This window comes from Tachypleus tridentatus, chromosome 3 (assembly GCF_004210375.1).
Source record: "Tachypleus tridentatus isolate NWPU-2018 chromosome 3, ASM421037v1, whole genome shotgun sequence".
Lineage (NCBI taxonomy): Eukaryota > Metazoa > Arthropoda > Merostomata > Xiphosura > Limulidae > Tachypleus > Tachypleus tridentatus.
Window position 1 is genome coordinate 20,759,209 of NC_134827.1, and position 72,089 is coordinate 20,831,297.

Below are 72,089 nucleotides of genomic sequence, written 5' to 3' on the forward strand. Positions count from 1 at the left end.
AGCTTTACACATAAAGACTAAAACACAAAGTTACGGGGCAAATAGTTTTGAATTACATCACACATCCTTAATACCCTTTGTATTAAGTTGTGTAAAAGACACTGACAAAATGGTCCTGTTTAGGTAATTTAGTGTTAACATAATTTTCTTGTTCCAACACTATTGAGAAAATAATTGTTAGAAGTAAATATTTATATCTTCTTACATACTGAAATGTGTAACCTTGGAACAAAAATTAAAAACAATCACGAATAATCTTCTAAACACGTAAAAGGATGATGAGATAGAAGATAATTTTATAACACCAATAATAAACTAATTAATGAATTAATTATTTTAATGTAATGATTTTCTGAGCTCGGGAGTTCTTGCAGTGAACTAAAGTTTTGAGTTGGCAATTACGAAATCTCTTTTATTATTCAGTTTGTCTTTTCTTATGCATATAAAGTTTATGCCACAGACAAACATATTTAATACAGTCTAACATAGAAATTAAATGTTAAGTACTGAGTAATGTGTTGTTTTTATAAAATAACCTATATTGACGTCACTTTGGTGCTCATATTGTACCCGCAGCGCTTCATAGAGTAACAGTATGAAGATAAAAACTTATCAAATATTCCTTGTTCATACTTTTAATTCTAGGTGTTTAAAAAGTGTACATAAAGTAGCTTTTAGTAACATCTTCCAACATTTTCAACACGCCTAACATATGAAGTCATTTTTTTTAAAAAAGAAAGGAAACTGGTTTGTAAAACCAAAACCTCAGAATTTAGGTTCTTAAAAAAATATTTGGCCATTCTTTTACCACAAGCAAGATTTAAGAATTGGGTGTGTAAATAACGTTGAAATATCACAATATATTGCTCTCTGTTAAATTAAGATCGGCCATATTTGGAGCGTAGCCCCTTAACAGTCGCTTCAAGAATTAATCTTCACTGAAAGTCAATAGGATTTGTTTCCGAACGAAGGAAGTTAGAAAATGACATTTCTTAAAATATATTAAGAGATAAAAATATACTTAATATCACTGATTATGCTTGATCATGATGTGGTAAGTCTGTACGGTTCGTATAAAAAAAGATTTGGAATAGTGGAATATATTACAGCTGATAGGGCAAGCATGGCTGGTACGAGTGGGATTCGTACCCGTTCACCGTGTATTAAGAGTCGCGTGCCTTAAACACCTGGCAATGCCGAACCTACATGTTTGTAAAATGTGTTAAAAAACGCTTAACATAGAAGTATCCTGTACATAAACACGCATTCACAAACAATACACACCTGGTATCAGTTGTTTTCCAGACAAGTCAGGAAATCTCTTTCCACCTGTTCTGTTTAGTTGAACTTGTTATAAAAACAGTCATTTTAGAATTTGAAAAGCACATGAAATTAGTAGATGTAATAAATTTTGAATTAGGACTAATAATATCATAAATTTGTAAAGCTGAAGTGTCCGGAAGTTCCAGGTAAATATTATTTGAAATATTTTAAACTTATGTCTTCTTCAGATATATTTCTATTTTATTTTCGTAATTTTACGTCTTAACTGTTTCTATTGCTTTACGTTCGTCGTTTGCGTGTGTTAAACTTCCTGCATAATGATGACATTGAAACCCCATACGGTAGTGTTAAATTGCACAAAGCGGTAAGGAAATAATAATTAAGTTTGATAGCTTAAAAGAGTTATTGTTAAACAAATTTTTTTAAAGTCAGAATTAATAAATGTTTTATTTAATTACAGTCAGTTTTTTGTTGTGAGTTTTACGCAAAGCTGCACCACGGATATCTATGATTGCTGTCTCTAATTTAACAGTGTGAAGACAGTTAGTCATCAACACGCACCGCCAGTAATGTTATAACACATCTATGGCTGAAAGGGCAAGTATGTTTGGCGAGATAAGGTGTCTAGCTCGCAACCCTCATATTGCGAGTCGAGTGCCCTAACCACCTGGCCATGCTAGGCCTGTTTGAGTAGGTGTTTTCTAATAGCTATCTGCTCTGTTTAATGAGAATACTCAAACCGCTAGTCTTACTGTTGTGAATCCCGAGACTTACCGCTGTCCCTCTAGAAAACTGACTGCATCCCTCTCCTATGAATCTTATAATAAATATGATAAGAAGAATCAGAGGAAATATATGCTGTCTCATGTCAATTTTTGTCACTATTATTACATATATTGGTTTTAATGTTTCTTCAGCGTTTAACCTTTAAAACTGTAACATTAATTGTAACATTTGAAGTGGAATTTTGAGCACACTTTTTTCGGGTGAGCTTATACAGATGACGAGACAGATATTAAAAGAAAGTCTTTTATGGATTAGCATTTGGTAGACGAAATACAAATAAATGTTACTTTTACTCTCCTACAATTTAATAATCGTAATAAAGTAATGCAGACTAACGTAAAAAAAAAAATCTGCCTTCTGTTATTATTAGGTTTCAGAATAGTACAGAATGAGGAATAAATTAATTACTTTTTATTTACGTTAAGTAGTAAGTTCTCAGAAACATGGACTTATAACTTTTACACATCGAAGTCTGTGTAAAAACTGTCATCGTTTTTTTAAACCAAATATGTTAAGTTGACGCTCTGAAAGTAGAAGTAACTCGCAGTTATTCTATTGCACATTTAAGCGTGTAGAACCGGCATGGCCAAGCGTGTTAAGGCGTTCGACTCGTAATCCGAGGGTCGCAGGTTCGAATTCCGGTCGCACCAAACATGCTCGCCCTTTCAGCCGTGGGGGCGTTATAATGTGACAGTTAAATTCATTATTCAAGAGTAGCCCAAGAGTTGGTGATGACTAGCTGCCGTCCCTCTAGTCTTACACTGATAAATTAGGGACGGCTAGCGCACATAACTCTCGAGTAGCTTTGCGCGAAATTCAAAACAAACAAACAAACAAATTTAAGGTGTAGCTTTGATAAAAGTTTTCAAAGTTGTCATGTGAATAGCGTCAGTTTAAAAAAGACAAACGTTGTTTTCCGCTTCGCTTTTAGAAAACCTATGAAGGAGAAATAAATTAACCGATTGTGACTAGACTCAATGAAGATGATGACCCACATACTGGGTAGTCTAGTCAGGATAGTGTAACATTTCAGAATTTTGCAAATCCAGTTATCTAGTTACATTATATAACAATCTTCACACATGATGAGCACAGCACAGCACAGTTCGTCCCGTTGCGTAACTTTAAGCTTGAAAATGAATAAATAAAAGATATGTCAATTGCAAATCAGGCGTATTTTTCAGTTTTTCGGTGGCACATCAGTGTGAAAATGCTAAAAATCCAGTTTCAATACTTGTGAAGGGTAGAGCACAGATAGCCCATTGTATAGCTTTGTGCTTAACTTCAAACATATACATTTTCTCATGTGAAACTAAAATGTTTTAAATGTATTTATATAGCTTATAAATAATGATAATTTATCAATGACATTAAATAGATTCACTCTGTTTTCAGTAAGTATGAGAAAGGTTACTATATATTAAATCTTGCACTTTATTTGATGATTGTGCATTTTGACAGAATCCCTGAAACGTAATGTTCGTTGTAAAAGGATTCCTTGAAAGGATTAAATATCCAAAGCACACAGGTTTTATTTTCAAGCCGCATGTGTTAGTTAATAGGGTAGGTCATATAACCTGCTTGTGTAAACGTAACGTGTTCCTTTTCCCAACGTTTCTACACGAAAAAGCTTTATTTTCGGGATTGTCATCTGTTACAAGACGCTGCACCTTTCTTATGACAGCAAGGGTTCCACTCGTAACAGATCTTTCTGAAGATGTCCTTCGAGCCACAAGTTTATTCATATTCAATAGTTCACGAATACCATGTAGAGAAAGGATAGTATCCCTTCAAACTTGCATTTCACTATAATTAGTTATTTTATACCTTCATTATCAAAAACAACACCAGTCACCAGCTTTTCATTGAGACTTCAAAATGGCCCCAGTGGCACAGTGGTATGTCTGCAAACTTACAACGCTTGAATTCGGGTTTTGATACCCATTGTGGGCGAATAACAGATAGCCCTCATGCATCTTTGTGCGAAAAACAAAGAAACCAAAACTATATTACTTTTGTAGAAATATCATATGAATAGAAGTAATATTTCATTGAAAAATTGAATTTGTGTCACTATTCACGTAAGAAGTTATTATTCTACAAAGAACTTAAGTTAAAGAAAAATCTTTCCACATTGTTTGGAACATTATACCTATTTACGAAATATATGGATGTGTTGAAAATAAAGTATAAAATTCTGTGATTTATGAAAAGTAAAACAAAGCCATGAAATTAACGAAACTATTGAAATAGAGTAATTTATAATAGTGTAAAATAATGAGTTCAATTTGTTCCTTGGGGTTAAGGTAATTTAAGGATATCACAGTTCTAGGATATTTGAAGTGCTCCCCATTTCTAAGCCAATTAAAGTCAGGTGAACAGTATAAAATCTTATCTTGCATCAAATGTTAACTAGCTTAGGTGAAGCATCAGCATGTTATTAATTTTCATATTTAGAACAATGGAAACTAAGTGGAGGTGCTTTAGTTCAGATCAGTTAATATTTTGAGAATCCCCTTTTTGCTTTACTAACAGCAGACATTTGGAAGCAATTTCTGATTTGTCAAGTTTTGATCTATCAAATCCAGATCTGCTTATTTGAGTTGAGACTGGGGCTCTGTGGGAGACATTGCATCATTTGAATGACTCCAACAGCTTCTTTCTTAGATAAGAAATTTCTCAATATCTACACGAGAGTTATCTACGCTGACCGTTCCTAATTTAGTAGTGTAATAGTAAAAGGACACCAGCTCGTCATCACCACTCACCTCCAACTCTTGGGCTACTGTTTTACCAACGGATAGTAGGATTGACCGAACATTACAACGTCCCAACAGATGAAAAGGCGAGCATGTTTGTCGGGACGGAGATTCGAATCCGCGATCTTGAGATAACAGGTCGAGCGCCCAAGTAGCCTGGTCATGCCGATTGATTGTTTGTTTGTTTGTTTTTGAATTTCACGCAAACCTACATGAGAGCTATCTGAGCTAGCCGTCCCTAATTTAGCAGTGGAAGACTAGAGGGAAGGCAGCTAGTCATCACCACCTATTGCTAACTCTTGGGCTACTCTTTTACCAACGAATAGTGGGATTCACCGTCACATATAGCTGCCCCAAGGGTAAACGCACGAGCATGTTTGATGTGATGGGGATCGGAAAAGCGACACTCAAATTAAGAGTCGAGCACCTTAACCACCTGGCCATACCGAATCTAGGAAACACAGATAAACTATAAAAAAATTATGCAAACATTACTCTGTATTGACTACACTAAAAATATATGTTAAGATGGCTGTTATATTTAAGGTATCTTAACAAATTGTCTGAGAGACGATAATATTTCTAAAGATATCTTTGTACATTTTATTCTTATCATACAATTCAATATTTTATACTCCCTTAATTTGTATGAGTTTTAATTTGTACGCGAAGAGTATTTGTAAACTAAGAACAGCTGATTCATATGTCGCTTTTCACTTTTGATTCATAAACTTTTTCTGGATTTTCTTTTACTACTGTGTTTGGTTTCTTCTACATATAAATATATACACAAAAACAAATTTATATAAAATTTGTGATTATATTAAAATTATAATTTAATAACAGAAGCATATCCCACACTTGTATTTATAAGGCAGGGTTCTATGCAATTCTTTAGGAGACATGATATTCAATACCTAAGATTATTTGGCATCTTGCTCTTCACTTTTGTAAACCGATGGCTTGGTAAACCTTAGATTTATTAGTTAATTTCTAAGTATTAAAATAACCCTGATCACGTAATTCTATTTTTTCGGTTTGTTCATTGTATCAATATTCAATGCTTTATGAAAACCTTTAAGTTTTAATTTACCAGAAAAAGTACAAAGGGTTCTGGAGGAGTAATCTATTTTTAACATTTGCACTACTATATAATAGCGTGTTGTCTGTAAATCAGTAAGTACACCCTAAAATGATACCAAGTAAACGACGCTTAAAATTGCAGTGTGCAACTGTCATGAGGACAATAAATATGCTCATGCCACTAATCACGAGAATAATTATCACAATATGTAAGTTACCATACAGCGTGTCATATGAACTTCAAAAGCAAGAAATAAAAATAATTTTATTCCGATGACCCTGCAAAAGTACATCTAATTTTAAAAATATGCCTTAAACATTTGTTGAAGGCTTTATGGTATTAAAACAAAGAAAAAGCAAATAACAAATCAACAAACAAATGTTCTAGAGTAACTAATGATGACATGTAATATATTTCACAAGGTTCTCAGCTGTATTTACATACTGCTTAATTAGTAATATCGACACTATGCTGACACAAAGTATCTGGATTCGCAAAGTTAACTGATACGTGTTGTTTTTATTATGTCTAGAAAATATTCTTAGATATAATAATTTTCACTTTTCTAATAATTTACATTCGCTGGTCTTTAAATAAGACATCCATAGTCGTATTTTGTTTGTTCGAAAATATAACTTACTGGAACGAAATGAGACAAAACAGATGAGGTAGTTGACGTATTTTTTATAAACAAATCATGTTTAATGCCACAAAACTTTTAACTTGAACTCTGTGTCTAATTACGTAATATCACAATTAATTTGTAGAAACTCTTTAGAAAGCTACGTGAGATAGCGACGCACTCCGTGAGTTAAGAAATTAACAATATTAGACGTAATATAAATTCACACATAAACTACATGTATGAGATACTTACTCAATGCTAAGACATGAAACCTTATGTTAGACAAAGGAAGAAACAACATAAACGTATTATCTCATCTAATAAATTTGTCACTAGTAGAAGTTGTACTTATAAATTTCTTTTTCTTTCAAAAGATGATAAATCTCATGTTTGACATCACGTGACTAAACTATAAAGACGTAATTAATTTATTAATATTTGGATTTACTCTTTATATGATGTGTGATCTCGACTTCTATTTAATGGAGTTGAAATTTAATTTTTTTTTGCGAAATAGTTGTAAGAAAACATTTTCAGTGAAGTTCTAAAAAGTTGTTTCTAAAGGCTATTACTATCAATCGCCCAGCAATTTTCAACAATATATCTTTGGTATATACATTTCTTGACGGCTGATATGGGTATTAACATTTATACTAATAAAGCAGAGAACAACCTTCCGACCTTCTTAGATCATCATCAGGTTAACTGTCTTTGTTAATGCATAAAGGTCATTCAGAATACAGTTTGTTCAGATATAAGTAACGTTATGATCGAATATATCAATGGCACTTGAAATTAATAACTCAATTCCTTATCATAGTGTAATTTGTAAGCAATTTGATTTCTTTCTTCACATGTTAAAAGCTCTAAGGTAAATGAAGTATCTTGACTCTTACTTTCAGCTATTTTTTGGAGAATGTGCTGTCTTTATTTTTAACACTTGCTCGATTGTTTAGTTTTATTCTATTTTAATTGGCGAGGAAAGTAGTGTTCGAAAATGATATTTACTCTGAAGTTGTTCCTTAAAATTATTTTTTACATACATTCATAAAACATTTACAGTTGCGTAGCTTTTAGTGTATTTTAATTTGCCAATAAAGTAGTTTTACAACGAAGATATTCAGTTAGTCCAATATAACAATCTTCTATCACTATTTATAAATATTTCAGTTGTGTTTTTTCACATTTTCAATGTTTTAGAACGGAACTTACTTAAAACAGAATCTTAAATACTTTGTTAAACCTCTCTTGCTTGCTTGTGATTATGAAATGTTTGATAACAAGAACAATTTCTGCATTATCTCTTTTCCTCAAAGTATATAAGCCTAATGAATTTTAAAATATGTTTGAAATTCATTAGTTTCTTTAAAGTCATAGTCATTTGTTTAAAATAGTCCTTTCACCTAAATGTCTTTGTTTAGTATGATGACAATAGTGTTGGCCATTTACTTTGAAACGGTAAAATAAAATTACATGATTTATTTCAGAAGAATTATTGCACTATAAAACGTGAGAATTAATTGAATATCCTGCAAGGGACAGATGTGAGTACAGTTTGGTTATGAAGTTTTATGAATAACACTTTGATATTTATGCTTGTAAATAATATCTTATTAATACAGAAATAATAAGTTTTGAAACCTTTTATAATTTTTGTTAATAAGGTCAAGTTCTTAGATGCCTGAATATATCTTAAATATGAGATATTATAGAACGACATAATCCTTTATTTGAACTATAAATATTTCATTTTTTGCAACAGTTTAATTTATTGAGTGGATTAAATCTGAATTTGTTTATTTCACTATTCTTCATCTATTTAGTTCTTACATCATAGTACTATTATTGCTGCCTGATATCACTCTAGATGTTGGTACTAAATATCCATGTATTAACGGCCGTAGTCATGTGGTTATCACATGAACCACTTCTACCTTCTTTATTGCTTTAAATGATCTCCAATGTTCACTTTAAATTACATTAAAAATAAGTGCAAATAGTTTCAAATGTTTTATTTAAACTAACGTAAGATAATGACCAACACTGTCACTCCTATTATTGCGGCTACATATGCTGACAAAGGTCTTAACATTTTTTAAAATCAGAATCCCTTTATTTAACGAAACATGAAGACATGCATAGTACTTAATGATCAAATTAGTTATATTTAATTTAAACTTATTCATATGTTCAAAGTACACTACATTCAAAACAATATTATAAAATAAAAATTATCTAAGTAAAATGATTATATTTATAGTTCCGATTTTCAAGTATTAAACCAAAACTTGATAAAGAGTTGTCAGAGTTTAAAAGATAGCTGTATATCGAGATTATACTAACAACGATCAAAATGTCATAAAATAGTAACATATAAAGTTTGTCTTGGAAGCAGGAAATCATTCATTAGGTTTTGTTACACGTGGTGTGAAACTAGTGACAGAGAGTTAAACCTTCCAAAGGTGTTATTGGTATATATCAAATAATATGAATTAACCTCAAATATGTCTTTTCATTTTGTTATCGTGTAGTTGTATTACAAAGCATACCTATTTAAATATTATTAAAATAACTGTTAATCAAACTTATGAATGTAAAATGAAAATCGTCTTTATTCAGTGGAAAATATTTACTAAGTTATTGTTGCGTTTTGTTTCAGTCTTGTCTGTCAACAACATATCAAATCACGGATGATGTACAAACTGATAAACACTTATGGTGACATTTCTGCAAACGTCGTATGTGAAAAGACAATCACGGCATGTTTTTACTTTCAACAGTTTTTGTTGTAACAGTTATAAATTATAAAAGGATGATAACTTTTTTTGTACTTTCGACAATCAATCGATGTTACGATTACAATTGATTTGAGGTATAATTTTTTTAAACAATGATCTTACACTACCAAATAAACTATTCTGATCGTATGTTGGACTGATAGGAATGTACTTGAAAATTTTATATCTTTTAATTAGGTTCATGCCAAATGGGAGGTCATAGATTGAAGGTGACGACCATGTCAACTGATCTCCTTCAGACCTGTTCTGTTCAAGGCCTTGCTCTCTCCATTTGATAAGTCCTCTTTCTTCTTCAGTCCCTGAAATTCATACATTCTTATTACATATTTTCAGCTTTGAGAGTAATTTAAATGTGTTATTGTTTTCATTGAGATACTTGAAAAAGATGTTTATTGATTTACATCTAATATTACATTTATTTTTAAAAGACATAATATTTTCTCCTGTTTCTCATATGTAGGTTGTGAATATTAAACACATGATATACAGGTCGTTCTATAGACTTGACACTTGGCAACAAAAAGGAACGTAACAGACTTTCTTCGATTCTATATCTGTGGTCAGTACAAATATGATATAATACATGAAAAATAGAATTATGGAGGAAAATTAGTTTCTTATATGAAAGAGGTTATTTTAATTTTTAATTTTCTTTATTATTATGTTTAAAGCTGTACAATGTACTATCTACACTATGTCTACTAAACATATTGAAACCTGATTTTTAGCTCTATTAACTATCAGACTTAGTGTTGAGTCTCTGGGCCTTTCAAGTCCTATTTTACTGTGACATAAAATGAAAATTATGTGAAACAACGGTGAAGAAGATTCTTAAAGATTTTATAAACACTTTTGTTGATTTTTTCAAAGAATATATTTTCAATGAAAAAATATGAGAAGCAAAATTACTGTTAGCAAAGAACTACTAATACAGAACAATATATTAAACAATACGAAACAACGAGTAAAACACACAGTATTTCATTGTACAAACTTTTATCAGAAATGTTTCTAAATTGTCTAATGTTAAATTAAAGAAGGAATCAGTTATAACTTATTGTTTTATTTCAGTGATCATCTTGTGATGTTCACATCTGTATTCGACCAGTAAGGATTTCATTCTTATTCTGGACCATAAATACAAATTACAGAAGAACCTTCGATCAGTGCTGATGTGTATTCCTATCAAAATCTTTTTGTTCATGTTTTACAATCTCCCTTTTGGTTGATGTCTTATCAAGTTAAAGTATGTTTTTCGCCGTGTTAACATCTATTTATATAAAGCCCTCTCAGAGGCTTACACAAATCTAAGTTGCTAAAACTCTTGATTTGAAACTCATAACAACTACTACATAGAAGGCCCATTGTGTACCTTAGTGATTGACATCAGCAACGGAAACAAATTTCTAGACAATGGTAATATGTTTATACATATTTAATCATAGTGGATTCTTAGTTGATGTACTTCCTGTTTAGGCTTTCTAAATTGCAGAAATTTTTAACGTTTCTAAGATCTTTCGTTTCTGCAGCCATTGTGGTCGTTCTTATTGTAATATTAAAGGGCATTAATTTCCCCCGTAGGACTTTGAAAGAGTTTGTTCGGAATGAAGCACAATGCTACACCTCTGATATCGATACCCGGTTTCTAGCAAGCAACTGAAAAGTAACTGAATATTTTAAGGCTAAACATAATATAAACCCCTAACATAACATTTTAACATAGTTGCAAATCACATTGCCATGTGTTTGGTTTATTAACGAACTCTCGATAGAATGATCCCTTACCTGGTATGGAATTGTCTAAGAGAAACGCAAAGAGTCCGCAGTCATACACCAGGGGTCTTTTAAAATAATAAACTTTTAAATATTTTGAGAATTTCAATTTTATTTTCAAAGCAAATTAACTGAGGCATATATAATTATTACATTGTCTATCATTACACTAAATATAATACCATTACATCATAACTTGATTTAAACAGACCGGAGACAGTATTCTGAAGTTGGTAGGTTAAAATAGAGGGAGTGCGTTTTTCTTATACCAAAGCTACGTCGAGCTATCTGCTGAGTCCACTCATGTGAATCGAACCCCTGATTTTAACGTTGTATGTTCGTAAGCCTACCATTGTACTAGATAGGGAACCGGTTAAAATGGAAATGGATGAATGAATTGTCAGAAAAATTATGTTACAAATACAAGTTGTTGTTTTTTTTTGTTTTGAGAGTTACGCAGAATAAAACTGTAATGTTTTATACAGCTAGTATAAGCTCCAGAAATAACTGAATACTTTGAAGCCAAATATAATATAAACCCCGAACATAATATTTTAACGGAGTTACATATCACATTGCCATATGTTTGGTTCATTCATAAACTCTCGACAGAATGATCCCTTACCTGGTATGGAATTGTCTAACACAAACGCAATGAGTCCACCAACAAATACACTGGTGTTCAAAAGAACTGAAATGAGTTGGTTTGCTACGTCATTCCCTAAACGAAACAAAATAAATAATTTAATAATCAGTTACATTAAGGTTTACCAACTCGTTGTAACTTTAAGAATATTTTATAAATTTTATAAAGTTCTGTGATAATTAGATAACTCTCAACCATCTTTTAATGTTATAAGAATCTTCTATTTGGTGTGACACAAACCACTCTCATAAATTTTTTCACATTGGATACTCTATGTTTTGTAATTTCTGTAATATTCAACAGTCTGTATTATCTAACAGATGATTTCAGAAACTGTTTCATAACGTTCAACAAATTTCTTTCACCAAACTCCAATCACATTAATAAGTGTTTGGTACTTTGTATGTTTTCTAAATTGTGGAGCATTGAGCCGTCTGTATTATTTAACAGGTGATTCAGAAACTGTTTTGAAACCTTCAACAAATTTCCTTCCCCAAACTTCTCTCACTTTAATTAATGTACATACCTACATCAATAGCTCCAGGATGGCCACTAAACCACTTTGGAATGGTAATCCCCATAAATAAAGAAAATCCAAGAATAAAAGTATTTCTCGATGAGTGAAAGTCGATAAATTGTACATTGGATAGTCCAACTCCCGTTACCAACGCAAACATAACACATATGATTCCACCAATAATGGGCTCAGGAATTATGTTTAAGAAGGCTCCAAACTTCCCCAGAACTGCAAAAACCATCATGGTTACTGCACCATACTGAATAACCCGTCGACTAGCCACCTATTAGTGTGAAAATCAAACAAATGAAAAATGTTCCGAATTTTACGATTCTGAAATATCTCCCGTTACAACATATACACGTCTTTAAGTTTCTAAGATATCAGCAATTATACTATACATACATATGCCACAATAATACAATAAGTTTAAGTAATGAAAGTAATATTCAAATTTTAAATACAAATATATTCTGGAAGGGCAGCACATGGGTATACTTTTGTTATCCCGATTGCTCCAATGTTTTGACTGTAGGAAGTCATTCCACATCCAGATCCCCAAATTCCAGAGATGGTAGAGGAAATTCCTTCTGCAAATATTCCACGATTTATAGCGCCAGTTGGAGGAGGAGGTGCACAAGCTAGTCGCGCGCATGCGTAGTAATCTCCTATTGATTTCAATACCGATGCTAATATACCTGCAAACATTCCCAAAACAGGACTGATGGTGACTGTCGGTAAACCCCACTGTCCTGAAAGACCAAAATGAAGATGTAAATGGTCCACCTTTATTTCAAACGTTACATTCTTAACATACATATCGACTGCTTTAACAAAACACATGTACAATAAAACATAAAACTTGAAATGTAACATTCTTAAAATACGTATCGACTGCTTTAATAAAACACATGCACAGTAGATTTGTTTGTTTGTTTTTGAACTTCGCAGCTACTCGAGGGTTATCAGTGCTAGCTGTCCCTAATTTTGCAGTGTAAGACTAGAGGGAAGGCAGCTAGTCATCACCACCCACCGCCAACTCTTAGGGTTACTCTTTTACCAACGAATAGTGGGATTGACGGTAACATTATAACGCCCCCACGGCTGAAAGGGCGAGCATGTTTGGCGCGACGGAAATGCGAACCCGCGACCCTCGAATTACGAGTCGCACGCCTTAACGCGCTTGGCCATGCCAGGCCCAATCACAGTAGAACATAAAACTGATACATCTTTCACATTATTACTTTTTATTAGTATAATATTGATTTCAACGTAATATATGTTTAGAAGGGATTTAAACAAATTAGTTGCATGATAACTGAAAGGATAAAAAGGTTGTATATGAAAAGAATTGAGCAACGGATAATGTCATAAATTCCTCACGTAAATAAAAAAAATCTAACTTTCAATGGTTATATTTATAACTACTTTCCTGGACAAGGAAATCTAAACCAGTGACTGGAGTACATCGTCTTCACACGAAGATCAGTTCTGGCCGGGTTAGTTGGTCCAAGGGCATCTGTAGCAGTTAGTATGAAACAAATAACCCACGCAGTAACTATTGTAAGTATGACCTGCAAATAGTCTTGGAGTTACTTTTATTCATCATTAAGATTAATTCGCTAACCATTATACATTTGTTTATTTTTTTACTTTTATTATTAATCTCTTAAATAAACCATAAAGCAATATATTAGCATTTAAATTTATGCCAGTGGAAATTGGTTCAGATACAAGGCTAACAACAAAGCCCACTGAATGTGTTAAAAATGAAATAGTTGACATTTAATATGAGGCTGAAATGAACATTTTAGTACGTAGTAAAAATAATTTCAAATTTACAGTTTTTATGATACAAATACGCGATACATAAAAATTAAACAAATTTAATGTTATTTATTTTCAAAAGTTGCTTTAATATTTTTCTTTGCACATCAAATACAATTTTTTGTTTCTTTCCCTTGTGGTACTTGTTTCATAATACATTTGTTGTATTTTCAACCTGTTTTACCGCGCTACCTATGAACAGTAATAGTCATCTATATTTAAGTTCATTTTCTTAAATGTTTTTTTTGCAATCTTACAACAAAACATTTTAAGTAACTCTTAATTATTTAGACAATGTTTCTTTTTTAACAATACTCTTTATAATTGAGGCTTTAGTGTGTTTTTATATAAAACTGAAATGTGTGTGAACCGTGTTTTAAGCCTATACTTACTGGAAAAAGCTTGAAAACTGGCAGTTTTTCGATCTTCCATCCTCTTTCTCTACTGTAGCTACAACCAGGAATATTAATATTTTCGAGGTACTGAGAGAAGAGCACAAAAAGTAAAATTGTTCTGAAAACAAACAACAACAAGATGCAGTGTTGTTAGAATACTGAATACGTAGCTGGAAAAACCACTTACTGTAACTTACTTAGGAATAATTAATATAAGTTTTATTTTAGCAGTTAATACTGTGATTATTAACCCTTTTATAGTGTTAAGTGTAGGGTACGTTTATGATTATCTATAATCTTAGGAAGTAATCGTCTTTCTCTGTATCCCTTCAAAACAGTATTTGCCTTCATTGTCTGTATATCGTTTTTGAGAGAGAAACTTCTATTTTTCTAGTTGTTATAGAACAATAATATTTCGTACGTGAAATATGTTTTGTGGTCTTTTTATGTATGGCGTCTGGAGCGTCTCATTTCAACGATAAGCCTTCATACTGATATTCCACTTTCTCTGATGTTTTTAGGTCTTGGTATCAAACAGTTTGAGTATTGCTTCTTTATCCAGTGCTACTACATACTCTGCTGTACCATTCACACAGAAAACATGGGAGCTTTGTTTGGACGGTTTCTTGACCCAACAACATGCAAATAATTTTTTATTATCCGCAATGTTGCCATCCATGTTCTTTGTACTTCACCTTATAAGAAGTTTGAAATTTTCATGTGTTGCATTCAAGTGAATCAGCAACAGGAACAGAAGCATATATGTTACCATTGTAAAGGAGAACACTTGTAGATTTCTCTTGGTAGAATTAATAAACAATCGCCACTCACTTAGATCATAGAGTGCAGCTCCTAACATTGGAATTAATTCAGCAATATTGTTGCAATTAAGAAGTGAGCCTTCTTGCAAAAAGAATGGTATAATCAATTTCTCATGAATTCTGTACCTGCAAAAGTATTTCCATGGAGAAATTAAGTTCTTATCCAGAAGTTTGGACTCCAGAATCTATAAAGGCCCAAATTTCTCGTGAAATCACTAACATTACAAGATATTTCTGGTTGAACAGCGTCCCTATCGTCATTTCTATTGACATCGGATTCAGAATCACATGAAACTGTATGAAGAGTCTCTGATGGAGGACGAACAGGTTCATGAACATCACCTGTTAGCCTTAAAGCAGAATGAAGGTACGGATGAGAAATTTCCTTTATATTTCGAGTGTTGTAGCCTTGTACGAACAATGATAAAAAATAGCAGTCATTACTGTGGTTTTTAGACTCATACCAGACTGCTGAAATTCCGAAAGGTAAAGACTTTCTCCTACTTTTAATTCATTATCTCAGCTCTTCGACACAAATAACGTAAATTTCCCTTAGGACCCATTTTTTTGTCGTTAAATGCCTCTTTGACGAATTCTGTGATGTTTTTTCTTAGTTTCTTTACTACACCTTTACCACAAATATCTTTGAGTGATTTACACAACCTCTTGTTTCCATAGAGACGAATAAGTAATATTCAAAATAAAAATTAATGTATCAGTGCAGGCACAATTAAATAATATACAGAAATGGAACGTCATGCTGCCTGTTTATTGGGTATGTATTAACGGTGTGTTTCTTTTGTGTTCTAGAATAATCTATAAGACTCTGACGTCTAAATTAATCTCAGAAACGTTATATCCAGTAGCTGTCGCTACTTTAAACTAAAAAAGACCCGATTTAAATGAAAATTATTCATATCATGTTCATATGACGTTTTGTGAAAAGTCAGTATGTGATAGAGAAATATGGATATCATTTTGGTATTCAGAATAAGTGAATCAATTTAAAAATTTCAAGACAACAAACCACCCAAGAAGTTGCTATATTGCAAATTATAGAAAACAAATTAGCTTCCAAAAGATCGACCATTTATACTTATTACTAGAATAATCCCGTGACTTACTTATTACAATTTAATGTTATCACACTAACAATTAGTTTATTCGTTTTAAATGAACAATAACAGATCAAATAAAATAAAAGTACGTAAACTATCAATAAGAAAAAAGTCCATTGTAGTACAAGACTTACATAATTGCTATTCCCCAGTTCTTACTCGCTATAGAAGCTGCTTCTTTAAAAACTGAAAGTCCTATCAACGAGATGGAAGGGACGATAACTAATGGTGTTAACCACTGAAGTATTATTCCTATAACGCCTGAAAGTCCAATAATTATTTCAAAGATTGATGCCGCAATGATAGCGCCTTGTATCTAGAAAAATATATGAGAAACGATATTTTAATCTCTGCAAAGATATATTATAGTTTATTTCAGATAAGTAATTAGTTAAGTGTCTCTCAGGTTTATTTTAGGAATTATTCGAAAATGTAAAAAAAAGTAAATAGACGTTCCTTTTCTCTGAAAAGAAAATCGTAATTTTATCAAAAAAAATAACTGTATGATTTAGGTGATTAATTTTCGTGTGTTCTAATTATGTGTTTATAACAATTTCATTTAATAATAAAGAAATCTGAAGGCCATATTTCAATCTGGGTTTAAATCTGTCACAGAAAATTAAATAGGATTTGTATTTAATTATTTTATAAACTGATTATTATTATATGCTAATATAAAAATATCTATAAAAAATATAGAATATGACGAATTTAGAGCTTTACATTTTGCTTTGTTTGTTTCGTGTGAATATCTCTCAAAGTTATCTGCACTAGCCTTCACTAATATAGCTTTGAAATACGAAAGGAAAGGCAGGTAGTAATCACCACCCATCCAAAACCCTTGGGATACTCTTTCATCAACGAATAGTGGTATTCATTGCCACATTATAATACTCAAATGGCTGAAAGAGCCAGCATGTTTGGTGAAATGAGGATTCAAACCTGCAACCCTCAGATTGCGAGTCACGCTCCCTAACCACGTAGCCATGCCAGGCCATTACTTATTGAATTTAAAGCGAATAACGGAATTACTGGTACACATTTACTTTTACATTTATGACTGTTTCACTTCAGTGCATGTATCATATATTGTTAAATATGTATTGCGAACAACCTTTATTATGACTCATTTTTAGAAGATTATCGATCATAAGAATCAACACTGTACTACATGTAAATTTAAAATAGAAGTGATTGCCAACATTACTGCCCGCCGAATTTTTGACAGTATCGCCTAATGATTAAAAAAATGAATATAATAATATATTATTTTAGTGATAAGTTTTCTTACGTTAACACATAGCGTAAATATAAAAACCTGCGACTTACTAATGAAATTAAAGTCTGTGATGCTGAACTACTTCTTATTACAACAATAATAAATTGTACTAGTTTCTCCAAATCTCTGTCGTTAACACTAACATTCTTATTAGTTTCCAGGTGTACTCATTCAGTAGCAGATCAGAAATAAATAATTTAGGATTTCGTGCAGTAATTGTTTTTATTTTTCCGTTGATTAGTAAACTCCTTATTTCTTACATCGGATACATAATATTTCAAGAAACTGTTTTCATATAATTTCTCACCTCTCTCATTCGGATTTGCCAGATTTCCTGCAGCTCTTCCTCTGTAGCCGACAACATTTCTTCTTCACTGGGACACTTCCACTGAGGTAAACTCAAAATAGCAAATATCGGAGCCAGAAAGACAGAAGACGGGCCTTGAATTATCGGAAGTCTATTAAAAAACACTGAGTAAGTTTTTACATGTAAATACTAAATCAGTTCTGTTTATAATTGCACAGAGAGTTCAAGCTACTATAAACAATACCGAAACTATCTTTAACATATGTATATTTACAAAAAAAGATCTGAAACAGGTTCAAGGTTCTATATAAAACTATATTTTTGTCTATTAACCTTTCACCAGACAGCTTCTTTCATATACACAGTTTGTAAACGTTACATCAAAAAGGTTTTCGAATTTCACCAGTTTTATCTAATTATGTCTTATCAGATGGCATTGGATTTTGTCAGTAACCATGTAGCGTAATTTGAAGAATGTGACGAATTTAGAGCTTTACATTTTGCTTTGTTTGTTTCGTTTCAATTTCTCCCAAAGTTATCAGAGATTCCGCGTCCAAAGCTCTCTATTCTTCTTTGTTTCTTATCATATCCCATCTAGAGTAGATGGTAGGATCTTAATGTTTCTTTAAGCAATCCGAAAACGTGGAAATTCATAAACGGTACGCCCGTCTTTATATATATGTCTTCGCAACGAATATCTTTAACGCATTTTTAATTTTCTACTGCACGTGATAATAGAAATGATATGTTAAATAAGGTGCTTGTGTAAGTATGTTACATTTCATAGATTTCTAACACACTTTTGTGTTTGTTACAAATTAAAAACCCTCTCGCCAATACATTTTAAATAATTTTGTTTTTTTGTATTTAGAATTAAGTTCAAAGCTACACAATAGGTTATCAGTGTTGTACCTTCCACGGGTATCGAAACCTGATTTCTAGCGGTGAGAATACACAGATGTACTGCTGTGTTACTTGGAGATTTTTGACTGAAAAATTGAATTATTGGAATACACCACTACTCCACTTCCAACATTTGAAATGTCTATTTTTCATTGTTAACTAAATTTTCAGTTAGATAGTGAGCTCGACTGGCAGTCTGAGGGTCGCGGGTTCGAATATTCGTCACATCAAATATTCTTCTTCATTCAGCTATCGTTGCGCTATAAGGTAACGGTCAATTCCGCTATTCGTTAGTAAAAAAATAGCTCAATAATCTGCGAATGGTGATGATGAGTAGTTGCCTCCTCTCACACCCTCAGCGAAAATAGCGCTCGTGCAGCTTTGCGAGATATTCCAAATAAATAAAGAAAACTTTATCGAGGTCATCAATTAAAAGAGAATGTTCCCTTTTTATTAATTCTAAATCTTTAATCCGAAAAAAAATTGAATGAACTAAACGTATAAATATTTACATTACAAATGTCTCTGATAAACAATGGACTTTGCCAGGGGACTGCGCATAAAGGTTAAAGCAAACTTAACAAAACTTTATTGTAACATAACACCTTCTGTAGCATAAAATAACTGTATTTCTATAGAAAGTATTGGCCGGATTTTATTCATTTATACATTTGAACATAAGTTAAAAATGGTGTTGTAATATAATTTCGCGATTCAACACGTCAATGTAAGTACATAATAAGGACATCATTCCAGAAAACTACAGTATTATGATATTTCAACTGTCCCACATTTTATGCCTGTAAAGTTAGATGTATGACTTAGGCTCTTACCTTGTACCGAATGTTGACTGGATTAAGGACCCTAAACCTGACACAAAAAATAATGTTGATGTTATGTAGCCTCTAGCAGGGTCAGATTCTTTGATGCAGAGCTTTGGTGTGACTAAGTACGAATATGCAACAGTGGTCCCGAACATCATCAGATATTGCTATTATTGTAAAACCAATAAACACCGTTTTTTATTCATATTTCAATCAAAAACTATATCAGAACCGTTCTTAGCAATAAAAAAAGTGTAAAGTACTTTAATTAAACTCTAATGAAGGGAACTAAACTATTTTTACGTTGGCGTTTAACAACATGTAATAATAAACATATTAATTTATTTACATTATAATTAAAATAGCAACTGTTACGGGGGTTATGTACATTGTAAAGTTAACTGTTACGGTTTAACCACCTTTCACTCGCTCAAGAAATATGATAATAATCAGTTACACTGGTATAAGCTTTTACGTTAAGCCTATTAAATTTAAAAAACCGCATTCTTAATATAGATCTTTATGGATTATTACAAACTAGATGAGTATATAAGAACACTAGGTCAATCCCATGTCCACAGTCGACCATCCTTTGATTGAGCGAAACTCGTAATATTCAAAAAATACGACGAGAATAGTCCAGTTGAAGTTCTTTTACTACAAAGCATATGCAGTGTATCCTGTGATCTTTACTTTATTTTTTTTATTTACTCATTTTTACAATTGGTTTTTAAACTAAGCTTTCTTAAAGGCTTTACATACTAGATAGATAAATCCTGGTTTAATTGAAAAAAATCTTCCCGCTAGTACAGTAGTAAGTATTCGGATTTACAACGCTACAATCTGGAGTTCGATTTCCCCCAGTGCGCTCAGCAGATACCCCGATTTAGCTTCGCTATTATAAAAGACACACCATGTGTAAAATTATTTACGCGATTAAAGAAACAAATTAACGTAGACATAAGTTCGTTTAATTAAAGTACATGTAAAATAAATAATAAAATATAGTAATTATACTTAGAATAGTGCACAGTGTATGTTATAGTTGAGAGAGCTCAGTGTGTAACACGCTTTTACGAGTTGAAACAAAGAAACTCACATCATCGAAGAATAAGCCCGTACTAAGATAATGTTTTGTGATACGTGTAGTTCATTATAATTATATCGACGTGTGTTTTTATTCGATAAGTCAAATAACTAATTATATCCTGTAATCTGACAAAGGACAATTATTCAACGAGATACCTTCAGAAACACTAACAATTCAAAATATTAGTAAATCTTCAGTTAAAGATAAATGTTTCACTAAAAATTTATATTAAAACACAAAATAAAACGTTTTGCATTAAAAAAAAGTATTTGTGTGAAGTCTGGTAACCCTGAAGAGGAACAAATCGAAGATCAATATCAGCTCTCTAGTGATGGGAAACAGTAGAATGTTTGACTTCTTTATGGCTTATAATTTTATGGTAAAGTAAAGAAGCAGAAAACTAAAATATGTAAACTAGTAGTAAGAATACAAAGGAAAGTGACTTTTCAAAATAAAGTTGATTTCAACCTCTATTAAGAAACAAAAACAATGTTAATATTGGAACGAAGAATTGCATGAATAAAGGAAATACTAATGTTGAAGTGAAATGTTGCAGTGGAAACATCATATTTACAGCTGAGATGTTCTTTTAAAGCAGTATTGGAAAAATAAACGATTCATTAGTGAAATTCACTATAAATAACATATGGTACTGCAAAAATAATACGAAATATTTAGATAATTTGTGTTAATAAACCTCATCATCATCGTTAAACATAACGAGTATCATCAACAGGTGAGTCTTATGGAAAAGTTTCATGAAAAATAATAATTATAAAATATAATAAGATTTTATCTGTATGTAATGACGTTAAATATTACCAACTGAAGTAATATCATATAATAAAATAACTACATTAAAATTCGTATTCTCACCTGGATCCCAAGTACGAAACATAGGTACCAACGAGGAACTTCATCCACTGTGTATAAGATGTTACCCCTGAATCTTCCTTCCTCTTTGGGCTGCAATATACACTCCAATTTATTGTAAAATAATGAATTGGATTACTTAAACATTGAAAATGAAGTGATTTGAAGTATCTTCACTGGTACATGTACCACTTTTGCGTAAATAAACTCATATTTCACAAAACTAATTCTGTGTTTGTATAACTTCTTGTCAGAGATTTACTACAGTATACCTATTTAAATTTATGTTTAAAAATATACACAACTTATACTGTTATATCTGTATTGCGAAATTCACGCCTATTCACTAAATGTGCAGATGATTCTCGACTGTAAGAGTCAACAACATATGTGTGAACTTGAACATTAACTATTGTTCATATACTCATTCCACGCCTATAAATGTAACAAACGTGTCACGTCATAAGACAGTACCTGTTTTGCTATGGTTGGTGTAATATAAACCTCGTAAACCAAAACTGTGATTAACACTAACTAATCGATAACATCAGATATCTCACCAGGAATGTTTATAGATTTTGAATATAAGAAACCATTTAACTTCAGGGGATTCACATCGGACATAACTATTTTTACCTACACATTATATATTTCTCTGCGGTAAAAAAACTCGAAGTGTGAAAAGCAAATAACAAAGAATTAGCTAGCTTTCTGTTAAGTGAATCGTATCTACATCAACTTGAACTTGATTCTTTCATCATGGTCTGAAAGTCTCGCTATTACTTGCAAGTTGTAAATTAGCAATTGCAAGTAGCAATTATTGTAAATTTTGTTATTCTTTGTATGTTAAAATATATTTTTATTACAAAAACTGTCTGTATCAATTTTCAGATAGTCCTCGTGTAGCTTTTTGCGAAATTCAAAACAAACCAAACAAAGTACTTTAATTTGCGTGTCATTTAGTTTCGTTACGAAGAAATCATACGATTGGCTGAAAGTTAATTCAATTGTTTTTTCAATATATTTTTTTCTAAACAAACAAAAAACAAATAAACTATTAGAAAAACTAGTCAAATATAACTTGGAATTATTATAGTTGATAATGTCTGTTAGAGCTAAGACATTTAATCAAGTTGTATCAAAAACTATTCTATTTCAGAAAATATTTTATAATATCTCTACATTAAATTGTTTCTTACCTTAAGTTCATCGACTGTTATTTCGATTTCCTTTTCTGCAATTTTTGTTTCGTCCTATGTATGGTTATATATAATTTTAATATGTGAAACAAATTTAGAAAATTTTCATTGTGTTCTGCCAAACCTGTTATCCATAGTATTGTTCTACTTTTTAATATGTTGGAACATAAACATCACAGCATTCAAAACAAATGTTTTTTCGAGACTTATGTCTTTTTTAAATGTATAATAACATTTACTAAAACCTCCACTGGCCAATAAAATGAGAACATTTATACCTTGGCCCTTTACTAACAAATGCTACGCAATGTTTTCAACGTACTATATTTTTGTTGTAAAATTTTAATGAAATAAAAATTAAAAAGTTACAATATAAGTGTATTACAGGCTTGTATTTCTAGAGCAGGTGTTTTAAAATTTCTTTGGTAGGCATATTATTCAATTCAAGTGCTTTGATTTTCAACCTTTTTAAATACATATAGATACAAACTTTTAATTTATCAGTTAATATTTAAGTATTTAAATAACCTTAATCTAACACTTCTATTTTTTTCAATTTGTTCATAGTTTCAACATTTACCACTTCATAAAACTCTTCAGTTCTAATTAACCCGAATCATTTGCAATAGTATGTAGTAGTGCGTTGTCAGTCAGTAGGCTCTAAAATGACGTTAATAGGGAAAACTAAAATTTATAGGTCGATAAAAGACGTCAGATAAAAGTACATATGCCACGAAATACGAAAATTGTAAGTTACTAGTATGAGATGAGAATTTCGAGAGCTAGATATATATATTTGTTATCCTTCATTTTGATCTAAATTATTTTTAAAAGAGACTAATTCCGATGTCGCTGCAAAGTACATTTAATTTTTAAAATATATCTTAAACTTTTAGTGATATTATGATATTAAAATAAACAAAAAGCAAAATAACAAAGTTCCTAACAAATGTTCTGAGGTAACATATGATGACAGGTAATAAACTTCATACGGTTCTCAGTTGTATTAACAGATTGCTAAATTAATGTCAACACTACGCAAAACTAAAGGTACCTAGATTCGTAAAGTTTACTAATACATGTTGTTGATTTTCAAAATATTTATAAAATATTGTTATATGGGATAAGGTTCGGTTCTTTACTAACTTACCTTTGCTAATTTTCAAATAAAGTAACTAGAAAAGTATTTAGTTTCTTGGAAAAATATAAATAATCAAACAAATTGCGATAAAAATAGTTGAGGTGGCAGGTATCTTTGTTTTACAAACTAATCGTGTCGTATCTTACGAAAGCTTTAAACAGAACAATAAACCTCTAAATCGTATTGTATATTATTGAACGCCAAGCCCAGAACCTGAAAGCACCAACAACTATCCCCTAACTTTGTAAAAGTAAAACTATCAAGAAAATTTAATCAATGCACAAACGTTATCCAGAATTTACAGAAAAAAATACTTAAAGCCATGGTGAACACGAAATGCAAAAAAGTACAAGACTTAGAAAAAATGGCCATTGATTATCAACTGACATGCTGCATTAAACAAGAGATTTAAAGAAGTAGAAAAAATGAAAACCAGATTAAAAAAACACAAAAGTCACCTTCACACTTTTTCGAACACTGCAACTCAAATAAACACAACATAACCATAGAAAACACCCATAAAGAAACAAATGTAAAATTAAAGAAGACTTACATATACAACAACTCAAGCCCAAAATAAACCAATACAAAGGAACACCTTTATTACCTATATTAATTTATATAATCCAACATCTAAGCACGCTCTCTACATTCCTACCCTCAGTTACACATCCGCCTTAAACCATATGGTCAGCTTTCGGTCAGTTACCTCTTTCTTTCTTTGTGAACCTGATGATGACCGAGGAAGTTCGAAATCGTGTTCGCTCCTCAACGTAGTGATTTCTCTATCCATACCAGCCGTTTTACATATATATTTTTCTCTATAAGTGAGTTTTTCTCGTCTTCACAAACAAACAAACAAAATATTTGTAGTCTAGTTTATAATATTTAGATGTACTACTACGCATTCATTCTTTTAATCCTGCAAAATCTGTTTTTAGGTTTTTGAATAAACTTTCCTTACAGAGTCAGAGCTCATCATTTTTGCACATTTTTGATTTCATCGAAATACAGGCGTAGTTTTCAGTTGAATTGCTAAGATAATTTTAAGCAAAATTTGAAAGTATAATAATTATATCAATGGTAAAATTTGTGTAAATAATCCTTGAAAATTTTTTTCGTGTACTTCAATGTTCAATTAAAATAAACATCCAATAATAATTAAAAAGATTCATATGATGTTCGTAATATGCTATTCTAATCATTTTCAATTACAAAAACAAAGTTGGAAATAAACATTCAAATTATCTATAACATCTTATTAGTTCATGCCGGGAATATACAACGAATAAAATTACATACGTAAGACTCGTTCGTTAACAGCCTTACAACGTTGTATAACACACATAGTGTAAAGGTTTATTATATGAAATAAATATGTTTTTTGTATAAATAAATAAAACTTTATCAACGTACCTTCAATTCGGAAGCCGGATTATCCTGTTCCATGCTTACTAAATATTTTATGAAGGATTTCTGAAGTAATAAATACAGATACCAATAGGACAAGTTGAAAACAACTGTAGAACTGTGTACAAATATTCCTACCAATCTAAGTGAAGTTCCTTTAGGTAGGAGGAGCTTTAAAAACGTAATATCATCAGATGTGACGAAACTAACTCTCATAAAATTTAAATTTTGTTCAACTTAGAAAGATATTTATGTTTGGAGAGAATTAAATATTGTATTTTTTTTACTGATTTATTTTTATGTATTTATTTTATTGTCGATGGTTGCTTTAATTAAACATATATTTAAAAAGGTATGTAACTTGTATTGTTAAATGCGTATTGCTAATTTCTGCCTCTTCTCTATGTCTTTAAAATATTTTCAAGTGTAAAAATAAACAATGTATTGTGTGTGTATGTAAACACTAGTGACTGCCAGTATTGTTGCGAACTAAAATATACATCTCTGAACTTTCAACGTCACGTGAATCTTGTTAAGTAATAGGGGTTATTTAGCATTAATTAAACTATCGAAATAGAGGATACAAATCTTGAAGAATTATTTATACATATATTACCCTTGATATAATCTCTCTCTCTCTCTATGTGTTTGGGTATATAAATATGTACATCTGGGAGGGTCAGGTACACCCGACCTTTTCCTCCTTCCTTTTCACTGTTAGAGTGGACTTATTAATATAGTTAAAGTTAATACACGAGTGATGAGCACAAATCAGGCCCTTTTCAGGGCAATGTTCATATATTTTGTACTTTCGGATCTAAGTCTAGAACATAGGTGACCTGTTTTATTTTAGCACTAATATTTTTTATTTATATTTACTTTTATTCTTTAAATTATTATTTATTATTTTCATTGTTTTTTATTTCTTTTGATACTTAATTTAGTTTAATGATCTAATGTATAAGTTTATCAGGGAGAGGTGTTTGTGGCTCTCTTCATTTTATATGCAATACCTGTTTAGTTTGTATAACAGCTCATATAATTATTTTTGACATAACTCTCCCTCTATCTCGGTGTTTGGGTATTGTATGTTCGTATCCTGGAGAGTCAGGTTCTCTTTGACCTGTTCCTCCTCCCCGTACTTGTGTGGTCTTGCAGTATTTGATAGTGATATTTACTTCATTTTTGGGTCAGAGTGAACTGAATATTACTCCGATCCTTTTCAGGGCAATGTCCATGTATTGTGGAACATATATGGTTATTATTTTGCCCTATCAGCCGGATGTCAAGTTTCTTTGTATCACTTTTTTTTATTCATTATATGTATATATATATAACAAACATACATGTTTTATTATATATTTATTATTATTTTTATTTATTTATTTTATTTATTTTTATTTAGTATTATTTTATGTTTAAAATATATATTGACCGGGTAGAGATGTTTAGGTCCAGCTTCATCATGTATCAGGTATCTATCTAGTTCGCATAGTGTTTCGTTTTTCATCCAATTTTTATCGAAGTACGTTATTCTACAATGTAGGAGTCTATCTGGTGCGGTTGGTATGTTCGAATATTCATGTATGAATTGAGATGATGTAGTTCTTGTAACTCTGTATGCTGTTGTGAGTAGTGTGTTTTGGATTGTTTGTAGTTTGGTTTTAATTATTTTGTCGCTTACAGTTATTCATGCCGGAGATGCGTAGTCTATTACTGGTATGTTTTGTAAATTTTTAGTATGTTGCCTGTAAATGCTCCACTGGTTTTGCCAGTTAGACTCCTATTATAGTTGGTTCTTCGCCAGACTTTATTTTTAATTTTGTTGACATGGTAAATCCAAGTTAATTTTGAATCATGGGTTAGACCTAAAAATTTAACCGATGTGGCAGTCTGAAGTAGTGTACCATTCATATATAAATCTGGTTTAGTTTTTTATGTTTTGTCAATTTCGTAAAGACTACGAGTTGTGTTTTTGCTGTGTTTATTTTTATTCGATATTTTTGACAGTATTCACTTATTCTATTTAGTTGTGGTTGTATGTTAGTGGCTGCTATTGTTGGTGTTGCGGCACTTTTCAAGAGTACTACATCATCAGCGAACTGTGAAGAGAATCCATGATTAGGATCATTCAGTGCCATATTGTTTACATACATGATGAAGAGTATAGGGCTAACCACTCCTCCCTGAGGGACATCAGCTTCTGGGGTAAAGTACTCAGAAAATGTACCCTCAACATTCACTCTACACTTTCTATTTTCAAAAAGTTAGATAGCCAGCGAATAATTCCACGCGGTTGTCCCATTTCATTTATTCGGAACCTGAGACTATCGTGCCATACGGTGTCGAATGCTTTCTCGATATCGAGGAAGCAAGTGACAGTGCATTCTTTTTTATAGAAGCTATTTATTATATTTTCGGTTAATCTAATTAAATGATCTGTAGTTTGTCTAAGTTTCCTGAATCCATTTTGTTTTTTTGGTAATTTTGATGATATCTCCAAGAATGTGGAGAGTCTATCACTGATTATTCTTTCGAGAATTTTATCTGCACAGCTGGTCGGGCTGATTGGTCGGTAGCTATAAGGTTTATTTGCTAGCTTTCCTTCCTTAGCGAACATTAATATATTGGTGAGTTTCCAAGAAACTGGGATGTATCCTGAGGAGAGAGATAGATTAAATCGTGTTTTTAGGTGGTCAAACAATTTCGGAGTGCCCTTTTTTAGAAGGATGGTTTGTATTTCATCTTTACCTGTAGATGTTTTTGTAAGGATATTTCTTTCGTTAATATCGTGTCTTCGTAGTTTTCATAGTTTGTGATGTGTCTTGTGTTTCTCTCAAATATGCTCATCGGGAAAATTGGTTCAAATTTTTTTTATTATTTAGTGTGTGGTTGGTGACTTTATTGTAGAAATATCTATTCATGTCTGGATCAGAATGAGTTTTAAATGTATTTTGTAGTTGAGCTTTGATACTATTACACTTTCAAGTCTGTTTTGAATTACACCCAAAGTTACACGAGGATTATCTGCGCTCGCCGTCCTTAATTTAGAAGTGTAACACTAGAGGGAAGGCAGATAGTCAACGCCAGCTCTTTGGCTACTATTTTACTAACCAAAATAGGATTGACCGTCATATTATAACACTCCAATGGCTGAAATGACGACCATGTTTTGTGTGACGGCATCAGAAGCGAAGAAACTATTTCTAGTTGTTGTTTTGAATTTCATATCAAGTTGCACGAGGGCCATCGATCTGTGCTACTCGTCCCTAATTAAGTAGTGTACGGCTAGAGGAAAGGGAGAACGTCATTACCACCCACAGCCAACTCTTGGGCTATTCTTTCACCAACGAATAATGAGATTGACCATCAAATTATTAGGATAGTAGGAGATGGAGAAACGTAATATCATCAAAAGTGACGAAACTCTTTCTCTCAAAATGGAAATAATTTTAACTTAAAAATAGATTTAGTTTTTGATGAATACAAAAATTGTATTTTTTACTTATTTACTGTTATATATTTATTTTCAAATTTATATTTGCTTTAGTTAAACATATGTTTAAAAAACGCATGTAACTTATATTATAAAAAGTGTATTTCGAAATGTCCGCCTTTTCTCTGAATCTATAAAAGATTCTCGAGTGTCAGAATCATCAATGTACTGTGTGCGTATATAATGTACATGTGACTTCCAGTATTGTTGGCAAATGTGCTTTTGAGAATATCTTCCATAGTTTATAAATCCACACGTTAAAACAGTTGTAAATTGTTGGTTTTATACATCTGGTATATTACAAACTTCGAAAACTATCAGTGTGATAAACGCTTATCAATTGAGACACTGCAGAAATTTGAGCAGGAACATTTACAGAATTCGGACATCACAAACTATCTAACTTCAGTGAATTAACTTTGGACGTTAGTATTTCTACGAGAATATTGTATAACTTCGGCTGTTAATAAATCACGTAAAAGCAGCCAATAAAAGAGAGCTAGCTGTTAAGTGAAGTGTACCGATATGACTCAAAATTAATTCGTTCTTCCTGAACCATCGATAAAATATTTAGTTTCAGACCAGGGAAAAGAGTCTTTATTCTTTGCAACTTTGTAAAAGTATTACATATATATTATCATTTTTAATTAATATTTGTAATAACTGTTATTATGAATTGTGTTATTGTTTGTATATTAAAATATATATGTGTTAAGAAAGAAATATGTGTCGTATAGTCTTGACGTAAAACATCATAAATTTGATACATATCACATTCAATTAATAAATAAAATTTAATTACAATGAAATGATATGAAATCGTAATATGTCGTTCGAGATAAATGATAATACGTAACTTATAATATTAATTTTACACGCGCTCAATTCGAAATCTCTAATAGACAAACTAAGAAATATGACAGACAAATGTGCAGTCTAATGTGGTTTTTATCATTATTATTAGTTTTATTAAATTTGTTGTTTCTGTTAAAATTGTAAATTTAAACATTTAATATTGCCTATAAAAGTATAATTTTGAACACATTTTTCTGCTTAACACTATCTAACTGAGACGATAACGCAAACTTTAGGTAGTGTAGCCAGACAAGAACAAGTGTACAGCAGCTCAGAAAATAAGGTGAGAAACACACATAGACGTAAACAAAATAATGAAAATAACTACAGAGTAGTTCCATATCAAGAATGATACCATGTACTGATTTTACTGCCTTGCAATTCCCAATAGAAATGTTAATATATGGCATTGTTATTATCTGAATTAAGTTATTCACGGAATATATGAATTACTTAAACGTATTCCACACTATGGGTTTTTGGACGTCATAGAACAACGATTATCCAAGCGAACTATCTGATTAATGGAAAATACCCCAAAAGTTGGTGGTGAGTTCTGCCCTCTACTTATCTGTCAGTTAAAAAGTGTAGCGTAGAGAGTAATTCTGTGGAATTGCAAGAAATTTGCAAAATAAATTGCATCGACATCTAGTGATCAATAATAAAGTATTTCATTAAGTATTGACAATTTCCTGTTGTTTTTTCTTGTAAAACTTTTGATGTATTAAATAATGATTACACTTTGTGAATTCTCCTTCTTTTATGTTATTAACAATAATAAGTTTGGATGTTTTAATAATTTCTATTAATACTGTAAAGATGGTTGAAGCCTAAAAATGTCTCAAACACGAAATCTTGTATCAAAGACATAATCCTCTAATGAAAGTGAATAGTCTAAAATATTTTATATTTCCAAAAGTTCAGATTATTCAATGAATTACATTCAAAGTTGTTTATCTTCGTATATTTCTTAAGCCACTCTTTTACCAACGCATAGTGGGAATGATCGTAACATTATAACACCCCCTACGGCTAAACGGGCGAGCATGTTTGGCGTGACGAAGAGCCTAACCCGCGACCCTCAGATTACTAGTTGAGACCATTAACCAGCTGGTCGTGCCGTGCTGTTTTAAAAAAGAAATAAATTCTAAGTACAACTTCCGCTTAGTGATAAATTTATTTGCTGAGATCATGCGTTTATGTTGTTTCTTTCTTTGTCTTACATATGGTATGATGTTTTCGCATTAATTAGGTATCTTAAAGACACAGTTTATATTTGAATGTTTATTCCATCTAATATTGTTAAATTCTTAAGTAAGGTATTACGTTGCCAACTCACGTAGCTTTAAAAAGAGATTCTGCAAAACAATCGTGATATTCAGTTATTAGGTATAGAGTTCAAATTAAAGGTTTTCTAGGAGTAAACATGATTAGTTTATAAAATAAACATGTCAACTACCTCATCTGTTTTGTTACATTTCGTTCGAGTGATTTATATTTTCCAAGAAAGTAAATACCTTTATGGATATATTTAAAAAACAACAACAGCGATTGTAAATTGTTAGGATACTGAAAGGTACTGGGGCCCGGCATGGCCAAGCGCGTTAAGGCGTGCGACTCGTAATCCGAGGATCGCGGGTTCGCGCCCGTGTCGCGCCAAACATGCTCGCTTTCCCAGCCATGGGTGCGTAATAATGTGACGGTCAATCCCACTATTCGTTGGTAAAAGAGTAGCCCAAGTGTTGGCGGTGGGTGATGATGACTAGTTGCCTTCCCTCTAGTCTTACACTACTAAATTAGGGACGGCTCGGTGCAGTGGGCTAACAACCTACTCACTTAAAAACCTGTTAATGAATCCGCAAGTGATTGCGGCCCTATGTTCCTTGCTGGAATCGAGTGGTGAATGAATGAAAGGTATTGTGTTTACCAATAGATTATACATATATTAGAAATAACATAGAACAATTAACTTTGAGAATTTACATATTTTTGTTTAGCATAGTGTTGGAATTATTATATTCAGCAGCCTATTAATATTCAGGAATCGGAAATCCTATAACCCGAACGTTTCAGAATAGTGGACCTTCTTTCTTCATTGGCGAATAGAAGAAGAACGGTCCACTTTTCAAAATCTCTTCGGTTAAAGGGTTTCCATTGTTATCAAAAGTTCTTGAACATCATGTGATCATATGTTACTCCAGGGCATTTGTTTGGTAGTTTGTTATTTTCTTTCTCTTTGTTTTAATATCAGAAAACATCCAACAAAAGTTCAAAGTGTATTTTAAAAAATAGATGTAATTTTGGAGCATCCTCGGAATTGATCTGTGTAAAGAGAAAATTATTTTTATTTCTTGCTCTGGAAGTTCATATGAAATGCTGTATTGTAACTTAAGAGTTAACTGCCTTAGAAATACCAGCGTATAATAGTTTTATGTTGTACTATTTCATTTTAACTTCATCACAAATTTTACCGAAAATTGGTGCTTCTCAATTTAAATATGCCAGCCCCGAACGCTCAGGTAATAAGACACTCAACTCGTAATCTGAGAGTCGCGGGTTGGAATCCCCATCACACCAATCATGTTCGCCATTTCAGCCGTGGAGGCGTTATAATGTGACGGTTTATCCCACTATTCCTTGGTAAAAGAGAACCCAAGAACTGGCGGTAAGTAATAGTGACTAGCTCCCTCTCTCTAGTCTTACACTGCTAAATTAGGGACGTCTAGTGCAGATAGCCCTCGTGTATCTTTGCGCGAAATTCAAATAAAAACAAACAATTTAAATATACATCTCTTAATAAACAAGTACGTTGAATACTTGAATGCTAGAGAGAAAGCAGTTTAATGAGCCAGATATATCAACAGATGTGACAAAACTATATCTCATGAAGTTTAAACTTTGTCTCCCTTAGAAAGAGATTTATGTTTTGGTGATGATTAAAGACTGTATTTTTTTTTACTGATTTAATCTTATATATTTATTTTAATATTGATGGTTGCTTTAGTTAAACATATATTTAAATATGTATGTAACTTTCTCTCTGGTGTTTGGGTATATATAATTTTATACCCATGAGGGTCAGGTACATCAGACCTATTCCTCCTTCCATTACATTGTTGGAATTGACTGATTGATATGGATTAATATCAACTCAGGCTGGTCCTTTTCAGGGCAATGTCCATTTATGTTTTTCTTTTTTTAAGTCTAGTACGCAGGTGGCTGTTTTAATTTAGCACTATTTTATTAATTATTATTATTTAAATTTGATTTTATCTAAAGATCAGATGTACAGATTTAACGGGGAGAGGTGTTAGAAGCAATAGCACCTTGGATACTGATGTGTAATACTGTGAATTTATCCATGTTTAACAGACTTCATGATGTATGTTAACATTTGTGGTATGTATTTTTCGATGTTTTTCATAATTATTTTAATGATTATATCTGTTAGACTGTTTTCATTATTTGGATTTGTGTATTCTGTCACTATTTCAAAAAATGTAAAAGTAATGGCATTGGTTAGTGTGTTTTCAATATTCATAGGTGTGGTTTTGTGTGTGTCATCAGTTGTTGTTTATTACTTGTTGATGGATTTTTCTGCATGAATGATGTTTTTTAACTACTGCAGCATATGAGTTTGTTTGGGTGTTTGTATTTTGTGGTGTTTGAGTAGTAGTTGATTTTGATTGTTCTTGGATTTTGTTTGTTTGTGGCTTGTTCATGTTTGGATTTTTAAGTTCGTACAAATGTGGCTTAACAGATTTGTATTTTTGGCATCCTTTATAATTTGCCGTGTTCTTCTCCACAATTACAGCATTTAGATTTAGGGTTTAGTGTGGTACACTGTGATATGTGGTGATTTTCTCTACAGACTACACATCGCGCAATTGCTTGGCATGCTGCTGCTACATGTCCAAACCTTTGGCATTGGTAAAACTGTGTTACAACCACTGATGGTGTTTTGGTTTGTTCTACTGTGTATTTGTGATACCACATTGTGATACCATTATTTATTAGCTGGGTTATATCTTGGGTATTTTCTGTAATTATTTTAATTAGTTTAGTTGGTCTTTTAGTTATATTAGAAATTATTCGTTTCACTGAAACGTGTTTTATGTTTAGTTCACTTAATTCATCCTTAATATCCTTTATGTCAATAGAGAGGTGCAACCCCCTAATTACAAAAGATTTGGGTGTTGGCCTAGCTCCAGGTTAGTGCACAGTTATATTTCCTGTTTTAAAAGCGTCTGAAGGCCATTATTTCAGTAATCTATTTAAGTAAGCGGGTTCCTGTTCTTGAACGAGGACCCCGCCTTGAGACACACGCTTAATGTAAGTAATGTTAATTTTACGTTTACACCTGAATATTTCCCTTGCTAGTTGCGGTTGGTTGTAATTTCCCGGTATGCCTTTATGATAATTGCGTTTTTTGGTAATTTAGATATATTTTGTATGTGTGTTTCTGTGTTTGTTAGTGTTTGTTTTCTCTTACTTCTAGTCTTCACTAGGGTGAAGCCTTCGTCGTCAGAACTAGCTTCGTCTGGTTCTGAATTTGTATTTGTTTCAACATCCAGAGTGGGGTTTTTAACATTTATACTACTAGTTATTAGTTTTTCATTGTCAACAGCAGTAGCGTTCATATTTTCTTCAGTTATTTTATATATATTTTTCTTTCTTTTTTTCCCTATCTTTAATTTGAGTAACATTCACTGAGGAGGCTATAGTTTTTAGTTCTTCTTTAGCAAGTTTTATTGAAGTTTTTAAATTTATATTTTCATTTACTATTTGGCCACCTACATTAGACTTACCTTTTGTTGAACACTGTCCTAGGCCTTCGACACCACTACATCGTTCGGCTTGCCGGTCTTCTTCGGCATTTCGGCCGGTATGGTTCGTATCTTCAAATGTTGAGTAACCCAGATAGAATTATTTGAAGTGATAGGTTCTCGACAAACTTACTCTTCACTCAATTTTCTGTTATAAATTTGCTAAAATCAAAAATTCGTCTGTCTTATTTCACTCTCGCCAACAAACTCCCATGTTTGTAACTTGTATTGTTAAATGTGTATTTGTAATTTCAGCCTCTTCTCTAACTCTTTAAAAGATTCTCGAGTGTAAGAATAAACAACGTACTGTGTTTGTATGTAAATACCAGTGACTCCGTGTATTGTTGCCAACTTAACTATACGTCTCTGAACTTTCAACGTCACGTGAATTTTGTAAAAAATAAGGATTGTTAAGCATTAATTAAACATCGAAATAGAGAACAAAACATTCAAGGATTATTTATACATATTTTAACCTTGATATAATTGTTATACTTTCAAATCTCGCTTAATATTTGTTTAGCAATAAAACTGAAAACTACGCCTATATTTCGATGATATCAAAACGAGGAAGAAATACAAAGTAGTTCTGTAAATTTGGTTTGGTTTTGAATTTCGCATAAAGCTTCACAATGGCTATCTGAGTTAGCTGTCCCTAGTTTAGCAGTGTAAGACTAGAGGGAAGGCAGTTAGTTAGACCACCTACCGCCAACTCCTGGCTTAGTCTTTTACCAACGAATAATAGGATTGACCGTCACATTATAACGTCCACACGCCTGAAAGGGCGAGCATGTTTGGTGTGACAGGGATTCGAACTCGCAGATTACAAGCCGAGTGCCTTAACCACCTGGCCATGCCGGGCAGTTAGTTCTGGAAAGAACGTTAATTAAAGAACCTGAGAAATAGGCTTAAATCAACAAATACATCGTAGTACATCTAAATATTAGGAGCAAGACTGCAAAAAAATTGTTTGTTTGTTGTTACTGGTGATTAAGTTGTTTTCAAGTGTAAAATTAATAGATTTATTCGTGTCAGAAATATATTTCAGAAAACATCTTAATACTACTTTTCATTAAATGTTTTGAGACATCTACGAGCCACCAGAACATACGAAAACTCGTTTCAGTTTAAAGTTTTTTATCATATTTGTGATCAGATCTGTATTCAAGATGTGAAAAATGATTTCATAGCAGACTGACTATTTTGATTTATCTGAAGGTATTAAATAATCAGTGATGTCGAGAAACCCACTTGTTGAGAAATTTATATGCAAAAACGGCTCGTTTGGGTTGAGAAAATATTTTACATAGAAGAGCTCTTCTATATAAATGAAGGTATTAAATGTTTAATTTGGTGTTTTCAGGTTCTGGACGTGGCTTTTTGTAAAATACAATACGATTTACATTGTTTATTTATATTTATAAGTAAAATAGAATTAGAAAGTTTTCACAGAGTATAAAAGTTAAAACAATGAACAAATTGAGAAAAAATGCAAGCATCATATTAAGCGAGCTTTAATACTTAAATATTAACTTATAAATTTAAACTTTGTATCGATATGGGCTTAAAAGGGTGAGAACCAAAGCTACCGTACTGAATAATATGCTTCTAAAATAAATGTTAAAAAAAAAACGCTTCCTTACGAATATAAGCCTGCAATGTACCTGTGCTGTAAACTTTTAATTTTAATTTCATGAAACATTTTAATTAAAGAAATGTTATACATCCTAACATTTGGTAGCTTCTGAGTAGCAGTGAGAACATTTATATCGGGACAGTGGAGATTTTGTTGAATGTTATTATGCATTTTAAAAATCATAACATTTGAAGAACATTTGCTTTGAATGCTGGGATGTTTACGTGCATATATATTTAAAAACAGAACAACACAAGTGGATACGAGGTTTTGAAAATTTTGTAAATTTGTTTTACGTTTTGAAATCTATATAAATATTTAAACTTAGGACGAAACAAACCTTGCAGAAAAGAACTCCAAACAAAAATCGAGGAACAATCTAATGTTGAGATGTTACGACACATCAGTTAGATGTTGTTAGTTTAGTTAATGAAAATTTTATGTGAAGGAAGCAAAAACTGATAAAAATTACAAACACCAGAAGTGTATGGAGTATTAAAAATATAATATAAGATTAAAGTATTACAAAAATATTTTCAGAAATGGTATAGTTTTTCATACACTTTGTTTATATATCTTTGCTATAACGGATATCATCAACTATAATAACTCCAGGGTAATGTTTGTTTAGATTTTTCTGACAGTTTAACTATTCTTTTAGAAATTAATATCAAAAATAACTAAATTAGCTTCCAGCTAATGTATGTTTTATTAGTACCGAAACGAAATGAAGAAAACAAAAAAGAAAGAAAAAGTTACACTAAAACATATTTGTAGATAGACACTTTAATTTATAATATTATAGAATACTTACATATATTCAATTTGTGAGCTAAAATTTTTAAACAAACTTTCAAAACTAAGAAAAGAGTTACATACGCTAATAAACATTATTTTATTTCAAAAATGTACGACAAAAGTTTGTTAATAATAAATCCTGCCAATTTGTCGTGAATTATTCAACACGAAGTACACTTTCTGGAACTTACAACGTGACTTTAAGGAGATTCCATTAGAGTGTCGAACTAATTCCAGCATTATTCTTTCAAGACTCTAAACGAAGGACCTTGAACATTGCATTTTCAAATAGCCTAAAGCAAGTTAAAAGATGATTTAAATTTATAAGTTAGACAAAAAATTTACAATAAATGTTATTACAAATAATGATTTACGAACATTAACCTTTTATTTATTTATATACAGAGTTTTAAACCAACTTTATTTTCAAAAGCCACTTTCTTCGTGTATTCTTACTACTATTCTCCATATCTTAGTTTTCCGTTTCTTAGCTTTACCATCAAATTAGAGACTTTAGTGAGAAGTTCAGTGATTATTTTTTATGGTAAAGAAGTCAAACATCATACCTTCTACTGTTTCCCAATACTAGAGAGCTTATTTTGATCTTTGGTTGATTCCTTTTCAGGGATACTAGGTTTCACACAAATAATTTTTCAATACGAAACGTTTCACTTTGTGTTTTAATATACGTTATGGACTGAAACATCTATTCTTAACTGGAGACATACAAATATTTTGATTTGTTCGTGTTTCTGAAGGTATTTCGTTGAATAATCGTCCTTTGTTAGATAAAGGATATCATTATTTCTTTTTTTTTATCGAAGTAAGGACTCGCGTAGATATGATTATAATGAATTATACTGGTCACAAAACATTATCTCAGTATGGGTCTTCTTCGTTTATGTGAGTTTCTTTGTTTCACCTCGTAAAAGCGTCTCTCAACTATAAAAATACACTGTGTACTATTATAAGTACAATTATCATACTTTATTATTTGTTTTAGATGTGTTTTTATTAAACGAAGTTTTGTCTATACGACTTTGTCGCGTAATTGTTTCAGATAGATCAAGATTTGTCTGTAACATGTAAAGCCTCTTAGAAAAACAAACATGAATATGCAATTACTTCTTCATCTCTGATAGAAATAGTTGAACAAAAATATGTCATGGAAACTGTTTTAAATATGGCTTATATAGTGTATCAAAAAGGAATTCAATTTGATTATGCTGAACGCTGTTGCTGGTTGCGCGTGGAATGACTTTGCACCTATATTTTAATTCGTGGGCTATCATTTATTAAATAACGTTGTACTTCACACATGGGATACGAATTTGTAAATGTTCTTTATGAATGGTTTCCAAGTCATATTGTTCTGTTTTTCTTTTTGAATAATGCCAATAAGTCAGTAAACATAATCTTTTAGAAATCCAACATCACATTTGATCATATCTTTCTGATCTCTGTGTATGCATATTCTTCATTATGGCCATTTCCTAAACAAATGAATTTTCAGTTCCATCACACTACCTAAGACATGACAAGCAACATAAATATGTAGTTCATAAAAGTAGTATTTTACCGCTTTTTGTATGAACTGCAGTTGTCTTGTTACTTCGTGATTTTTATATTTAACATTGTTATAGTATAACGTGCTATGTTTTTATTATACATCAGGTAAATTGATTTTGAATATTTGGTTTGCTTGGATTTTTATCATTAGACATCAATTAAAAAAATAGATGGATATATTTAACTTACGTTCAAATATCTAAACAAGAGCAATACAGCAATAGTTTACATAGAAATACAGTTATTTTAGATAACTGAAAGTGTTACGCTGAAATCTAGTTTTATTAAATTTGTTTTAACCCTGTGGCACATCCACTGACAACGTCCCTGATTTATTACAGCCAGTTTTGTTTCCAATTTCGCGCAAAGCTACACGAGAGCTATCTACGGTAGCTGTCCCTAGTTTTGTGTACACAAAACAGACTTTTGTATAATTTCCCTGTAAGTTGTTTATAATATAGCTCCTGATATATTTTACTAGATATTAGGCGCTATCATTGTGGCATCCATCTTTGAAATGGTTGTTGGACTTTCAGGCGTTATAAGAATAATATTTCAGTGATTAACTCCTTTAGTTATCCTGCCTACTATCGCGTTGATAGGACTTTCACTCTTTGAAGAACAGCTTCTAAAGCTAGTAAGAACTGGGGAATAGCATTTATGTAAGTCTTGTTCTATAATGGATTTTTTTTTGCTAGTTTACGTGTTTTTATTTCATTTGATCTGTTGTTATTTATCTTAGAATTCATTAATTAATAAACATGAAGTGTTTTAACATTAAAATTAAATAAATAAATCATGAGCTTATTTTGGAAATAAGTATGAAAGGATTGTTCTTCTTGGAAGCTAATTTGTTTTCCTTAATTTTTCATAAGTAGCTCGGCCTTAGATGTTTTGCCGTTTTCAAACGAATACAGAAATTAACGTATGCTGAATACGAAAATTTCCATTTTTCTCTACCACGTACAATATTTTCAGAAAAAGTCATATGTACGTCATATGAATCATTTCCGTTTAATTCGGGATACATTTTGTTGTGCTTAAAACAGTAAAAAATGCTGGCTATAAACTTCTTTATACCAATTTCGACGTGAGAGTCTTATGGATTATTCTACAACCCGTGATAAACACGACGCTAGTATAGTATAGTATATATTACATAACAGGCAGCATGAGAAACCATTTTTTTATATTATTTAATTGTTCGTGCACTTATACATTGTTTTTTACAAATTTGAATATTACTTTTCTCTCTCACCGGAAACAAGAGGTTGTGTAAATGTCCAAAGATACTTGTGGTAATTATGTAGCAAAGAAACAAAGAAAAAAATTGCATAATTCGTCAAAGCTGGATTTTACGCATATTTTATAATAATACTTGGTTACAAGACAAATAATGGGCTCGGCAAAAATAATTTCACAATTGGTGTTGAAGAGTTAAGAGAATGGACTAAAGGTAAGAGGAAGTATTTGCCTTTTAAAATTCTAGTGGTCAAGTATGAGCCTAAAAACCTTGGTAATGACGCCATTTTGAACATGTATCGTGCAAGGCCACAATACTCTAAATAAAAAGGAAATTTTTTATCAAAACTATAGTCTGCTACTAACCAACATGATCTTGATGTACTTCTACCTACTATATCAAAGACTTTTCACATAGTTGCATCTGATTCAGAATCCAATGTTAATAGAAATTATGATAGGAATTTTTTTCAACATGAATTATCCGGTGAGATTAATGATTTGGTAAGAAATTTGAGTCTTAAGAAATTCTGGATTCCAAACTCCTGGAAAAGGACTTCCTTTTTACTGGTACATACTTTTATAGGTACAGAAGTTTGAGAAAGAGTTTATACCATAGTTTTTGCAAGAAATTTCACTTGTCACTGTAACGATATTGCTGAATTAATGTCAATGCTAGGAGCTGCAGTCTGTGAGCTACGTGAGTGACGACTGTTTTTTTAATTCCGTCAAAATAAGTCCAAAAGATATTCTCCTTCAAAATTGTTAACATATATGCTTCTGTTTTTATTGCTGAATCGGTTCACTTCAAGGAAACGTACGAAAATGTCGAACTTCTTAATCAGGTCAAATACAATAAACATGGTTGGCAACATTGGGAATATTATATAGTCATTTGCATGTTGTTAAGCTAACAAACCGTTTAAATTAGCTTTCCTTGTTTGTTTTGTGTAAATGGGTCAGCTGAGCACGATATCAGCACAACATAAAGAAGCAATGTTTAAACAGAGTCAACCTGATACCAAGATCGAAAAACATCAGTAAAGGCGTAATATCAGCTTAATGACTGATCGTTGAAAGGAAATATTCCAAACGCCAAACATAAAAAAGAAAAAAAAAGGTTGTTTTCAAACCCCAACGTATAGATTTTCACACTCACACGAATCACGATAAATTATGATGCATATTCGATAAACAGCAACATATAATTTTGAGTTGTTTTCTTCCTGATGTGTAAGAAGTCCATGTGTTATAAAATAAGATTGAATATTATATTCGAAACCTGCGCAGCTTAATCCTTTTTCAAAAGCAAGACAAATTTTATGAAGTTTAAATTCCGAGGCCTGTGAATTACTTTATTCCGTAAAATTGATATTAAAAAGTCGTAATGGAAGTTATTGTTTTTAAACTAACAATCCTACTGGTAGAGTCCTAAGTCAACGGATTTACAATGCTAAAATCAAGGTGTTCGATTCTACTCAGTGAATTCAGCAGATAGCCCAATGTAGCTTTGTTACAAGAAACACCTGCACGCTTACATTCATTTGTTATAAAAATAATTATATCTTTCTTTTAGAAAATGAAAACCATAAAAAGTCATAGTTTTTGGAAGTTAATTTTCGGTCACTTATTTTAACTAAATAATCCATGACTTAATTCTGGGAGATAAGTGAAAAACGTCCTTTTGTTTAATTTAATCTGCTTACGTTTCTGAATGAAGTATCTAATATATTTCTATTAAGGTTTTGAAATCTACAACAATTACTTGACCCATGCGATTATATTCATTGTTCCCTTCAAATCACTTACAAAATGATTAACGCGATATTTTTTATCTTGTTGCTGTCAGTTACATAATTTATTTATATTATTAATTCTGGTAATTTATTTGGATAAATTTCAGGCTTCTTAAACATTCAATGCTTTGATTTGTTTGAATAAAGAGAAACCTTTCAGAAATGTTTTAATATGGTTCATCCTGTTTTAGTTTTGATGTTTAATAGAACTGATATTAATACACAACTGATGATGTAGAATACGTCAGAGAAGTACCAAGATATGCAGTAGATACACGACTTTCTTATATTATCTAAGAAATATCGTTGTTCTATCATCACTAGAAAACTACAAAATTTTCTCTGAACGCGACTTATGTACAATCAAGTAAAATACGATTTTGAGGAAATACAGCGAAAGAAATTTACTGCCCAATATTATAAATTATCATACAGTAGCCTCTTACGTAACACCGTAAAAGGATTAACCTGTAGAATATTAAATGCCAAAATCAAATTTCTGTTAATTATCATCCTTTAACACTCATATAAAATCCTTGTAACAAGTAGTTTTTGCAGTTTATGTTCAGTGTTCTAACAACACAGCATTAAGATAGCTGTTTCTTGTTGTTTGTTTATCACAACGATTTTTCTTCTTGTGCTCTTCTCCCAATACCTTAGAAATGTTAAAATTCCTGATTGTAGCTACAGTAGAGAAAGAGGATGAAAGATCAAACAAATTTTTCAAGCTTTTTCCAGTGAGTACAGATTTAACACACAGTTCAAACACATTTGACGTTTAAATAAATACACACCAAAGTTTAATGTTAATAAAACGGTATTCAAATAATTAAGTATTAGTGAGAAATGTTTTGCTGTAGGATTAGAAAAAAAAACCTTTAAAATGAATTTAAATTCGGCCAACTGTTACTGTGTTAACTAATGAGATAAAACAAAATGGAAACTTCAACAAAAGTATTATGAAACAAGTCCTACCAAGTAATGATACACATACTTCTATTTAATATACGAAGTAAATATTACACAGTATGTCAAAATAATTAAATTTAAATTTGTATTATTACAAATGTAATGTTTAAATTATTTTTACTAATTAACTAAAGAGTTAAAGTCTACCTCAAACTAACTGTTAACTTTTACGGTTTGTAACATATTCAGTAAGCATTATTACATTGATAATAAAAATGAAAAATAACAAATGTATAATAGTTAGAAAATTGATTTTAATGTTGCATAACAAAGAACTCCAAGGCTTCTTACAGTTGTTACTTACCATAGTTACTGTGTGGATTACTTGCTTCATACTAACTGCTGCGGGTGCTTTGAGATCAACGAACTCAGCCAAATCAGAACAAATCTTCCTGTACAGACGAAGTACTCTAGTCCCTGGCTTAGGTTTCCTTACCTAGGATAGTAGTTATAAAAAATATTCATTCAACTTTAGATTTTTTATTTATGAGTGGAATTTATGAAATTATCTGTTAATCAGTTCTTTTAATATACAACGTTGTTATCGGTTCAGTTAAAATGAAACAAATTAGTTTAAATCACTTTTAAACATATATTACGTTAAAATCAAAAAATATACTAATACAAAGTAAGAGTGTAAAAGCTATAGAAGAGTTTTATGTTCTATTTTACATGTGTTTTGTTAAATCTGTTGATGCGTATTTTTAAAATGTCACGTTTGAAAAAAAGGTTAGACAATTACATCTTGATTTTGGTCTTTCAGGACAGTGAGATTTACCAACAGTCAGTAGCGTTGCTGTTTTGGGAATGTTTGCAGGATCTGTATCGGAATTATTACGAGATTACCACGCATGCGCACGACTAGCATGTGCATCTACTCATTCACCTAGCTTTATAAATCGTGGAATATTTGCAAAAGGAATTCCTGTATCGTCTTTAGATGTGAAATGATTTCTTACAGTCAAAACATTGGAGCAATGGGAATAACAAAGTATACTCATGTGCTGCCATTCTAAAATAGATAAGGACCGTTTGTATTTCAATTTTGAATGTTATTCTGAATTGCTTAAATTTATTATGTTATTTACGTAACTGCTGATATTTTAGAATGTTAAACTTGTGTAAGTATGGTGACAGCTGATATTGCAGAGACGTAAAACTCATTTCACTTTTTCATTTGCTTGATTTCCATACCAACAGGTGGCTAGTCGATGGGTTATTCAGTATGGTGTTGTTACCATGATGATTTTTCCAGTTCTGGGGAAGTTTGGAGCCTTTTCAAACATTGTTCCTGAACCAAAATTGTTGGAGGAATAATATGAGTAATGTTTGCAATTGCAACAGGAGTTGGACTGTCCAATGTCAGCGACCTTCACTCATCGAGAAATATTTTTATCCTTCGATTATCTTTATTTTTGGGGATTACCATTCCAAAGTGGTTTAATGGCCACCAAGGTAATATTGATATAGATACGTACACTTATTAGAGTGATTTAAGTGTGAGGAAGGAAATTTGTTGAAGGTTTCGAAACGGTTCCTGAAAGTACCTGTTAGATAATAAAGATGGTTCAATATTCCACAATTTTCAAAACATACAGAGTACTTAATGTGGGAAAATATATGATAGATGTTAACCTCACACAAAATGGAAGATTCTTATAACATTATAAGATGGTTGAGACTCATTTCTTTACCAGAGAACCAGATCTTCAGTTTCTAAAATGTTCTTTATGTTACAATGGGCTGGTAAACCTTAATGTGTCTTGTCATTTATTTTGTGTTACTTAGGGAATGACGTAGCAAACCAACTCATTACAGTTCTTTTGAACACCAGCATATTTGTTGGTGGACAATTCCATACCAGATAATGAAGCATTCTTTCGAGACACCGTGAATGAACCGAATACATTGCAATGTGATAGGCAACTCCGTTAAAGCATGTTATTAAGTTTTTTAGCTTTTTAGTCTCAAAATATTGAGTTACCTTTATATTCTTTTATAGCTGTACAAAACATTACAATTTTTTCTACATAGCTTTCGAAATAAACAAATCAGCTTGCATTTCTAACACAACATTTCGGATGATTCATTCGGGTATTTCCATTTTAACCTAGTAATTATACAATACTGTATTTGAGCTGTTTAAATCAAGGAATGATAGTGATGTTATATTTATTATAATAATTTACAACGTCATAATTATTTATACCTCAATTAATTTTCAAAATGTTCTTTGAAAAGAAAAATTAATTAATTCAAATTATCATTATTCTTTCAACAGACCCCTGGTAAAGTGGTATGTCTGCGGACTCACACTGTTATGAACTGGGTTTCGATACCCTTGATATAGTTTTGTGCTTAATTCCAAATAAATAAAATAGATAAACTAGGGGGTATTTTGAATACTGTTTATCACAGTAACAAAGACCAGAATGGCTACAAACACAAAACGTCTCGGAAACATTTCCAGATTTCTACAATTTATAAAGAATAAACAAGGTACACAACAGCTATAAATTCACATAAATATATTACGCTTGTCTAAACGTTTGTTTCTGTAGCTATTGTGAATCACTAAGGTACGCAATGAGCCACTAATGCTGTGAATGTTATTGGTATCAAATCAAGAATTTTATGAGTCTCAGATTTATGTATAAGCCACTGAGGGACTTTATGTAAATATATGTTTTGACGACGAAAAACATTAAACAACTTCCTATAGTCTTGAAGACCTCGAGAAGACATCAACAAAAATATTAATTTTTAGCCAGACCAAATGACAGGAATACTTTGAAGTAAAATACATGTCAGAACTGAATGAATGTATACAGTTTTACCTTATCCTGTATTAAAGGTCCAGAATAAAGATGATATCCTCACTGGTATAATACAAATGTGAACATCACAAGGCGATCACTGAAATAAAACGATAAGTTAAAACTGATTCTTTCTTTAAGTTGACTGCCCGGCATGGCTAGTTGAGTTAAGGCGTTCGATTCGTAATCTGAGGGTCGCGGAATCGAATCACGGTCGCACCAAAAATGCTCGCTCTTTCAGCCGTGGGGGTATTATAATGTGACGGACAATCCCACTATTCGTTGGTAAAAGAGTAGCCTCTTGGGCTACGGGTTGGTGGCGGGTGGTGATGACTAGCTGCCTTCCCTCTAGTATCACAATGATAAATTAGGGACGGCTAGCTCAGATAACCTCGAGTAGCTTTGTGCTTAATTCAAAACAAAAACAACAACGGCTATTCATCTTCGGTTCACACAATATTCATTTTATGCTACGTTAAGTAAAACCTAAAAGTCCCAGAGACTCAATCCTAAGTCTGATAGTTTATAGAGCTAAAACTCAGGTTTTAACATACGTAGTAGATATGGCGTATAACATAAGAACAAACAAAATTAAACTTAACGTCTTTCATATAAGAAACTTATTTTCCTTCATATTTCTGTTTTTCGTATGTTGCATCATTTACGCATTATGCACAGGTGAAGAATCAAAGAAAGTCTGCTTCGTTTATTTTTTGCTACCAAGTGTGAAACCTATACAACGACCAATCTATAATACTCTCAACCTACACATGAGAAAATATTAAGTATTTTAACAATAACTATAACATTAGATATAAATGAATAAACAAGTTAACAAAGAGATCAATCAAAATAATAACACGTTTAAATTATGAAATGGAGAGACCAAGGCTTTGAATATAATTTTTCTCAAGGTGATCAGTTGAAACTGTCGTCACCTTCAACCTAAAGCCTCCTGTTCGGCATAAATGTTATTAAAATATATATGAAATTTTCAAATCCTTTCCTATCAGTCCAACATACAACCAGAATAATTTTCTTGATAAAGTGAGACCGTTATTTAAAAGAGTTAAACCTAAAAGTAATAATAATTATTATTCCAATATCTCTAAAGTAAAAAATCAAAACAAAACAAAAAAACAATTTTTATTCTTTTATAATTTATACTTCCTTCCACATGGACTCTTGAAAGAAAAATCGTACTGTGACCGTCTCTTCACGTACAACATTTGAAGAAATGTCTCTATACGTGTTTGTTAGTTGGGACATCTTTCATGATTTGAGATGTTGTAATAGCCATACAGTGAAACAAGACTCAATAATTACTTTGTAACTATCTTCTACTGAATAAAGGTCATTTTAAATTGACGGTCATTCCCATAATTTTTTTGTTAAAGAGTATCCCAAGAGATGACAGTGAGTGGGTAGTGATGACTAGCTGCCTTCCCTCTACTCTTACACTAATAAATTAGGTTTGATTGTTGGTTTGTTTTGAATTTCGCAAGGGCTGTTTGCGCTAACCTTCTATAATTATGCAATGTAAGAATAGACGGAAGGCAATTAATCATTATCTCCCACCGCCAACTGTTGGGCTACTGTCTTAGAAACAAATACTGAGATTGACCGTATTATTATAACGCCCCCACGGTTGCAAGGGCGAGCATGTTTGGTATGACGGGGATTAGAACCCGCACACCTCAGATTACAAGTCGAGTGCATTAACCACGTGACCATGCCAGGAAATAAAATTAGGGACGGATCGCGTAGCTTTGTGTAGCTTTGCGCGAAATTCAAAACAAACAAATAAATCTCTCAAACTAAAACAAGAAAAATGGGACAACTTCTGCTCTCAACTAAATGAACAAACTAACCCCAGAAAGTTCTGGCTACACTTGAAAAGATTCACAAATGAACCCGCCACAAGAAAATACCCAACACTGGAATATAACAACACCTTAGCACAAACCAACAAAGAAAAAGTAGAAACCTTCAAACATCATCTACAAAACACATTTAAAACACACAATGATACCGACATGAACAACTACTACTACAATAAAATAAACAACCACGTAACAAATAACATAGAATTATATAAACCACACTTTCCAGTCAACATCAAAAACAGCAACGCAAACAAAACATATGACTACAATACCCAACTACTCACCAAAACAATCAAACTAAATGAACTTGAACAAGCAATCAAAAAACAAAAAACAAAGCACCAGGAAATGATGGAATACAAGCAATACTTCTCAAAAAAGGCACTCCAAAATTATTTGACCACCTATTAGCAATATTTAATTTATCTCTATACTCTGGATACATCCCAGTTTCTTGGAAGCAAGCAAATATTTTAATGTACCACAAAGAAGGAAAACCAGCCAATAAACGAAACAGTTATCGGCCGATCACCCTGACCAGCTGTGTAGGTAAAATTCTCGAAAAAATAATAAGCAATAGACTGTCCACATGTTTGGAGAATTATGCAAAATTACCAGAAGAACAAAACGGATTTAGAAAATTTAGGCAAACAACAGATCACTTAATTAGGCTAACTGAAACAATAATAAACAGCTTTAATAATAAATAATGCACTGTTGCCTGCTCCCTCGATATCGAGAAATCATTCGACACTGTATGGCACAATAGTCTTCGGTTCCGTATGTATAACATGGGACTACCGCGAGGAATTATTCGCTGGTTATCAAACTTTTTGGAAAATAGAAAATGTAGAGTAAACGTAGAGGGAACTTTCTCGGAGTTTTTCACTCCAGAAGCTGGAGTCCCTCAAGGAGGGGTAGTTAGCCTTATTCTCTTCATCAAGTATGTAAGTAATATGCCACTAAAAGATCCAAACCATGGATACACGTCTCGGTTCGCTGATGATGTAGCAATTTGGAAAAGTGCCCCTACACCAGAAATAGCAGCCGCCAACTTACAACCACAATTAAATAGATTATGTGAATATTGTGAAAAATACAGAATCAAAATAAATACAGCGAAGACGCAACTAGTAATATTTTCAAAATCTACGAAATATCAAAAAAGTTTAACCCCAAATCTATATAAATGGGGAACGCCTTCAGACTGCTCCATTTGCAAAATTTTTAGGATTAACATATGATTCGAAACTTACATGGATAAAACATGTAAATAACATAAAAAGTAATATTTGACGAAGAATAAGTTATGCAAGGAGTCTAACTAGTAAAAACTACGGAACAACACCGGAATACATCATTAAAATATACAAGTCACACATTAGACCTGTAATAGATTATGCAGCTCCTGCATGGATCAATGTAAGTGTGAATCAAATTCAAACCAAACTCCAAACATTACAGAATACAATAATTACATCAGCATACAGAGTACCTAAAACCACTTCATCAAAGTTCATCAAATAATACTAGATAGACTTCTACAGAGTACAATAAAATATTTTGATAAAAATTGGCGAAAAAACGAGTTGTTATGCGAATTAGACAGATATTGCATATATGATGAAGAGAGACCTAAACACCTCTTCCCGTTAAATCTACATATTAGATCTTTAAGACAAAATCATTTAAAATAATAATAGTAGTATTAAAATATAGATAAAATAAAACAGGCCTCCTACGTTCTAAACTTATTAAATAATAATAACAGTAATAATAATAAAAAAATCAAGAACAATATAAATGGACATTGCCCTGAAAAGGACCAGACTAAATTTATGATATCACTCCAGCCATTCTGTATTTAAATCGAAATATATATTAATCTGGCCACTCCAACAAAGTTATGGAAGGAGGAAGAGGTCGAGTGAATCTGACCCTACTGGGTATACACATGAATATACCCAAACACCAGAGAGACTAAACTAGACTTAACCATTGATGAAACTTCAATATATACTCTTCAAAAAAAAGAAACGCAAAAGGCAAAATATAAGACAACTTGTTAACAAGTATATTTCGGGAAGTTCTGTATGGGGCCTGGAATGGCCAAGCGCGTAAGGCGTGCGACTCGTAATCCGAGGGTCGCGGGTTCGCGCCCGCGTCGCGCTAAACATGGTCGCCCTCCCAGCCGTGGGGGTGTATAATGTGACGGTCAATCCCACTATTCGTCGGTAAAAGAGTAGCCCAAGAGTTGGCGGTGGGTGGTGATGACTAGCTGCCTTCCCTCTAGTCTTACACTGCTAAATTAGGGACGGCTAGCACAGATAGCCCTCGAGTAGCTTTGTTCGAAATTCCAAAACAAACAAACAAGTTCTGTATGACATGTATGAAACTTTGCACATTCACTGCTGAACATCCAAAGTCTGCAAAGGTGAAGTCCACGCTCACTAGGTTAAGTTTAACGTCATTCAACGTCAATAACGAGTATGCCCCCCGTGAGCATCAATAACTGCTTGGAATCTCCTGCTCATGGAAGCTATGAGATGACGAATCACATCCTTTGGAATGGCTGTCTACTCAGCCTGCAAAGCTGTTGCAAGCTAAGGTAGAGTCTGCGGTTGATGTTGTCGCCGTCGCAGACGTCCGTCCAACTCGTCCCAAAGATGTTCGATGGGGTTTATATCTGGTGATCTGGAGGACCAGGGAAAAATGTTGATGTTGTGGTATCTCAATAAGACAGTGATGAGTTGGGCTGTGTGAGGACGGGCGTTGTCATGTTGAAAAAACGTCGTTGACGTTCACCATGATGGGTTGCACAGGGGGGCCTAAGAATCTCGTCGACGTATCGTTGAGCCGTAAGATTCCCTCGAATGTGCAAAAGGTCTGTTCTGGCATTGTAGGCGATGGCAGCCCACATCATGACGCTGCCACCACCCTATCTGTCAACATCATGCACACATTTTGCTACAAAACGTTCACCTCGGCGACGGTAAACACGGGTCCTTCCATCCTGCCTACGAAGCATAAAACGTGATTCATCGCTGAACCGAACATGCCTCCATCGTCGATGAAGCCATACCCGATATCTCCGAGTCCACTGCAGCCGTGCTTGACGATGTTGCTGGGTGAGGATGACGCCTTTGACTGGACATCGAGGTCGGATTCCTGCATCTCGTAGACGGTTGCGTACGGTCTGATCGGAAATCCTACGCAGCTCTGGTATGGTTGAGGCAGTAGACGTCGCAGTGGTGGTCCTATCCCGAAGGTGACGTAACCGGATGTAGCGATCTTGTGCGGGCGTGGTCACACGAGGTCTGCCAGATCGTGGACGGTCACGAGTTGATCCATGTTGTTGGTGACGATTCCATAGCCTTGTGATGGTGCTTGGGTGGACATTCACAGCTCTGGCAACATCTGATCGAGATTCGCCTGCTTTTAATCGACCAATGGCGTTGTTGCGTTGTGTTTCAGTCAGTCTTGGTGTAACTGTATTGCACGTCGGTGGCTTAACACTGAGCTATGGAAACCGAGAACCCGTCACTTTTATAGGAATTTTGTACATGTTGCACTTGCAGAACATGCAGATCTCTCAAACAAATTTATTGGGCACGAATGCGTTTTGGCGAAAAATCCGATGTTTTCCTCCGTTTTCAAAGTGCACAACTTTTATTGTCATTATGGTCTGACAATCAGTGCCTTAACACGTGTAACATCACATACTCTGAGCTTGTAACGTTATTACACATATTTCTCTTTAAAATAAAAAAAATATCCCATTTGCGTTTCTTGATTTGAAGAGTATACTTTCTATATGTTGCATTTTGAGTAAAATCACATTGATGAGTACACTGGAATGGGCGACAACTGCCTAAAGTAGAAAAAAACAATCGACATCTTCTTCTACATATATTTTGTTCAACAGGCAGTTACTGCCAATTCAAGTATACGCATCACAAATATTCTGCCTAAACAAAATACCAAACGAGATATAAACACACACCTTAAATAACAAAAACGTTTTCATTTAGATATTTCGAGCGTACGCGTTATTTCGGGCTTAATTGTAATTTTAATGATTATTGGGGAAGAATTTAATTACGTGAAATAAGGAAGACACTCTATCTAGTAATTAACTGGTGATTAATTATGAAAACACATAACATGGATAACTGTTGTTACTTCACGCATAATAATATTAAGTAAAAACGTAGGGAACATGATACAACAAAACATATTTACTGTGTCAAGAGTATGTACACAAATTACAGCAAAATACATAAATAAAGTTTATAATAAACAACATTTGATATTTTGCTCTTTGTATAAATGTATTTCATGATTCATGAAGATCTGAACCGTGCAGTAAAAGTATCAGGTTACTGAAGAAACTAGTTATGTTACCCACTTGACAGGCTATATTATCATTCAAAGTTTATCCTGAAAGACACATATATTAATATAATTGCGTTTTAAATTGAGCCAAATGCACTGTACTAAGTAAGATAATAGTGAAATATATATATTCTTTCTCGGATCGACATATTCTATTAAAGTAAAAATTTGTCTGCTGAGAGCAAAGGTTGTCCAGTGTTGGAGTCCAGGGTTAGTCGAACTATAATTATTAGTTGATACGTTTCTTGTTAAAAGTCACAAAGAATTAAATGAACTGTGAAAGTGATAGATTTAGTTAAAGGTTTAGACTCTGAAAAGAAGAAACGTTAAATAGGACTAAATAAAATTTACCATAAACTGTATTTTAATATTTTGTTTTATTTCTATTGCTATTAGTAAACAAAGACAAAATAAAAACATGAAGTTAGGTCACAAGAATAAGACTTTATTATGTTGAATAATGAGCATAATGATAAGATTGCAACATAGATGGCAGCACTATAATAAAACAGTCAAATATTGACAAGTTATTTACAACAGCAAAGGCTTGTTTATGTAAAACTGTTGACTACAAATTAATTTAGTAGAAATTTCACACAGTGGTTAAGTTCGATCCTTATCTATCTGTATACAGAAAGAGTCTTTAGACGATGTTCTCGACAGTATTATGAAAATTTTTGACCAATTTATCACGACTAGGTGAAATTGGCTTTAAATAACCTTAGTGGTTTTGATTAAATTAACATTATTACTCAAGATATTTTGCAAAAGTCATTTCTTTACCTAACTAAATAATTGCGTGTGACAAAAAGTTAAAGTTGCTGAAACTATTTTAAGACACATCGCTATGTGTTTCCGATGAGTTTTCTAATTTCTAAAATAAAATTTCCTACCTTTCGATGTCCTCATTCGGCTGTCAGGTCAAGTATGTGTAACGGATTTAACGTTATATATTTATTTTAATTTCTGTGTTTGTTTCAGTTTAATATACTTATTTAGAAATGCATGTAACTTATATTGTTAAATGTGTAATACGAAAGCCTTGCCTATTCTCTTCATAAGAATCAACAATATACGATGTGTGCATATAAAATAATGGTAAAATTTAAAGAAAAATCCCTATCAAGCTTATAAAAGGTAACTAATGAAATGCATGTAGACAGTTTTATATTGTTTGGTTGCTTTATTTGGTGTACTATTACCTCGGAAAATATCATTGTGATAAACACTTATAAATCAAAAAACTTGTTATTTGACCTAGAACGTTTGTTGGTTTCGAATGTAACAAACCATTTAACTTCATGGAATTAACTTCGGACTTTAGTTTGTCAACGAGTTTACTAGATATTATTATCACTGACAAAAGTACTTGTGCTTATTGAAGCAGCTACCTAGGTTTCCAGTTGATTATATTTTACCTGTGTATGGATACAGAATTAATTCTCTCTCAGTGATCCGTAAATAAAAGATTTGAGTTCCAGACCAGATATAAGACTCAGTACTGTTTAAAACTTTGTAAACGTTTTATACATAAATCATTTTTTAGAATAACAGTTCTTATAAATTGTGCTGTTGTTTGTATATTAAAATATATTTGTGTAAAGAAAGAAAATTGTATGTATCAAGTTTGTAGGTAAATATTATAAATTTGATACATAATGACATTCAACTAACTTCTAAATTAAAATTAAAATTTCCAGCTATTTGAAATCGTGATACGTAACTTACGTAACATAATAAATCGTTGACTCATCAGTGATAAATTATATAATACGTAACAAGTTTTCAGCTTACTGTGGCTTCATTATCATCCCCTTTAATGAATATTTGATTTACTCGCTTTTGGTTGCAACAGAACTTTAATGAAAATGTTCTGATATCAAACATTTTTGTAAAGTCATCGTATAGCAGTTTTTTGTAAGTACTCACAAGTAAAGCATAATATGTGACAGAAGAAAGCCTGTTTAGTGGAAGGAGCGTTCGTACATGTATGAAAGAAAGCACCAGACTTTTTCAGTTCAGGGGAGTTTGAGTGAAGGTAGAAAACATTGAGGGGGATAGAAGGAGTACAAATAAAAGCTACACAAAGTTTTTAAATTGTTATCACCCATAATAAATCCTCACAGAGAGAAGAAACGTAAATACAAGCTCTCTGAGAAAGATTACATATGACTATATTGGTCACTTTCGGCTCAAGTTGCTGGTTCTGAGGCAATATCCACATCACTCACGTTACTTCCCGGACAAAGTTCTATCTGTGACTTGAGTCTGTGTTTGTAACTTTTCCAATGTAGCCGTGGATGGATAAGGAACAGACCCACAGAAAAAGTCACTTGCGCTTTTATATGTATATCTAGATAGATTAGCGAAAGAGTCTGTAGAAATTCACACAACATGTATAATATTATACAAATATTTACATTATTCACCATTGTTCCATAGAGAGATGAGCTTAAAAAAATAACTGTATAACACAATTCTCATTTTCCGAATTTTGTCATGATATAGTGTTTAAAAATTAGATTGTCGTTCTATTAAATAAAACTAGTCAGTTAATTGTCTATGGTAATGGCTTCGCTATTGTTTCGTTAAAATATCTAATTTAAGTTCAATGTTTTTTTTTTCGTAAAGAGAAAGAAAAAAACTATCAACAATAAACTAAGCTATTGCCAATAAAATATTTCAGTCATCACAAGGTTTTATGAAACACTTGGGCTTCCTGTTTCCTTTTATTGCTCTCAAGAATTTTTCGGCATGTGGTAAAACTGAATAGACCAGATCTTTCTGTTATAGAAATAAGTAAAAAGTTAAAAAATTACATAAGTAGCCACAAATCATCACATTAGAAGCATATACGAGGGCTGTTCAAAAAATACACGGACTGACGTCATAAAACAAAATGTACTTTATTTAGAAGTTACAGGTCTGGGACCCCTTCAAAGTACTCTCCTCCCCAACGCACACACTTATCCCAACGGTGTTTCCACTTGTTGAAACAGTCCTGGTACGCTTCTTTTGTAATGTCCTCCAGCTCCTTCGTCGCATTTGCCTTAATCTCGGGAATCGTCTCAAATCTCATTCCTTTCAAGGGTCTTTTGAGTTTGGGGAACAAGAAAAAATCGTAAGGAGCAAGGTCAGGTGAATAGATGGGGTGGGGAAGAACAGTGATCGAGTGTTTGGCCAAAAACTCACGAGTTCTGAGGGCTGAATTTCGCAGCAACGCAGTGCATCTTCAATTTTTCGGTCAAAATCTCGTAACAAGATCCAACTGATATCCCACATTCTTCAGCAAGCTCCCTGACAGTCAGACGTCGATTTGCCCGCACCAGGGTGTTAATTTTGCCGACGTGTGAGTCGTCAGTTGAGGTGGAAGGACGTCCAGGACGCTCATCATCTTCAATGGACTGTCGACCATCCTTAAAACGTTCATGCCACTTGAAACATGCTCTACGCTTCATAGCAACGTCACCGTAAGCCGTGTTAAGCATAGCAAAAGTTTCAGACTCAGATTTTCCAAGTTTAACACAAAATTTCACAGCAAGCCGTTGCTCCTTCAGGTCATTCATTCTGAAATTCGCCAAACGAAAAAATCGCACTTCACTTAAAACCGCGTAGCTAATACACAAATGAAGATATCTGCAATCGGGAAATGGCGTCGTGATCAGCTAATCTGTGCGAACCTATCGACACCAAGCGGATTCCCCTGGAACCAACTGGAGCCGCGCAATTCAAACAGTCCGCGTATTTTTTTAACAGACCTCGAAATGTACCTTGTGTACTTACTATGAAAAGGGAAGAAAATGGATGAATATAAAACAAATACAAACAGATGCAAACTTTGATGTACTCTAATATTTTATATATAAGACTGTCTAACACCCTATATCTTCTTATCAATGTAAAAGCTGTATATTAAACATTCTGTTATAAAGCGGGTAAGAACTCCAAAACAATGAAACTCCCAGATCTCGCAGTGGTAAAAGCCTAGATTGAATTGGAAAATAAGAGTCGCGGATTCAAATTCTTTTCACAGAATATGCTCGCCCTTCCAGTCGTGGGAGGTTTGGTTTGGTTTGCTTTGAATTTCGCGCTAAGCTACTCTAGGGCAATTTGCGCTAGCTGTCCCTAATTTCGCAGTGTAAGACAAGAGGAAAAGCAGCTGGTCATCAACACCCACCGTTAACTCTTGGACTACTATTTTACCAACGAATAGTGGGACTGATCGTCACATTATAACATCTCCACGGCTGAAAGGGCTACCGTGTTGGTATGACTCTGGTCGTGGGATATGTTATAAATAACGAAGATAATCCTGGCGTGCCTTTGTGCGACGTTCAAAACAAACAATCCCTGCACTACATTACTTGGATGTTTTTAATATATTTTACTGATTGTTCAAAAATTATGTTTGGCGCTAAATTTCATATGCCACATATTTAATAATAATCCTAAAGCAAGGCCTTGATCATAATATTTCTGTCGGTAATCAGATTACATTTACGTCACCTTCAACCTACGACCTCCCCTTCGACATGAACGTAATTGAAAGATATAAATTTTTTAACAATAATCCTATCAGTGCAATCAATGTACGACCAGAATATTGTTCTTGGTAAAGTAAGACCATTGTTTAAAAGATTTAAACCTAAAAAGAATAATAATCGTAACATCGACTGACCCTCGAAAGTATAACAAAATAAACTGTTATCATCCTTTTTTAACTTTTGTAACAAGAACTGTGATCGTCTTTTCACTTGTAACATTTGAAGGAATGTCACTACAAGCGTTTATTAGTTTCGACATCTTCTATGATTTGAAACGTTGTTCACAAACAAGACTTATCTTCATTAGACTTCCGCTAGTACAGCGGTATGTTTCCGGATTTACAACGAATATTATTTGTTTCTTGTGTTACTAATCGTTTTTGCTGTTTTTTCACTGTGTAGTAGCGATGTTTTCTAATGACATTGATGTGCTTGATGTTATGCGACGTACTGTTTTTGTTCAATGTTTTAACGCCAGCCATGGTGAAGTTATCCATGCAGTTTGCTCAACTTTTGGAGCGGCTTCAGTAACTTCAGTTGTTCCACGACCCGATGGCTGTGAGGTTGCTTTCGTTTTATCTGCTGATGTCGATATGGTGATTGATTCTGGTTTGTTGGTTAATGGAGTGCATTACTTCACGAATGGGGTTACCAAACGTACAGTTACTGTTTCTTTCATGGATGTACCTGAGTATATTGACGATGCTGTACTTTTACATAAGTTGAAGGACTTTGAATGTGAGGGACCAAGGTATTTATTTAGGTGTCGCCATGTTCGTGTTTCGTTTAGTGCCACATGTACATCTTTGCCATATGTCGTGAAGGTTATTGATCCCCTGGGAAAGGTTGTAATGCTTAAGGTAAAACATGACCATCAAATGAAAGTGTGTAATTTGTGTTTGAGTGCGGATCATCTGTATAGAGACTGTCCCCAATTAATTTGCCGGAACTGTCATGAGCAAGGTCAAGTGCATTGTCGTTGTCCTAAGTTTGGGGTTTCCCCGCCTCTCCCTCGCGATAGTGCTGTAGTGGCTCAGGCCCCTGTTGAAAGTGTAGAATCAGATAAGGGTGATCGACCAACTGACGTTCCACGAGAAACAATGGAGGTTTCTCTCCCGCTGAAAGAGGCGGCTACCCATAGTGTCTCACAGGACAAGTCTTCTCGTCGTTCGACTGTCTCTATAGGTGCGAGAGAACGAGCTAGTAGTCAACCCTCTATTGGACGCCGACATTTAGACAGCCACTTCCCACCCTTACAGGTTAGAGGTGAGTCTGCCACAAGTGCTGTTGTGGAACTTGTATCTCGCCGATGGAAATATGCGAGTGTGGTGGCGACGGACACTCCTGGGACCACGAAGAAAGGTGGTGGACGGAAACGTTTATCGGGCATGACGGTACTGCGTCTCTCTAAGGTGAAGCCTAAGACCGTGTCTCAACAGTAGTTACCTATTTGCTAATTTTCTTCTTATTTTTTTGTGTCATTACGATATTGTGCAAGTGAATAATGTACTTTTACATAGTTCATTTCCTCTACATGTTTATCTTTGTTCATCTTTTGTACTAGATTAATTTGTTTATTCATACCATGTTTTTTCTCTTAGCATGATCCAATCACTTAGGGTTGGTGTATTGAATTGTAACGGTTTGCATAATATCAGCAAATTGTCGTATATTTTGGATTACTTTTCTGCTAATTTTGATGTGGTGTGTTTACAGGAAACTTGTTTTACAAATGATTGAAGTTGTCACGGAATATTGGAAAGGTGCTGTTTTTGTCAATAATTCACATAATGGACGTCAGGGGGGTGGCTATTTTGTTACAGCAGTATTTGAGTGACAAAGTTATACTTGATTTCTCGGATGGGGGTGGTCGAGTGATAACGTTAAAGTTCATATTTACGGATTTATCATTTCAATTGTCATCTGTTTATGCACCACGTGACATTTACGAACGACGGGATGTTCTTCGTTCATTAGACTTTTCTTTAGATGATTGCTCGGGATTAACAGTAGTTGGGGATTTTAATTGTGTTTTGATTGAAACGCGTGAAAAGTTACCTGTACGTTTATCCCGCGATGCGAGTCGTCTAACCTTTGAACAGGTCATTACAAGGTTCGGTTTATTGGATGCACATTTATTATTAACATCAAATACCCCTGGTTTCACGTGGAGGCGTTTCGTTCATGGAGAGTTGATCACTTCCCGTCTAGACAGGGCCTTGATTACGGCTAACCTGCAGGGTGCTGTCAGTAGTTTCCATACGATGTGGTTTCCTGGTACCGATCATGCTCTGTTTAGCTTCAAACTTAACTTATCTCAAGTTGTTACGGGTCCAAATTACTTTCACTTTAATAATCAGCTACTGAGAGATGTTGAATACATAAATACCATCACTCTCTTAATCGAAAGAAGCCGTAGTTGGCAAGTATATGGTCGTGACAAGATCTCCTGGTATGCGACCTTAAAAAATGCAATCCGTGATATTACCAAGCGATATTCGCTTCGTCGGGCGTGTGACTTTCGATTTAAGAAACGTAAGTTACAACATTCCGTTGCTCGTGAGTTGCGTAAATTGGCGAGTTGCCCTACTCGGTCAAGGGAAAAGTTATATGCATATGAAAACGACTTTGAGAAATTTGATCATGATGCCATTGAAGGGGCTCGAATTCGTTCACATATTCGTTGGTTCGAGGAGGGCGAAAGGTCAACCTCTTACTTTTTGCGTATGGAGAAAGTTCGGCTGGGTCGAGCCATGCTTACTGAATAAGGTGTTCAAGGTGGATGATATAGCTGCTGTTTTACATCACTGTTATTCTACTTTGTATACTAAAGAAGAAGTCCAGCAGGATGATGTAGATATGGTGCTCAACTTTATCGACAAAACGCTTTCCCCTGAGCAAGATGTGTGATGCACCTTTCACGGCCTCGGAATTGTTATCTGCACTTGCTGGTTTACCGACTGGAAAATCTCCGGGTCTTGATGGATATACATCAGAATTTTACAAGTACTTTTTTACCGTTGTTTGTAGATGATTTTGTAACCGTCTTATCCGACCTCTATCACTCTAAACAGTTGCTCCATTTTATGTGCATTGGGGTGATTGTTCCTATTCCGAAGGGCGGGGATCGACGGTTGGCTGCTAATAGTCGGCCATTGACGTTGCTGTGTACTGACTACAAGTTATTGGCTGAAGTGCTGGCTCGACTCCTTTCCACCGTAATATCTAGTTTAGTGTCAGTTAATCAATCTGGTTGTATACCTGTCATTGATAACCCGTTAACTTTAGTTTTGCTTCTCCAATCTTTAGAATGTACAGGACAGGGAGGATTTTTTGAAGCTCGATCAGATGAAAGCCTTTGATCGGGTGAACCATGACTATTTATTTCAACTTCTTGTGCGAGTGGGTTTTAACTCGACTTTTGTAAATTGGATTAAACTATGTTATACTGATATTTTTAGCTGTGTTAAGTTTAATAGCTTTCTCACTGATAGGTTCTCCTTATCTCGAGGTATTTATTTAGTCAAGGCTGCCCTATGTCTGCTTTGCTTTATGTTCTCAGTGTTGAACCATTGAGAAATATGTTGGTCCATCATGATCAGATTATAGGTATTGGGAGTAATGGGTTCCTTAACACACCGTCCCTCATTTATCAACATGCTGACGACACTACATTGACTTTACAAGATTCTGATTCCTTGCCATACGTTTTGGATGTTTGTAGTATCTTTGGTCGGGCTTCGGGTGGTAGGATTAATTGGACAAAGAGTCAGGGTCTCTGGGTTGGGAGCTTGACCTCTTCTAATGAGTATGTCCTGGGAGAGTTGAAAATCTCCCATAATCCTATTCGGATTTTGGGTATTGTTCTTCATTCTTAATTTGATGTTATGCTGCAGGATACGTGGCGGGGAGTTTTGCGCAAAGTCTCTAGTATCCTGGTGTCCTGGCGATATCGTTCCCTGTCGCTGAAGGGCAAATCTATCGTGGTGAATGCCTTGGTGGCGTCAATTTTGTAGTATCCATTGCAAATCCTCCCATTGCCACAGCAATTTGAAGCTCGGTTTCGTCAAAATGTATTAGATTTCGTGTGGCGGGGTGGTATTCACAAGGTTGCTTATTGGATCTTGACCGAGAATTTTGCTAGTGGGGGTATCAATTGGTAGATATACACTTTCGTAAACTTGCTTTTCGCTTGAAATTGCTGCAGAGATGTTTGGACGGTTCTTGTCCGTCGCCTTTGTGGCAACTTCTTTCTGGGTTTTTCTCTTGTTATGGTGAACTCGCATTGGGATTTCGGGCTCTTCAATGCCGGATTTTGCCGAGGTATGTGAAGGTCTTGCCAATGTTTATTCAAGAAATGTTTCGTGCATGGAAGGTACTACTTGGGGATAAAGGGCTTGCCCCTGTTCCTCTTTTATCACATGTTTTCGACGAACCACTGTTTCTTAATCCTGTTCTTGTCGATGTTCGGTCACAAACGTTTTATTTTCCTGAACTTATTAAAGCAGGATTGGTCCTTGTGCGACACTTATTGTATTAGGTGCTCCCAGGATTTCTCCCTGTGGAGGCGGTTGTAGAAATGTGTAGTGATGTAGATATGTCGTTGAATGTCAATGCCATTGTTTCACATCTCACTTCTTTGACGGATGCATTGCCTGAAGATTGGCTGGCGCTCACGTCTACTCAGTCAGCTCCGCTGTCCTCGACACAGCATGAAATAGACTTGTACTTTGTGGACTCTTCTAATCAACGGGTCCAGTTTAGGGGATTAACTCTGAAGCAGTTGTTTTGTTATTTGAATTGTTCACTTGCTTATCATGTCTCTGCTCCATCCTTTTGGGGGAATATTGTTCCTCCAGACGATTGGACACTCATTCGCAAATCTACCTTTTCATCATTTGTGGGTTTTGATGTCTGTACCGTGGATTATTTGTTATGGTTGCGAGCGGTGACTACTAATGTTAAGTTGGTACATATTGATAGGCATCCCACGGGTTTATGCACTTTTTGTGCATTAACGCGGGAAACCATTGACCATCTGTTTTTCATGTGTCCTTCTGTCCAGCCCTTGTGGTCCTATGTCTATGCTTTACTGGAATTTTATTATGGATGCCCTATCTCCAACTGGGTCTGGAGGAGATGCCAGTTAGTGGGATCTCATCCTCTCTTACGTGGTCGGTGTTTAAATGTTTTTTCGCTTATTAGCTAGTTTTGCACGGCTTGTTATCCAATCTGCGAGGTCTGTTCAGTTAGCACGCTATCGCAAGCTTCATTTAATTTCGTTCTATAAAGTGCGTTTAAGCAAACATATACACTTACATTATCACAGATGTGTGTTACATGACTCATTAAGTGTCTCTTATTCATTGTATCACTATAACGGTAGGTTGGTTACAAAGGGAGTACACGGATACCTGTTATGTACTTTGTTAAGATAAAATGTGTTCTTTTCTACAATTGAGTTTTCTTTTTTTATCACAGTGTTCCATTCTTTTCATTGTTCTGTTAAGGTTTTTGGTGTATGTTGATTTAAAAATTACAGCTAATTATCACATCTTTTATATTTTTAAACACATTTTACTCCTGTTGTAATTTTTTAGCAAGGTAGTTTGCAATGTTTCTCGTTTTTTTGTTTTTTTTTCCATATGCTAATTACTTAATTAGTATTTTATTTACTGTATTTATGTTTATACCCTCTGTTTGAGATTGGATGAATAAAGAGAAAAAAATCCGGATTTACAACTCTGAAATCAGGGGTTCGATTCCCCTCGGTGGGCTGAGCAGATACCCCTATGTGGCTTTACTGTAAGAAAAACATACATACTATAAACATACATCTTCATTAGTGTGATTCAAATTATTTTTTATAATATTTATGCAGTTATACTTTCTAATAAAGCTATACCAAAAGCGAAAAGGAAATACATAATACAGAGTATTTCGTATTATTTGATATACCTAGTACTGTAGTCTACAAAACCTGTAAAAGGTTTAACCACCTGTCACCAGTATCACACCACTTGTAACAAAATCTAAGGAATGATTGCAAGCTTTAAAGATAAACTTTATACCTATTATGATTCATTGTGGTCGTTCCTTGTGTTATTCCGAGTTGCATCTACTTTTCTAACAACTCACCAACAATTTAACAATTACTTAAATCCTAACTCTATAGTTTTTTTTTGATACATTGTTGACTCAATTATAGCTTCAATTTTTATCTTTCATAAGTTGATATTTCTTTTATTGCAGCGACTTTGTAATTTCGGGTCAAAATACTTGAATTATCTTGGGCAGTTTTACATAAAATCAGAGTTCTAACAAATGAGTGTTTTTTCTCATATATAAACTAATAACGGTCCCAACATGGCCAGATGGAGTAAGGCGTTCGACTCGTAATCTGAGGCTCGCGGATTCGAATCCCCGTCGCATCAAACATGCTCTCACTTTGAACCACGGGAGCGTTGTAATGTGAGGGTCAATCCCACTATTCGTTGGTAAAAAAGTAGCCCAAGAGTTGGCGGTGGGTGGGGATGACTAGCTGCCTCTTGTCTTAAACTGCTAAATTTGGGAGGGCTTGTACAGATTGGCCTTGAATAGCTTTGTGCGAAATTCAAAAACCAAAAATACAAACTAAAAATACGCAGAGCACCACGCGAAACGTATTACATGATGAAAAATTGAGCTTTTACTATATTCTCAACAGCGTTGTATTTAAATTAAGGATGTTTATTACACCACTGATTACATACAAATATAGAATGGTAAATACTTGGAATCGTTGTTGATAAAAAATAATTATTCTATTTCCCACACGCATTATATTATTTTTTATAATATCAAATAATTATATTTTTTATGAGAATATAATGTAATATGTGATGATATATAACGTAAAATACGTTACATATATATAATAAATATATTGGCCCGGCATGGCCACGTGGGTTAAGGCGTGCGACTCGTAATCTCAGGGTCGCGGATTCGTATTCCCGTCGCTTCAAACATGCTCGTTTATTCACCAGTGGGGGCGTTATAAATGACGGTCACTCCCACTATTCGTTAGTGAAAGAGTTGGCGGTGGGTGGTAATGAGTAGCTGCCTTCCCTCTAGTCTTACACTGCTAAATTAGAGACGGCTAGTGCAGATTGCCCTCGAGTACCTTTGCGCGGAATTCAAAAACAAACAATAAATATATGATATAATTAAATAATAATATATAATTAAAATGCCAAACTGTAATAAAACATATAGTTAAAAATACAGTACTGCCACTGATCTCAAGCATAAGATGAGCAACCATGTACCAAATAATATAAAAGTGACAAGATCTATAGTATTAATAATTCTCAATGAGGATGGAATATTTGGCTGTGTAAAAGTTTAGAAAAAAAACAAAACAAACTTTATTTCGGTCTCCAAATTTGTCAAGAATCTAACACTTGTTTAAAAATAGGAAATCTGGACTGTTGATGATTGGAAAAGAGTGTTATGGACAGATGAGTCCAACTTTGAAATATTTGGTTCAAAGGATAGGTTGTACGTCCGGTAGAAGAAATGTGGAAGATATTTACCTATAGGCATAGCACTTACCATGAAGCATGGGGTGGGAGGGAGCAGTGGGATGATGTGGGATTTTTTTTCTGCTGAGACGAAAAGAGATATTTGCAAAATAGGTAGAATAATGGACCAACACTAGTACCATCAGATACTGATTCATTATTAAACACCTAATGGTTTGTGTATTATTAGTAAAGGATTTTACTGCGAAACTTATGACATACTAACATTCACCCATATTTACTAGAAACAGATGGAATGGATTTATAATCATAGATATATTAGTCATTTTTACAGCCTAAACAAATATATAACCACGTGTTATATAAATAACAGTTCTCTTGATATTACCTCATTATACAAATTATACCTCTCTTAATGATAACGAATTTACCTAAGTCTGCAGCAGAGAAGTAGGATCACATCTCAAGTGTGATGTATTATAATATATTTTTTACCCTCTGAATTACAAAATTATTACAGTTACACAAAGACATGTGTAGTACCGGATTTGTTTAACTTTTGGCAATATTCTGAAGTATGAACCAGTCGGGTTTTCGGTGTAAACGTATTTGTTTATTTTCTACACGAAAATGCCCAAAGTTATTAACTCCAAGCCTGGATCAGAATATTCTGGTTAAAAGAACCCCTCTGAGGTTAAAAATAACAAACGTCAACATGCTACACTTTTACTGGTCCTTATTTTCGAAATCGCTGTAAATAGACATGTAAACCTTTCTTGCCTGATAGCTTTGCCTAAAGCAGTTATCATCACCTCGACTAATCACGAGTACAAAACGTCTGTTCAGGTTGCTGCTTTATATATAATTGTAAACATTTAATGTTATAGTATAAAACGTCAAAAGTCATCGAATCAACAAAGGCAACAGGCTTAAAAGTAATGATGGAATTTCACTATACTGCAGATTCGTCTTTCACGTTCCTCTTAATTAGTAAACTAATATTGCTAGTGAAATCAAAGAGTTGTATTTGTACCAAACAGTTACGTTAGCCACATTTTCTTATTAATAAAATTGTAAATTCATAAATCCAGTTCTCTGTAAAGTTTTAATCGAACTCAAATACTATCACTACACGGAAAATGTGTATTTAATATATAATTAACATTTATGGCTAAGAAATAATCAGAAACAAAAGTACAATATTACGAATAGTAAAGTAAGAATGAATTTATATATACCTAATCAAACAGGAGGATTACTTCAGAGTGTACGTATGTGTGTGTGTGTGTGTGTTTCTCGTATAGCAAAGAAACATCGTGCTATCTGCGCTGTCCGCTTATAGGGATCGAGCCTTCGATCTTAATGTTGTAAATTCCAACACTTCCCGATGTTCCAATGAAGAACGACATCAGAGTAACTGAACTAAAACACACCTCAAACTCTTTGTTATTTCATTATTACCACTTTAATTAAGGTGTAGTTAATCTTGATACAAATTTAAGAAATAATGATTATATGTGCTTTTTTAGGCTGCTTTTAAATAGTGAAACAACGCTAGTAGATAAAAGTGTCGTTCAAAAACGTCCTAAAACAATACACTCCAGGAAAACGTATTTTTATTGAATTTTATCTGCTTACGTTGCTGAATGAAGTATCTAATATATTTCTATTAAGGTTTTAAAAATATCTACAACAATTATTTGATCCAAGCGTTCATATTCATCGTTCCCTTCAAATCACTTACAACATGAGTTACGCGATATTTTTGAGCCTGTTGCTATCAGTTATGTAATTTATTTATCTTATCAATTCTGGTAACTTATTTGGAATAAATTTCAGGTTTCTTCAACATTCAATGATTTCATACGTTTGTATAATCAGAAACCTTTGAGAAAAGTTTTAATATGGTTCATCCTGTTTTAGTTTGATATTTAATAAACTGACATTGATACACAACTGATGATGTAGAGTACGTCACAGAAGTGCCAAGACTTATCCTACGTCAGTGAAAACATCTTATCCTACTGAAGATATGCAGTTGTTACACCACTTTCTTATATTACCTATTATTACCCCTAGAAAACTTCAAAATTTTCTCTGAAAGCGACTTATGTACAATCAAGAAAAATACTATTTTGAGGGAACACAGAGAAAGAAATTTACTGCCCGATATAATTAATAATCACACAGTATCCCTTCACATAACAGTGTAAAAGGGTTAACCATGAGAATATTAAAAATTAGAATATTAAGTGCTAAAATCTTAACACTCATATACAATATTTCTAATGAGTGCTTTTTTTCAGTTTAGTATTCAGTGTTCTAAGAACTCAGTATTAATATAGCTGTATCTTGCTGTTTGTTTTTCAGAACAATTTTTTTTTTGTGCTCTTCTCCCAAAATCTTTGAAATATTAATATTCCTGTTTGTAGATACAGTAGAGAAATAGGATGGAAGATAAAACAACTTCCGTTTTTCAAGCTTTTTCCAGTGGGTATATACTTAAAATACAGTTCAAACACATTTCACTTTTAAACAAACACTCACCAAAGTTTAATGTTAAAAAAATATTTTCAAAATAATTGAATGTTAGTAAGAAATATTTTGCTGTAAGTTTAGAAAAAAGAAAACCCTTAAACAATTAAATAAAGCCAACTGTTATTGCTGTAAATAATAAGATAAAAGAAAGTCGAAACCTCAACGAAAGTATTATGAAATAAGTAAAACAAAGTAATGATATACATGTTTCGATTTAATATATGAAATAAATATTACAGTACATTTCAAAATAAATAACTTTAAATTTGTTTTATTTTTATGTATCACGTATTTGTATCATTACAACTGTAATGTTTAAATTATTTTAATTCTTTTAACTAAAGAGTTAATGCCTATTTTACATTGACTGTGAACTTTTGATGTGTAACATATTCAGTAAGCATTATTACTGCGTTTAGGTCTAAGCCAAATGTAACTTATATCACATAGTCACAGCTAATATACAAATGCTTTGTGCTTTATTTGAGACATTAATAATAAAAGTGTAGTAATTAGAAAATTCATTTTAATATTTCATAACAAATAACTGTAAGCCTACTTTCAGGTCTTACTTACCATAGTTACTGCGTGGGTTGTTTGCTTCATATTAACAGCTGCAGGTGCCTTGAGATCAACCAACTCAGCCAGAACTGATTTTCATGTACAGACGATGTACTCCAATACCTGGTTTAGGTTTCCTTATCCAGGAAAGAAGTTATAAAAATATACATTAATATTTATATTTTTCATTTACGTGAAGAATTTATGAAATTATTTATCAGTTCTTTTAATAAACAACCCGGTTATCCGTTCAGTTATAATGAAACTAATTTGTTTAAATCCCTTTTAAATATATACCACGTTGAAATCAAAATTATACTAACAAAAAGTAATAGTGTAAAAGTTGTAAAACAGTTTTATATACATGTAAAACGGCTCGTTTTGGTTGAGAAATTTGTTTTTACGTGGAGGAGCGAACAACGTTTTCATCTTCTTCGGTCATTGTCAGGTTCACAAAGAAAGGAAAAGATAACTGACCGGAAACTGACCACATGTTTGAAAGGGGTTGTGTCACAGAGTGTCAAAATGTAGAGGGCGTGTTTAGATTTTGGATACATAATTTTATATTATTTATTTTATTATTATTATTTATTACATTATTTTTAATATAGGCATAACAAGTTTTATTTCTACTTACATGTGTGTTGTTAAAGTAGTCGATACGCATTTTAAAAATGTTACTTTTGTAAAAAGGGTAAAACAATTAAATCTTGATTTTGGTCTTTCAGGACACTTGGGTTTATCAAAAGTCAGTATCGGTGCTGCTTTCGGAATGTTTGCCGGTATGTTAGCATCGGTATTGGAATCAGTAGGAGATTACTATGCATGCGCTCGACTAGCTTGTGCACCTACTCCTTCACCTAGCGCAATAAATCGTGGAATATTTCTAGAAGGAATTTCCTGCATCGTTTCTGGAATTTGAGGATCTGGATGTGAAATGTCTTCTTACAGTCAAAACATTGAAGCAATCGGAATAACAAAAGTTTACCCATGTGCTGCCTCTCTAAAATAGATAAGGATCGTTTGTATTTCAGTATTTAATATTATTGTGAATTGATTAAATTTATTATGCTGTTGTACATAACTACTGATGTTTTAGAAATTTAAACTTGTGTAAATATCGCAACCGCTGATATTGCAGAAACGTAAAACTCACATAATTTGCTTGATTTCTATACCAATAGGTGGCTGGTCGATGAGTTATTCAGTTTGATGCTATTACCATTATGATTTTTACAGTTGTGGGGAAGATTGGAACCTTTTTAAACACTATTCCTGAGCCCTTTATTGGTGGAATTATATGTGTTATGTTTGCAATTGTAACGGGAATTAGACTATCCAATGTCAGATTTATCGACCTTCTACTAATCGAGAAATATTTTCATCCTCGGATTATCTTTATTTAGAAGGAACACCATTCCAAAGTGGTTTAATGGCTATGCAGTTACTATTGATGTAGGTACGTACACTTATTAGGGTGATTGAAGTTTGAGGAAGGAAATTTGATGAAGGTTTCTAAACAGTTTCTAAAAGCACCAGTTAGATAATACAGAGAGTGTTCAATGCTACACAACATACAGGGCACAAAGTGTGTTAAAATATTTCATAACGGTTTGTCTCACACAAAACGGAAGAAACTTATGACATTAAAAGATGGTTGAGACTTATTTAGTTATCAATGAACCAGATCATCGGTTTGTAAAATGTTCTTTATATTACATGGGGCTGGTAAATCTTAATGTTTTTTATTATTAAATTATTTATTTTATTTCATTTAGGGAATGACGTAGCAAACCAACCCATTACAGTTCTTTTAATCACCAGTATATTTGTTGGTGGACTCATTGTGTTTGTGTTGGACAATTTCGTACCAGGTCAGAGATAATTCTTTCAAACACATCGTGAATAAACCGAATACATTGCGATGTAATATATAATCCGATTTTTTGTGTTTTTTTTGCTTTACAGCCTCAAAATATTGAGTTACTTGTATACTGTATTGTAACTGTATAAAATTGTAATTTTTCTTTCGGATAATCACTTCACCTATTTTTATTTTAACCTACTAACTTTAGAATACTGTCTTTGGACTGTTTCAATCAAGTTATGATGTAATGGTGTTATATTTATTATGATAATTTACAACGTGGTGATTATTTATACCTTAATTAACTTTCAAAATGTGCTTTAAAAATTTAATTATCATAATATTTCAAATTATCATTACTATTTCAAACCACTCCTGGTGACAAAGTGGTATGTCTGCGGACTCACTCTGTTGTAAATCGAGTTTCGATACCCGTGATGTGGCATAGTGCTTACTTCCAAGCAAACGAAAGAAACAAACTAGATAAACTAGGGGGAATTTTGAATGCCTTTTAATATTACAATAACAACGACCAGAATGGCCACAAACACAAAATGTTTGGGAAATATTTCCAGGTTTTATCATTTTATATAGAAAAAACAATATACACTAAAGCCAGGAATCAACTAAAATAAAATATACATATACATATTACGCTTTTCTAGACGTTTCTTTCTGTAGCAATGGTTAATCACTCAGGTACACAATGGACCATTTATGCTGTGATTGTTATGGGTGTCTAGTATCTCAGATTTATGTATGAGGGAGGGTTATATGAATATATGTTTACACGGAAAGAAACATGAAACACATTCTTACACTCATGAAGACCTTGAGAAGACATCAACAAAAATGTTGATTGTTAGTCAGACCGCATGACAGGAATACTTTGAAGTAAAATACATGTCAGAACTCAATAAAGATTCTACTGTATCCTGTATTAATGGTCCAGAATAAGAATGAAATCCTTACCGGTAGAATACAAATGTGAACATCATAAGACGATCACTGAAAGAAAACGATAAGTTAACTGATTCCTTCTTTAAGTTGACGTCAGACAATTTTGAAACATTATTTATAAAAGTTTATACAATGTAATACTGTGTGTTTTTCTTGTTGATTCGTATTGTTTAATAAATTCTTCTGTATTAATAGTCTTTCGCTGAAGATAATTTTCTGTCTTATAATTTTCATTGTTACATATATTTCTTTACCAATTCTATTCATCTTCGGTTCACAAAATATTCATTTTATGTTACATAAAGTAAAACCCAGACCTCCTAGAGACTCAATTCTAAATCTGACAGTTTATAGAGCCAAAAATCAGCTTTCAATATGTGTAGTAGATAGAATGTGCAACTTTGTACATAAAAACAAACAAAATTAAAACTTAACGTCTTTCACACAGAAAGAACATAATTTTTCTCAAGGTGATCAATTGAAACTGTCGTCACCTTCAACCTATGGCCACCCGTTCGGCATAAATCTAATTAAACTATATAAAATGTTCAAATACATTCCTATCAGTCCAACATACAACTAGAATATTTTTTTCTTGATGAAGTAAGGTCATTATTTAAAAGAGTTAAACCTAAAAATAATAAAATAATAATCCCAATATCGACTGACTCTCTAAAGTAAAACAAAGTGGTTTTAATTCTTATATAACTGTTTATAATTGTTGGAACATGAGCTCTTGAAAGTAAAAACATACTGTAACCGTCTCTTCACTTACAAGATTTGATGAAATGTCAATATAAGTCTGTATTAGTTTGGACACCTTCCATGATTTTATATGTTGTTCATAGACAACACTGTGAAACAAGACGCAAATATTACTTAGTAACTATCTTCTACTGAATAAAGACGACTTTAATTTTACCTTCATTAGTTTGATTAACAGTTACTTTTGTAATATTTACACAGTTATACCACGTAATAAAATAATACCAAAAACGAAGAGTAAACACATAATTTAGAGTATTTCATATATACCTATTACTGTGTTCTATAAAACCTTAAGATGGTTTAACTACCTGTCACCAGTTTCACTGCTCGTGTAACAAAAACGAATAAATGATTTCTAGCTTCAAAGACAAACTTTATACCTATTATTATTCCTTGACATTGTGGTCGTTGTTAGTGTAATCCCGAAGTACAGCTAGTTTCAAACTAATTATTCAATAAAAGTTATTAGTTTAATACTTGAAAATCGGATTTATAGTTTTATTAAATATACTTAGAAAGTTTTTGCTTTACATTATTGTTTTAAATGTAGTGTACATTGAACGTTTAAATAATTTTAAATATAAACAGATTTACCTAATTCAAAGAAAGTAATTTCATCATTAAGAAATATGTAAATCTAATCAATAGAAATTACAAAACGTTTCAAAACTTATTATTTCTATATAGGAACATAAATATCAATGCGTCGTTCATTTAATGCAAAGCTATAGTTATTGTAACGTGTCCGATTCTTACTGTAAACAGTGAGAAAAAATTAATTACACTAAAAAATTATATTTATTATTTTACGGTTTAGATAAATTATATGCAGGTGTAAATTATTTTAAGTTCACATCGTAAAAAATAAAAGTACCTGACACGTGAATAATAACAAAATTATCGGTCAAAGAATGAGATTAGATTTTAAAACGTGATGCAATATCCAAAATTCTTACCTATTTAACAACGAAAATTATAAAACGGTTAAATATACACGTTAATTTTGTACCAATTTTAACCAAACAATAAAATACCATCATTCTTCTATTGTTTATACTTACTATTGAAAGGTTGAAAAAGTCGATATGTAGGTATTACGATCAGCCCGGCGTGGCCATGTGCTCGACTCGCAATCTGAGGGTTCGGGTTCGAATCCCACTCACACCAACCATGCTCCTCCTTTCAGCCATGGAGGGTGATATATATGTATCGGTCAATCTCACTATTCGTTGGCGAAAGAGCAGCCCATGAATTGGCGGTGGGTGGTAATGACTGTTTGCATTTCCCCCACGGTTAGCAAATATTGCCCTCGTGTTGCCTTGGGTAAAATTCAGAACTTAGAAATAGTTTTGTCACTACCAATGGTATTACATCTTTCTAGCTTTTCCTTCCTCTTTTTGCTTTAAAAATGTAATACATGAAACATACACATCGAGCTCTCAGTATAAGTAAAGTAACATCTGGTAAGAGCTGCACTAATACTGGTAGAAATTATAACAGTTTAAATGTATAATATTAGTGTAGAAGGTATACAGTTCTGTATCTGTTTTCTACATTCCCATCCAAGCTATGTCTGTTACTTTAA

At 32.9% G+C, this 72,089-nt stretch overlaps 1 protein-coding gene across 1 annotated transcript; it reads right to left on the reverse strand.

Moving 5' to 3' along the window:
- Window positions 1-8,535: 8,535 nt before the first annotated feature.
- On the reverse strand, window positions 8,536-43,932 carry LOC143247931 (solute carrier family 23 member 1-like). Its single transcript, XM_076496482.1, has 14 exons — window positions 43,885-43,932; window positions 42,951-43,082; window positions 34,619-34,636; window positions 21,713-21,802; window positions 19,756-19,913; window positions 18,020-18,170; window positions 16,568-16,749; window positions 14,492-14,612; window positions 13,701-13,846; window positions 13,584-13,590; window positions 12,771-13,214; window positions 12,282-12,555; window positions 11,735-11,830; window positions 8,536-9,635 (listed from the first exon to the last, which is right to left on the reverse strand). The coding sequence occupies exons 1-14, from the start codon at window positions 43,930-43,932 to the stop codon at window positions 9,379-9,381; spliced, it is 2,124 nt and encodes a 707-aa protein (XP_076352597.1). The 3' UTR covers window positions 8,536-9,378.
- Between the last annotated feature and the right edge of the window lie 28,157 nt (window positions 43,933-72,089).

Excerpts from the sequence above, each read along its gene's own strand:
- LOC143247931 (XM_076496482.1), bottom strand. The coding sequence starts at position 43,932 with ATGTTTGAAAAGGCTCCAAACTTCCCCAGAACTGGAAAAATCATCATG. Across the intron at positions 14,613-16,567 it reads AACTGGGGAATAGCAATTAT|AACAATTTTACTTTTTGTGC; the intron begins GTAAGTCTTGTA and ends GTTTGTTTTCAG. Across the intron at positions 12,556-12,770 it reads GAGCAATCGGGATAACAAAA|GTGGCTAGTCGACGGGTTAT; the intron begins GTATACCCATGT and ends TCACACTAATAG.